Here is a 63,183-nt window from a genome sequence, read left to right on the forward strand (position 1 = left end):
AGCATGTCAAAGCCCATAGTGATCATCCTGCAGTTGTGCAAAACTGGAAACTTTTTCTAAACTTGTGAAGCAGCTCAGACTGACTTGAGACAGATTTATATCTCCAGTCACTGAAGCCCCGGTCTCAAACAATAACTGTGAGTTCCTTGGGAACCTGATGCGAATCCTCCGGTTAATACAGTGTCCAGGCCTGTGCTAGGAGCTGTGGAGGGGCCACGAGAGGAGGACCGTGGTCTGTCATTAGCACACCTTCCATCTCATAAAACAGACAATAAAAACATATATTAGGCAGCTTGAAAACAAAATCACATACACTGAAATGCAAGATTGAAAAGTACCGAGAAAAGAAAAAGTGTTCTGTAATTGAAAAGAGAAATTAATGACTTTGGGGGTAATCAAGGAAGGTTCCTGGGGAAAGGTGGCAATTTGACTGGGTCTGAGAGCATGGCTGTGGTTTAGATCAGGGGTCCCCAACCCCCAGGCGACAGACCAGTACCAGTACCAGTCCCTGGCCTGTTAGGAACTGTACCACACAGCAGGAGGTGGGGGCCAGCAAGCAGGATCGCCTGAGCTCCGCCTTCTGTCAGATCAGCCGTGGCAGTAGATTCTCATAGGAACACGAACCGTCTTGTGAACTGCGAGTGCGAAGGTCTAGGTTCTGAGCTCCTTATGAGAATCTAATCAGTTTCATCCTCCCAACCCCACCTCCACCCTCCCCCACTCACCACCTCCCCATCCCACCTACACCGTCCCCCACCGCCCCCCACTCCCAGTCCGTGGAAAAATTGTCTTCCATGAAACCCGTCCCAGGTGCCGAAAAGGATGGGGCCTGCTGATGTAGATGATTGCACTTACAAAAAGGCCCAGAGACCGTGAGCGAGGGGAGCCAGACGCAATGAGTCCCACCCACCTGGGGCGGGGTGGGTAGAGCAGAGGGACACAAAGCTGGTGGGGGCTGTGAGTGGGGGTGTGGGGGTTGGTGGGGGTAGATCCTGGAGAGTCTCAGCAGCCAGATGCTCAGGAACTCAGCTTCAGGAGAAAGGAGGCCACCGTAGGCTTTTGAGAAAAGATGGCATTTGGGGAACATTGATTTGGCAGCCTGGGTTTGGGGGATGGGGTGCCCACTGGGGTCAAGAGAAGCAGCCCCCGGGGGAAATTCACAAAACTCCAGGTGAGGCGGGGATGGGCCGCGGAGGAGGGCGGGACCTCCAGAGCTGTTGTGAGTGGAGAGGAGAGGACAGAGAGGAGAACCACAAAGAAATTTAACCAACCTCCTCTCCCCGTATCTGACCCCAATGTGGAGGTTGTAAGACAGAGGGCTTGAGCTCCCAGCAGCTCTGCTAACTTCTTCCTTGGCCTTGGGTGAGTCACTCCATCTCTGTCTCTGTCTCCTTTTGTGAAGAATCAGAATAATACTTGCCTTATTTCTTTCAAAAGATGCCTGAGGGAAGCAGACAAAATAATTTTTTAAACATTTTGCAAAATGTAAAGTATTAGGCAAATACTTGCTGTTATTCTATATAATTCCCATTCTGTAATCTAAGATCAGGCTGTCATCAGATGAGCTACGACTTTCTGCCTTCATCAGAGATGGCCTCAGGACACCATTCGTTTCAGCCTCTCTCACAGCTTTCAAATCATCTCCCTCCCAGAGTGTGGTCTTGCTTCTGCTGCTAACCATTGTGGTTCCTGTCCCTGTGGTCTTGCTTCTGCCGCTAACCTCTGTGGTTCCTGTGTCTCTTATACTTTTGCACCTTCTACCATAGAGTTGTAAGCCAAATAGCCAGTTTCATTAGGACTGAATGTAAAATAAGAATAAATAGGTGCTGAGTGAGACCTTAAAAAGGCTCTCCTGCAGCAAAGTTATAAAAGTTGGGTATTAATTTTTTGGCATCACTTTGGCTACTCATTTTACTTAATAAGAGTAAAGATGTCCTGAATGCTTGACGCTGATTTCTGGCCTCTCAGTGCATTCCAGGCCACGGAGACTGTCGGGTGAGTGATGGCTGAGCAGGAGAGATGCCGCACAGTGACGCCATTGGAACTCTTACTGCGCTTGGTGGAGGTTGACCACGGGGAGTCAGATGCAGTATACAGGAATTCAATTAAATAAACATTTCATTTATAATTTGTATTTCTGTCAAAGGAGTATACAATGGAAATGAATCGTGAAATATTTGCCAAAGACGAGGACGTTAATTATAGGAGCTGGTTTGCAGTGAATATAGATTATTCTATTTCATACATATTACATTTGAGGTGATGACAAGACATGGCCAGGGAATTGTCTCATGGAAAATGGGAGATTCAGGAGTACAACCTGGGTGACAGAGAAGGACTGAGATCAGAGAGAAGGCATACGAGTTATCTGCAAATCAGTGGTGGATTTATTTAAAAAAAAAAAAAAGTCCACGAAGGGGCTGAGGCAGGAGAATAGGGCCTGGAGGCAGGGAACCTGAGGACTTCCTGGAGTGAAATCAAATGGAAACACTTCAGCAATGACAGGAGTGTGACTGGCTTTGTAACGTCACTTTATCCTGCCCATTTACACAGGCAGTAATATCCTCTCTGTTTCCGCAGGATGCATACCAAGTAAATGACTTTGTAACTTGACTTCATCCTTTTTATTTACATTTGGCATACACCAAGTAACCAATGGGCAACCTCTAGAGGGTATTGAGACCCCAGGAAATTCTGTAACCAGGGCCCTCGAGCCCCTTGCTCGGGCCCACTCCCACCCTGTGGAGTGTGCTTTTGTTTTCAATACATCATTTCTTTTGTTGCTTCATTCTTTCCTCGCTTTATTTGTGTGTTTTGTCTAAGTCTTTGCTCAAAACACCAAGAACCTGGACACCTTCAACCAGTAACTGGACTACTCTATGTGGAGAGGGTCAGAGGACCAAGGGTTGAGCCCCGCGCAAAGCCAGAGGTGGGAGCAGAGGGTGGAAAACGTGAAGCACCGCTCCCAACCCCTAGGAGGAGCCGTCTTATTGGAGACACTGAACACGCACATCATGAAAGATGACAGAGTGACGCATGGTTATAAAAAGGACACACGGTCATTTGGGCTCCCCATGCTGTAAATGCTGTAGGCAGTCAGGAGGAGAGATGCCCTGAGTTAAAGCAGCTGCAGGAGGCTTCCGGGGAAGAGGGAGAAGCTCAGCCTGGGAAAGGTGGCCTGGGGGTTCTGAGCTGACTTCAGTGTATTTGGGGAGCCCTTTAGCACAGAGGCAAGGGGGTAGAAATGTGGGGGGCCTCATCCACCCAGTGAAAGGGCTCCCTCCCTGCCCCCAGACACCAGAGACTTCTCCCCGACACTGCCTCCCTCCTCCACTCCCCTAAATTCTTCCTCCAGGTCCTGTGCACAAATCTTGCCTCTGAATCCTGGCCTGGGCCACCCCTCCCTGCCTGGATGGCCTTTCCCTTCGTCTCCCGCAGTGATACTTTCTGGAAACCTCGCAGGGCCTCCCTAGTTGATCTCTCCGTCTGTGCAACTCTAGTAACATTATTTTCTTTGCCATGTGTTTGGAACTTTAGATACAATTCTTTATATTGTTGTTCATTATTTATGTGTTTGGCCTGTTCCTCAATTAAATTGTGTATCATCTGCCTTCAAAGATTGTTCTCAGGCTCAGGGGCAATGTCTATAAGGCACCAGCACAGGTAAGCACTTGGTAAGAGCTGGCTGTTATCCATGGTATTGTGATGCCCCTTGAGACCAGCAGCCATGTGTGATGCCCTCTGCACCCCTAGCTAGTGGCAGGCTCATGGTGAGTGCCAGTGAATGGCAGGAGAATCTCCGCCCAGTCAACTGGCTGCTTCTGCATCTCTCTCTGCCAGGGATAGCAATTTTGTTTAACGGCAGGGACTTTAAGAGCTCATTTCTGGGAAGTCTTGAGAAGATATTTACCCATTTATTTTTTTTAAGAAATGGCTGGAGAAAAGCCAGCTCCCTTCTTCTTTCGTGATGAAGGACAAGTTGCTTTTGTTAAATATAACATCTTAAAAATGTTTCAAATGGATATGAATGCTAACGACAAGACTCAACCTCAGCAAACTGCTGACAAATGGGGACTTACAGGCTCAGGAAGAGAACACACAGAGAGTTTTAAATCCCTGGCTGTCCCTGGGTGCTTGATCCATTAATGGAGTGAGTAATGCCCTTCATGCCCTGTGCTAGTTGGGGATTTTGCCTCATATTTTAGAGCACCTGCAGAAGGAGAGAGGGGAGGGGGAGGAGGAGGAGGAAGATGAGAAGGAGGAGGAGGAGGAGGAACAGGAGAAGGAGGAACTGGGAAAAGGAGGGAGAACAGGAGGAGGAGAGGGAGGAGGAGGAGGAGAAAGGGAGGAGGAGAAAGGGAGGAGGAGAGGGAGGAGGATAAGGAGACAGGGAGGAGGAAGAGGGAAGGAGGAGGAGGAGAAAGGGAGGAGGAAGAGGGAAGGAGGAGGAGAAGAAAGGGAGAAGGAGGAGGAGAGAGGGAGGAGGAGGAGGGAAGGAGGAGGAGGAGAAAGGGAGGAGGAGAGAGAGGAAGGAGGAGGAGAAAGGGAGGAGGAAGAGGGAAGGAGGAGAAGAAAGGGAGGAGGAGAGGGAGGAGGAGGAGAAAGGGAGGAGGAGAGGGAGGAGGAGGAGGAGAAAGGGAGGAGGAGAGGGAGGAGGAGGAAAGAGAATGACCTGGTTTTCTTTTTGCAAGTGGCAGGTATGAAGCCCAGCCTGGATGATTTCCATGACATTATTTTTTGAAACAGCCATTTTTAGAGTTTGGAGTGGCTTCAATCAGATCAGCCCCGTTGTCTCTGATGCTGGCAGGAAGAGGAGGTGGAAGTGTTCGTGTCCCCGGAGAGGGTTCAGGTTTCCTCTTAGCTGCAGCAGTCATGGTCTGGTCTGCTGTAGCATTTGCTGGGAGAGGGATGGAGATGCAGCTATTGGAATTGCTGGGCCACATCTCTTTTGCACACTGACCTTCAGACTTTTGCGATTTTTTTAAGTTCGTATCTCCAGAACGAGAACAAAAAGCCTGCTTATTGATACTTATGAGTATTTCACATTTCACATTCCTGTAGTGAATGTCTAAAGAGTGGTAAAGGGAAGACATGCTTCCTAGTTTCTTGTCTGCCTCCTCCAAGAAGCTTGGGTGCATTTCCATGCCATGGAGATCGAGCCCAAAAGGAACTCAGATAGGTGGCCTGTCCTTAGGACATGCTGCTGGTCCCTCTGGTCAGCATGACCTTTCCAGGTGACCACCTGGACACTTCCTCTGCACTAGACAGGCCTGGCCTCATCATGCAGTCACCTTTAGTTTCCTTCCAAGGAAACAGCTCCAGAGTCCCCCAAGAAACCCCGCTGCACCCTCAATTCCCCCTCATCCCCTAGATGACGATGTGGGGAAGATGCCTGCCTCTGGGGCATCCAGTCTGTGCTGCCGACTTGAGATGTGACTGGGAATTGAAGCCTCACCCAAGTGGGGCAAAGTGATTAAAACCAGAACCTCTCCCTCTGGAATCTGCGTTGGAGAAATGGGGTCATCGCTAATGCTGGATTGCCTGAAAAGACCTGCAGATTGCACAGGAGGTCCAGGAGGGAGCTGAAGCAAGCGGTGAGGCTGAGAGACACACACTAGGTGGGCAAGGGAAGGACTCTTTGCTGGCGCCAGGGGCAGAAGAGGAGGATGTGAAGGGCTGGCTCCATAAGAGGGATTACTATGCTCTGGCCACCTGGTCACTAGAGTGGCCTCGAATCAGAAACTCCTGCCACCTCCTGCACCCTGTGGGTTCTGTACTATGTGAGGCCAATGCCCAGTGGCTACTGCTCATCCCTGGGCCCAGGCTCCTGATGGTCCAGCTTTTCCTGATTTCCAGGAGGTCCAAACAAGGATCCCGTTTTCCTCACTCCCATATATAACCTTAAAGTAAAGTCCTAAGGCCGGGTGCAGTGGCTTATGCCTGTAATCCTAGCACTTTAGAAGGCCAAGGTGGGAGGATCACTTGAGCTCAGGAGTTTGAGACCAGCCTGGGCAACATAGCAAGACCCCATTTCTACTGAAACACAAACAAACAAACAATCTGGGCATGGTGATATGCGCCTGTAGGTCCCAGTTACTTGGGAGACTGAGGTGGGAGGATTGTTTGAGCCTGGGAGATGGAGGCTGTAGTGTGCTCTGATCACACCACTGAAAAAAAAAAAAGAGATGAAGTCCTTGTTCCTTGAATGTAGACTGAGTCTGAATCCTGACTCCTGCTGGGGCAGTCTGTCATCTTCTCACCTCTACACCAAAATATCCCCATTTACTATGATTTTTTTGTTTGCTTTAGGAGAAGATATCAAGACTCTGTGGGACAGGGCTGGGCGTGGTGGCTCACGCCTGTAATTCCAGCACTTTGGGAGGCTGAGGTGGGCAGATCACTCGAGGACAGGAGTTCGAGACCAGCCTGGCAAACATGGTGAAACCCTGTGTCCACTAAAAATACCAAAATTAGCTGGGCATAGTGGCGCACACCTGTAATCCCAGCTACTCGGAAGGCTGAGGTGGGAGAATCACTTGAATCCAGGAGGTGGAGGTTGCAGTGAGCCAAGATTGCACCACTGCACTCCAAGCCTGGGTGACAGAGTGAGACTCTGTCTAAAAGGAAAAAAAAAAAAAAAGACTCTGTGGGATGAATAATGCATTCAAGTTACACTGAGACTTGATGGATATTTCACTCTAAAGAGCTCAGGCTTCCACCTGCAGAGCTCAAGCCAGACAGCCGCCTTAGCGTCTCAGGTTGAAACCAAGTCACTAAGAGCTGTGCAGGAACCCCAGGGGAGCCAAAGGCTAAAACCAGCAAGGCTGATGGGCCCTGGAGGAGAAAAATGAGGACGGAGCCAGGGAGAAAAGGGACTCCTCAGTGCCCAGCCCAAAGTGGGTCCTGAATGGATTTGCGGGTGACCTGATCTTTGTTGATCTATTAATTCATTTATTCATTATTCAACAGGGATTACTGAGCACCTGTGATGTGCCGGCAACATTTCTAATTCTTATTGTTTATTGTATAAATAATAAGGTATACCAGGTGATGCTAATGCCCAGAAGAAGAGTAAAATGTTGATGATGGCGAAGGAGAATATGTGTATATGTTTGCAATTTTAGGTAGCTGGCATTTGAGCAATGGTCTGGTTATAAATAGAAACTCAGATGATTTCATAAGAGAATTGCAGGAAGTTGCTCCTGAGACTTCTCTCTTTTTCTCCTTTTTTGCTTTAAAAATCAGAGCACTGACTGGGGGAGTGTTAGCCTTTAGAGTATCCAATCAGGAAACAAAATGCAGAAGAAAGGGGGTGCCCAGAGAGCTCTCACCATTTTGAAGTAACCACCCATCCACGCCCAGTGTCTCAGCGCTTCAGCAATTCAGACGGATCACGCCTGCCTTTCAGGTCTGGATTCAGAAGCAGATCCCAGATCTCTGTGACTCCATTGGGACCTGCCCTCTCCACCCTCACAGGTGATCTGGACAAATTTATGACATGTTCCTGAGGCCTACTGTTGGCCATTTCCCCCCCAAGGTGTCCTGGGATTTATCCAGGACATGTGGCAGGGATGAGGCAGCTGGTGGGGACTCCCGCTGAGCGGGCACTTGGGGCCCTTCAGAGCCCCTGGGTTCAGGCTCATGAACACCAGTGAAATGGACTCAGGCTGCCCACACTACTTCTGGGAAACCAAACCACTGGCTGTTCAAGTCGCTTTTGGAATAAAACCACTAAGAAAGAAATGACCCCATAGCTTAGGTCAATTAAAGATTTGAATGTCACAGATGTTTGATTTTTAAAAACTCTTCTGACTTGACTCATGATTACTTTTGTATTTCCTGATGTGGGCCACCTCCGTTGATAGGGGTGTGGAGCAGAGTTGGCTTATGTCAGGGGACATCCAGGCATCATTCATTGTTGAATGGTCCATCACTGCCTGGCAGAGGGAGGACAGAACAGTTGCCCCAGGGGGTGGGGGGGGGCCTTCACCATGACAGGCCCCTCCTCAGTGACCTCATGTTCCATAGACTGTTGCTGCAGTTAAGAAACTCGATCCCTAGAAACTTCACTTTTTTGGGCTGGAAAAACGTGGCCTGTGTGTCAGCTGCCCCTGCTTCCGTGTGAGCAGTACGACCACCTGTTGCTCGATGGGTGTCGCCCTTTTGGGGACCCTCCCGAAGTCCCTGGCTACTGAATTCAAATCTTCTTGCTACAGAATGCAGGAGTTTACAAATCTTCCCACCCAAACATCTTCCCTGTCATCTCTGGTGGGAGATGATGCAATGAGCAGAAAATAGCAGGGTCTGGCAGTGACCATCTGAATGTTGATTTTTTTTTTTTTTTTGAGATGGTGTCTCACTCTGTTGCCAGGCTGGAGTGTGGTGGCACAATCTCGGCTCACCACAACCTCTGCCTCCTGGGTTCAAGCAATTCTCCTACCTCAGCCTCCGGAGTAGCTGGGACTACAGGCACATGCCACCACGCCCAGCTAATGTTTGTATTTTCAGTAGAGATGGGGTTTCACCATGTTGGCCAGGATGATCTCGATCTCTTCACCTCGTGGTCCACCTGCCTCGGCCTCCCAAAGTGCTGGGATTACAGGCGTGAGCCACTGTGCCCAGCCGTGTATTGATACTTCCGAGCTCTCAGGGTGGGAGCCGCTCTGGAGTCAGCCAGCTCCTCAGTGTGGCAGTCTGGACTCTGCCTTGGGGCTAGACATGAGGGCCTGGAGGCAAGCATGTTTGGTGCTCTTGGTAGTTTGCTAACTACAGATCCCTGACAAAGCTGAGCATGTAGCGAAGGATGTGACACACCTGGTGGCCTCCCCAGTGGAATACTATTTCTGCATCTCAGCTCCAGAGCGCTACTGAGCTGGCCCTCTGCTTTTCTTTCCATCTACCTCCGGGCTTAGGAAACCACATCAGCTAGAGTCAGAGGTTGGGGGGCCAATTGTTGGGCTCACCTCCATAGCTCACAGGGCTCTGTGGCCTAGTGGCAGGACATTCTAATGGTTACACACATAGACACGGCAGGAGGTGCCCATTCGACTACCTCCTAGCTGTGGGTAAATTACTTCAATTCTCTGTGCCTCGGTTTTCTCCTGGGGACAATAATATTGCCTATTTCATAGGGTTGTCATGCAGACTGAATTTCTGAAACATACGGATTTTCAGACAGTGCCTGACATAAAGCAAGCATTTAATATGGAAAATAGCTTAAAAACACTGGAGGCACTTGAGGTCAGGAGTTCGAGACCAGCCTGGCCAACATGGCGAAACCCCATCTCTACTCAAAATGCAAAAATTAGCTGGGCGTGGTGGTGCATGCCTGTAGTCCCAGCTACTCCAGAGGCTGAGGCATGAGAATCGCTTGAACCCAGGAGGCAGAGGTTGCAGTGAGCCAAAATCATGCCACTGCACTCCAGACTGGGCAACAGAGTGAGACTCCATCTCAAACAAACAAACAAACAAAACACTGGAGGCAAATGAGTAGGAACTTTCCTGTAAGACTGTTTGGACTATAAAAATTCAGGTCTAGTTCTTTTCAAATATTCTGATTTTCTACTATGAACCAAAAGGTATCTGAGACAGGTCTCAAACAATTTAGAAAGTTTACCTTGCCAAGGTTAAGAACACGCGTCCAGGAGGCAGGTCAGTGCCTTCTTCAAAGATGATTCTGAAGGCTTCAATGTTTAAAGGGGAAAGGGTGGACACTGGGGAAAGAGGAAGGCATTTTTTAAAGGTTTGGGTAGATAAGAGACAAACGATTGCATTCTTTTGAGTCCTTGATCATCTTTTCACCAAATACACAATTTACAGGTGAGAGGGGGTTAGAGGAAGAGTCACTTATGCCTCATCTAGTTCCGTGAATCTGCATCTTTGCATCAGAGAAAGCAATCAGACATGCATTTGTCTCAGGTGAGCAGAAGGATGGCTTGGAGTTCTCGCCTTTGTTCTGCACCTGCGAAGATAAGCTATCAATTTACGTTGTTAGGGTGAAATTCAACAGAATTGTATTAGGATAAAGATCTTGGGGCCCATAAGGAATTTCCTGGTGGGCAAGTGGTGAGGGATGTAGGTAGCTTTAAAAAAAAAAATCTTTGTAGCCATCTTATTTAGGAATAAAATGGGAGGGAGGTTTGCCTGATGCAGATTCCAGCTTGATGTTTCCCTTTGACTTAGTGATTTTGGGGTCCTGAGATTCATTTTCCTTTCACACTACTCACTAGAAGCAAGGGCAACATCTCTTCCACAGACTGGTTGTGCTCTGACTGTTACTGCCATCCAGAGACCACCGCTTGCAAAGCTGCAAGTGGCCACTGCTCTCTGTCCACCTGGCACGTGCTTGTCACACGGTGGATCCAGTAAGGACATCACCAAATGTCTGTTGAGTAAAGGGGGAGAAGTGGCAGGCCTATTTTGAACTTGGATGGAGTTTTGATTTCTTCAAGACTTTTCCATGCATGTGAGCTTCTTGCTAGTGTCTTTCCGGAGGCCATGCCTTCTCAAAACAGAGCCTTGCTTGCACTTTGTAAGAGATAGTGACATGGATAGACAAAATCTACTGTTTAATGAATTTAGTGTGTCAATCAAATCAGACTCAAAATACAGCCTTCAATATAAATGACCCTGCCTATAGTTGAGGACAGGAGGTGAGGTACATGGTTTAGTTACAGCAGCAGAGGAGGCTGAATGTAGCTGTGTGTCCAGGCAGTGGGCCAGGCCACACACTAAAAGGAACTCACTATATCCATCAGCTGAGCCCAAGCCCAGATACGGTTTCAGCCTGGTCAGCAGTGGCTTCCCGGTGTCCTCTCAGCTAATCCTGGCACACAGCATGTGGAGCTCAGAAGGCTTACGCAAGATAAAATGCACTGTGGAGCCGTGGTGTATTTTATCACTGCCTGTACACTGGTCGGGATACCTTGCAAAGGTGCTGATTTTCTAGGACTGGGAGCCACATGGGGGCTCTTCCTGGAGTGCAAAGATGGCATAGATACAAAATTAAAAACAACTTATGTTCTGAGAATTAGTGCTTCTTACCATGACTAAAGTCAGTAAGGATGTAAAAAGGAGTCAACCAACTTCAGGATTAACAGCACATGTTTCACAAAATTTCAGAGCTCTTCAATTTAGTTCATTTTTTGCAGATGAGAAAACTGAGGCTCTGTGGGAATTGAGTGAGTCTAACAGGGTCACACAATTTGTAGCAAAACCTTGATTAGAACACAGATTTCCTCGTCTCACATTTTGATGCTAAAAAATAAAAAGAACGCAGATTTTCTAACTTCAGTTCAATTCCTGGACTAAAACTACTCTTTTTCTTTTCTTTTCTTTTCTTTTTTTTTTTTCTTTTGGTATCAAATGTTGCTAATGAGACATTGTTTCCAAGGTATTTATTCAGGTTTGTTATTTTGAAGTGACAGCCAATTGGAACCTTTTTTCCCAAGGATTTTTTTTTTTTTTTTTTTTTTTTTAGGGAAAAAAAAATATATCACTACCATTGATAAGCTATCACCTTCTGAGTTAGCTGTGATTCCTCCTCCTCCCCTCCCCATCAACATCTAATCTGTCAGGAGGTCCTGTTCTATTTTTGAAATGCATTTCAAATCCATCTCCCTCTGTAAAACTTCTGTTACAAGCCATTTCTTGCCTTGACTGTTGCAAAAGCCTCCCATCCATTCTCCATACTAAGACAGAATTTTTTTTAAAACTTTTTATCTTGAAATAATTATGGCTCACAGGGAGTTGCCAAAAGAAAAATCACTTTTGGGGTAAATATTAAGATAGTTCTCTTTCTTTTTCTGTGTCCTGTTTTGTATATTTAAGGATTCAAACCCATTTCTATGTGTACACTACATGTCCCAAATAATGCGATGTCGCCCTGATGAGAAAAGTGTATGCTTACCCAATAGCTTGTGCTGCCTGTATTTGCCTCGACTTTCTCAGCCCCTCCCATGCAGGGGACTTCATGACTGATGACAGTGTTTAAGTTTTGTCCTGAATGCATGGCTGCAGAGCGCCCCTCGGTTAAGATTTCATGCCGCCTGGCCATCGACATGAGATATCCTGTATTTATTAGGTCCTTTCAAAACTTTTTCTCTCCATCACAAGCCCTTAGGATGCATTCCTATCATTGCTAAGTATGAAGGTTAATTTTTCTTTAAATGTAGCTGCTCCCAGAAACTCTCATTTTCCTGTGAAGCCCAAATAAGCTCCCGAAGCTAGCTCTGGACCCCCCATGGCAATAGGGCCTTCGTTGTCAGAACAGAGGAGCTTTCTTTTTATACTTAGAACTGAGGGAGTCTGCTGAGGTGACATAGGCCATTGGAAACACAGGCTATTCTGTGAAGGGTCCTTGGTCATACCATGCCCTGTGGGTGGACACCCTCCTTTGTAGGACCTGCCCTGGACAAGACTGAGAGGTAGAAGGACACTTGCCTTTCCATTTCTCCCCCAAGATTCCCTCCATTCAGGGCCATCCACAGCTCTTTCTGCAGCCCCATCTCTCTGAAGCTGGCAGGCAGGGACAGCCTTTGTTCATGCGTTCCACGTTTCCTCGGGCAATCTGGACTTCAGTGTTAATCCATTACTTCATTAAACACCCAATCATTGGGACACTTCTGGGCTAGGCTTAGTGTCAAATCCTGGAGATAAGAAGATGAAGGGCATGGAGGTTCAGGCCATTTTGGAACTTTCAGACCCCGCAGGGATGGCAGAGAATTGGACAGGCAAGCCCAGGAACCCATGAAGGCAGCTGTGCTGCTGTCAGTTATGTGTGTTACGCAACCAAGGCTCATAGATTTTGGTCCCAGCAAAGCCAGCTGAGAAAGGAAAAGGGACAGTTCTGAGCTCTGAGAGTCAGCTTCCTTGACTTGTTCTTTGAGCTAAACTCAAAGCTGTCAATTAAGACTCTTTTGCTACCAATCGGTGGAACAAATTGCCCCAGGAGGCCTGACTTTCCCCTTTCCTCACCCTGCAAACACCAGCAGCAGGTTGTCAACAGGGGACAATGAGTGATTCCTCTCCCAAATCTCCTTAGTCACCCTGTGTTGTGTTTTTCTTTTGCACCTGCTGTCTCCTTGTCTAAAATCCAGATGTAGTCACAAGGACAGGAAATTTGGGCAGGCCCTTGGCATGGCCCGGGCACAGCCAACTGCAGTCAGAGGAGACCCTGGCAGAGACCCCCACTTGCGGTCTCTGTGTTCACCATCCTCTCCCGGTGGCTGAGCGCCACCTGATGAGGGACGGTGTCTTTCCAGTGCCAGGGTTATCCTTAGGTTTATTAAAATATACTTCATACTTTGCTGATTTTTCTCTCTACTTAAAAATGTTTTCAGCCAGGTGCGGTGGTTCATGCCTGTAATCCCAGCACTTTGGGAGGCCGAGGCAGGCAGATCACAAGGTCAGGAGATAGAGACCATCCTGGCTAACACGGTGAAACCCCGTCTCTATTAAATATACAAAAAATTAGCTGGGTGTGGTGGCGGGCACCTGTAGTCCCAGCTACTCGGGAGGCTGAAGTGGGAGAATTGCATGAACCCAGGAGGCAGAGCTTGCAGTGAGCCGAGATGGTGCCACTGCACTCCAGCCTGGGGGACAGAGCGAGACTCCATCTCAAAAAAAAAAAAAAAAAAATTCTTAATTGGAATTTATAATTCAAGAAATAGAATATATTTGTCCTCCTTTTATTCTGAAAGAAAACTATTGATAAAGAGCTTACCTTCCTTCCAGATATTTCTATTGCTCTCGCCTCACCCGGTGATTCTACTGAAGATAAAAATCTCGTTACTGGAAGCAGATGTGCTCTGGGGCTGGAACTGCCTTGTTTTCTCCATTTCAGGGCATTGTGCGTTGCAGATAGACCCCAGGGGCTGCTCAGGGCTGGAGTGTATGTTTTTATCTTCCTTGGAGTGTTTCAGGAGGATTAAAAGACACCTGGTGCCCAGGAGGAACTGAGAGTGCGGAGGCGGCAGGGCAGGGACTTCAGGGACTGCCTCTGCCCCACGTGCTCCTGGCCCTGTTTCTTGACTGTTCTGACAATCAGTTCCTTCACCTGCTAAATGGGGCAATTCGAGTGCCTGCCTCACAGGTGATTTGGACTACATGTGTGCAGCACAAAGCCCAGGATCTGGCACCGTAAATCTCTTTGGAAATGTCAGCTACACTAGTTATTATACAACTTATTGACTGACCTCAAATGTGAACAAAACATAAAGTAGAGACAAAGAAACGCTAAGACCATGGCAGGGCACGGTGGATCATGGATCATGCTTGTAATTCCAGCATTTTGGGAGGCCAAGGTGGGTGGATCACTGGAGCTCAGGAGTTCAAGATCAGCCTGGCCAACATGGCAAAACCCCATCTCTACTAAAAATACAAAAATTAGCTGGATGTGGTGGCACACGCCTGTAACCCCAGCTATTTGGGAGACTGAGGCAGGAGAATTGTTTGAACCTGGGAGGCAGAGGTTGCAGTGAGCCCAGATAGCACCACTGCACTCCAGCCTGGGCAACAGAGTGAGACTCTATCTCAAAAAAGAAAAAAAAAGTCAAAGAAATGCTAAGCCCGTATGTAATGCTTCTTTGATCGCCTCGAAGCCTAAAAACAGCAACCATCACAGCGCGATGGGGCAGATGACCTCCCCAGGCTTCTGTGACCAAAGCCTCTCCACGGCCAAATGAGGCTTTCCCTCCCAGGGCTTCTGCGTCTGCCTGGTTATTGGCATCCCCCATCTCAGATAAGATCACTCAGCTGGATCATCTCCAAAGCCCGGCTGCTTCCCTGCAGTCTCCTGGCAGCAGCTTCTGCAGATGCAGAACCGCACCGTGTGACTCAAGAGGAATGCACTCACCTCCACAGTCAACCTTGAGTGAATGAGTGACAGCCAGAGTGGATGGATCCCCAAAGTCCATTATAGTTGGGAGGAAGGGTGGGAGGGAAGTGAGAGAGAAAAGACTACATATTGGGCACAGTGTATACTGCTCAGGTGATGGGTGCACTGAAACCTCAGAAATCACCACTGAAGAACTTATCCATGCAACCAAAAACCACCTGTATCCCCAAAATTAATGAAATTAAAAAAAGAGTAGATAGATCTTCTCGGCATCTTGGGACCCTCTGAATGTAAAGGCCGAACAAAGCTCTTCCTGGTGTTCTTAGCAGTATGTGTCAGGTTCCTATTGTAAAGCGATCTACACCATATAACTGAGAAAACAAAACAAAAGAGGCCAGAGGCAGACTGGGGACAGCCCCGGCAGCTGGTAGGGGAGTGCAGCAGAATGAGAAGGGAGCTTGGGGAGAAAAAAGAGGTGTGGGCAGGCCAGGAGGCCTCCCCAGAGCCGTCAGACCTTCCAACCCCCCACTGTGGGCCCAGCTTCCCTTGGGGCCCCATAGCTGCTGAGGGCCTGTTTCCTGTGCTGGAAGGACAACTGGTGATGGCCAACCTCAGGTGTTCCCAGGAGAATTCACTCTGTTTCATTCATCAGCTTCTCTCTGAGGCTGCAAAAATGGAAACATCCTGACCTGCCCAGCCTCTGTTCCCTGGCATCCTCGTTGCTAAGTTATTTCTTTGCACATTTGAAGAGTCCAGAGGAGCACAAAGCCACAGACCCCATTTCTCTTTCCTACCTGCTGCCTGCTGCAGGCTGGAGGCATCTGGGTGGGAGGGCACACTGGCAGCTCAGCAGGAAGGCAGGGCAAAGAGCCATGTGGGTGCTGGTGTTCTGTGACTCCTTCCAATCTCAAACATGTAGTTACCTTTCCCCATTTGCTCCCTCAGGTTCCAAGGGACCTGGAACCTTTCCAGGTACTGGGAACAAAAATGGCCAACAAAGTGGAAAAGCATTTCCTGCTCTCAGAGTTTCTATCCTGGTGAGAGAGACCGACAAAAAATACTCACTGTCAAATGGCGATGAGTGTTACAAGCAAAAAGGAAGCTGGGAAAGAGGTAAAACGTCTGGAAGGGTTTCAGGTTGCAGTTTTAAATAGTGAACAGGTGTCATTGGGCAGGGACTTGAAGGAGGGAAGGGGGTGAGCCTGCAGATATCAGGGCAGAGAGATGTCAACCTACAGTCACAGGAGACAGCAAGTGCAAAGGGCCTGAGGTAGGAGGGGGCCCAGCCTTTTCAGGAAAAAGCCAAGAAGGCCCAAGTGGCTGGAGCAGAAGGAGTGAGGACAGACGAGGAGAGGATGAGGTTCCAAAGGTGAACTGGAGATGAAATAATGCAGGGACTTGCAGGATTTTGGCTTTTACACTGGGTAAGATGGAAAGCCAGCCAACTGTTTTGAGTGTCGTCATCTAAATGATGTTTAAAAGAATCATACTAGCTGGTGTCCTGAGAATAGAACAGGAGGGGCAATAACAGAAGAACAGACAAGAGTTAGGTAGGAGGCTGGTGCCTGAGGATGCTGGCTTGGACCAAGGATGGTGCAGGGGAGGTAGTGAAAAGTGGGTTAGCAGATGTGACTTTAAGAAAGCTGAAAGGGAGAGGGAGAAACTATTTTTCTGGGATGGTGAAAACTACAGAAAGAGCAGGTTTGGGGAAAAAAACAACAACAGGCTTCAGTGTTGAGCAGACGCTGCCTAAATAAGTCTGGAATTTGGGGCAGGAACCAAGAATGGCCATTGTTTAATGGCAGTTAAAGCCATTGGCCATATAATTACTTGCTCCCAATTTAAAATGTGATTAGGGGCCTGGTGTGGTGACTCACGCCTGTAATCCCAGCACTTTGGGAAGCCGAAGTGGGAGGATCACTTGAGGCCAGGAGTTTGAGATCAGACTGGACAACTTAATGAGACCACGTTCTACAAAAAAAAAATAAATAAATAAAAAATAAAAATTAGGCGGGCGTGGAGGCACATGCCTGTAGTCCCAGCTATTCAGGAGGCTGAGGCAGGAGGACCACTTGAGTTCAAGAGTTCACAGCTGCAGTGAGCTCTGAGCGCACCACTGTACTCCAGCCTGGGCAACAGAGTGAGACCGTCTCTAAAAAACAAAAAATAAAATGGCAGAAAGAAAATACTGGAGTAAAAATTCATAGAACCTGAGATCTGGGGGAGAGCCTTCTCTTAGGGCTTTTTTTTTTTTTTTTTTTTTTACCCCGTTCTGTTTTAAAAAAACTGTTATCCATTTTTCTTTTTTATTCCAACAAAGTTCAGTCTCCATAGAGACTGTCAAAAATTGCCAATGCTGACTATATTTCAAGTTGTCATGGCAGGGTATTGGGAAAAGTTTTCAATTAACAATAATCGTGCCTCAGATAAACCTCATTGGCTCCAATACTGACACTGTGCAAAGCTTACCCATTTTTCTATGCTTATTTTCCTCACTATAGCTTTTTGGAAATTTCTCTTTTGCTCCATTAGGAATTGGAGAGAAGAGGATTCAATGACAATCACCCAGTATGATTGTGGGTGCTGCCTGCTGCGTTTCTATGCACAGATTCTACTCAGCCGGGATTTTTTGGTGGAAGTCTCAGAGGAAATAAGAAATTGAGGTTTCCTCGGGCTTATGTGAACCTCCCACATGCTGGTTTCAGATGACCTAGAAGTTCTTTTCTTGAATGAGGAACTTGGGTTTCTTTACTCAGGTAACTCCTGCATTATGCAGCTGGCTCGTGAGTGGGCCCTGGCAGCTGAAAGAAGGGAGGAACTTGTTGCTGGAGAAACCAGCAGCTGGACCAAAAGGCGTGGCTCAAGCCCTTGTCTAGCCATTTGCATGTAACATAACCTTGGACAGCTTATGCAATATCTTAGCTGTAATGACTGTGAAATATGGGTAACAGGTCCCCATTATTCATGGATTCTGTATTTATGAACTAATCTGCTTGCTAACATTTATTTGTGACCCCCAGGTCAGCACTCAGGATGCTTTCCCATCATTCACAGACTCATGCAGAGCAGTGAAACCATAGAGCACCCTGAGGCCTGGGGCCGATGTTCTGCCTCCTTCCCGCTCTCATAGTGTAAACAAAGGGATTTTTCACGGTATTCACTTAGTGCCACAAATTTTTATTTTATTTTTTTGATGACTTTTCTGTTTAAAACAGCACCTGGCTGGGAGCAGTGGCTCACACCTGTAATCCTAGCACTTTGGGAAGCCAAGGTGGGAAGATGACCTGAGGTCAGGAGTTTGGGACGAGCCAACATCGTGAAACCCTGTCTCTACTAAAAATACGAAAATTAGCTGAGCGTGGTGGTGTGTGCCTGTAATCCCAGCTACTTGGGAGGCTGAGGCAGGAGAATCACTTGAACCTGGGAGGTGGAGGTTGCAGTGAGCTGAGATTGCGCCACTGCACTCCAGCCTGGGCAACAAAGAGACTCCGTCTCAAACAAACACACAACCACCCGCCCCACCAAAAAAAAAAAAAAAAAAAAAAAAAAAAAAAAAACCAGCCCCCAGGCATAGCACTAAGACACCAGGTGTTCCTTGGCACAGGAAGGCCAGGATGTGCCTTATGGAGAAAACATACTTCTTAGATAAGCTTTGTCCAGGTGTGATTTACAGTGCTGCTGGCTGTGAGTTCAATGCTAATGAATCAAAATTGTATATTAAATAAAGTATGTTTAAACAGAAACACACATGAAACAAGGTTACATATTGATCAGTTAACAAAAATATTGTGGCCAGAGGCTCCCAGGAATGAACCTTGAAGCAAGAGTTCGGTGTGTGCTCATGCAGGGTTTGCAGGGACTTTCTAGGACATGACTACCATGAATAATGAGAATAGCTGCACTCATTCTACCCAACTCAAAAGATTGTTGTAAAGGTCAGTTGATGCAGGAAATGCAAAATTGTCTTTTAAACCAGAAGAACTGAGAGGAACCACACTTGCCTGGCAGTTTACAGCAAAAATACTTGGATGTGGCCGGGGGCGGTGGCTCACGCCTGTAATCCCAGCACTTTGCGAGGCCGAGGCGGGTGGATCACAAGGTCAGGAGATCAAGACCATCCTGGCTAACATGGTGAAACCCTATCTCTACTAAAAATAGAAAAAAATTAGCTGGGCCTGATGGCAGGTGCCTGTAATCCCAGCTACTCAGGAGGCTGAGGCAGGAAAATGGTGTGAACCTGGGAGGCAGTGCTTGCAATGAGCCGAGATCGCACTACTGCACTCCAGACTGGGTGACAGAGCCAGACTCCATCTCAAAAAAAAAAAAAAAAAATACTTGGACGTTCATTATCTCAGTTGATCTCCATCACACCCCTGTGGTACAGGATTTGTTGTTATAGCTGTTAAATGTTTCAAATATAAGAAAATCAGAGCCAAGAGAAGTGAAGGGACCCTTCCATGGTGGGTGGTGTGCATCTACTCTCTGTGGGGCTCTGTGCTGGATGCAATGCTGTGAGGAAAGCCACAATGAATGTGCTTGACTCTTGTGCTTCCTAAACACCTGAGCTTGGCTCTCACCTTTCTGGGCATCCACCTGCCAGGCTGATGATCCACCTGCCAGGAGGATGATATGGTTTGGCTGTGTCCTCACCCAAATCTCAAATTGTAGCTCCCATAATTCCCACATGTCATGGGAGGGACCCAGTGGGAGGTAATTGAATCATGGGGGCAGGTCTTTCCTGTGTGTTTTCGTGAGAGTGAATAAGTCTCATGAGATCTGACAGTTTTATAAAGAGGAGTTTCTCTGCACAAGCTCTCTCTCTCTTGCTTGCTGCCATGCAAGATGTGACTTTGCTCCTCATTCGCCTTCCGCCATGATTGTGAGGGCTCCGCAGCCATGTAGAACTGTGAGTCCATTCAACTTCTTTTCTTTGTAAATTACCCAGTCTCATGTATGTCCTTATTAGCAGCTTAAGAGTAGACTAATACAGAGGGTTTGAAATGGACAGCAGGAAAGCAAGGAGGAAGCTTTCTGCTGTGTGCCTCCTGACTTTACCTCTCTGGGTTTTGGCCATGGAGAAGATATTTTGGATAAGTTAAGGGCTACTTAAATCTTGCCCTCTGACTAATTTAGGGGCCTGGAGAGGCTGATATATAAGCCACTGCCACACCAGGCTAAGGGATGTCACAGATGAGTCAGTCAGAACCCCAGCAGTCAGATGCAGGCTCTCAGGAATCATTTTACCAGGATGCCTGAGGTCCTGATGTGGCCTGTGCAGGGCCCAAAAATAGCTGGGACTCTGGCTGAGGGCCCTGCCAGAGGAGGGTTCTATTTCTGGGCAGCATAAAGCCTGTGCCAAGGGACCACAAGCTAGGCTAAGTGGGAGTTTTGCCAGGCTTCTGGTGGGTCTACCACACTGAATAAGTGACAGTCTTCAGCCCTGAAGCCCAAGGGGCCAGAGTGGCCCAGGGTGAAAGGGAGAGGCAGGGGAGGAGGACACTGCTTGAGAGACCCAGCACTTTTATCAGAGACTGAACCCTGTCCTGGAGGGCCTGCCTCAGTGCCTCTCAAAGTTCCACGTGCATGAAGGCCACCCGGAGATCTTACAAAATGCAGATTTGGATTCAGTAAGTCTGCAGTGGGATCTGAGACTGGCCATCCCCCGGCTGAGGCTGGTGCCTTTGGGCTCAGGCCACACTTTGAATAGCAAGATTCTTTGTTATTGGATCAAATCACCCTTGAACTAGACTGGAATGTTAACAATTTCTTCTATTAGGTAGTGGTGGAGACTCAGGGGGAGAACAAGAGAGTCATAGACTCATAACAGAAATATATGTATATATATTTATCAGGGTTTTCCAGAGAAACAAAAACAATAAGATGAGGCTTATTATGACAATTGGCTCACACAATCGTGGAGGCTAAGAATTGCCGTGACATATGATCTGCAAATTGGAGACCCAGGAAGGTCAATGGAGTAATTCAGACTGAGTCCAAAGGCTTCAGTTAGGAAGAAGGCAGGAGAACACTGACGTCCCAGCTCAAGGGGAGAGAGTGAAAATGTGCCTTTCTCCGGCTTTTTTGTTCTATTCAGGTCCTCAATGGATTGGACATTGGTGAGGGCGGATCTTCTTCACTCAGTCCACTGATTCAAATGTTCATCTTCTTTGAAAACATCCTCACAGACACACCCAGAAATAAGGCTTTACCAGTTTTCTGGATATTCCTTAGCACAATCAAGTTGACAAAATTAACCAGTACAAATCCACCTCCACAAATGTCACCAGGAATCTGACACCCATATGTTCCTTAAAACATAATTAATCTCCAATAACAAGGTCATAATTTATCCCACTATGACACAGCTATCCTTCCTACAACTGAAACTCACTAATCCCTTCCCTGGAAGAAGAAGTAAAGTTCTTGTGTAAACTTTACTCTTTGGATATCCTGTAACTTCAATTATATGATGTAAAATTAATAATACTTCAATACTGATACAAAGTCAATACATCTTATGTTACATGATAAGGGAATAAGATGAAAGAAAATAAAGATATTTACTTCATATAGGTATATATATATACACACAAGCATATTGAAAACAAAATAAGGAGGAATACTCATAAAAATTACAGTCCTTCTTTCTGTAACTGGTCACATGGTCATAGCTGGTGTTTAGAACTACTTTCTTTTACTGCCCATTTTGTGTTCCCTAAGCCTTCAGCAAGTACTTCAACCGGTAATGATTCTTCAGACCTGGTAGAGTGACCCAAATATTCATTCATGAAGGATCTGGGCCATTTATAGCCCTGCCTGGATGGGGTTGCTGTAGTTTCCATTGACCTAATCACAGGTCATGGTAATACTAAGAGACACACTAAAGGACCTTTCGCATTCTAGACATACTGTTTCTTATGTCCATGTTAAAGTAGCAGTCCAATTTCCTCTTGGCAGTCCAGATCAATCACCCCAGTCAGCATCATTATTCCGCTCTTAGCCTGCTGACCCAGAGACACGAGGAGTCCAAAGTGGCCGAATGGCAGTCTTAATTTCCAGTTCAATGAGCTTGCGTCTGCTGGTGGAAGCATTTCTCCTTCTGGAACTAAGACCTCTAGTCAAGCAGCGAGCATAAAGCTTTGGGAACAAGAAGCAAACATCTTTGCTAGTGGGTCGCTAGGGTTAATGGTCAGTGGTGCCACTATCATTTCCACCCCTTCATTCCTGGACCTGTGAATCCTGGCTGTGGGAGAAATAGAACCATATGTTAGATGCTGATTCCATGCATATACAGCCATCAGGAGAACACTGCCCAGGCTCTGGAAGGTATTACCACCTACCTAGTGCTGTAACTGAGTTTTTTAAAAAAAATTATTGTTATTTTCTGTTCTTGTGATAGATTGCTAAGAATGATGGTTTCCAGCTGCATCCATGTCCCTACAAAGGACACAAACTCATCCTTTTTGATGGCTGCATAGTATTCCATGGTGTATATGTGCCACATTTTCTTAATCCAATCTGTCACTGATGGACATTTGGGTTGATTCCAAGTCTTTGCTATTGTGAATAGTGCTGCAATAAACATACGAGTGCATGTGTCTTTATAGCAGCATAATTTATAATCCTTTGGGTATATGTTCTCACTCATAGGTGGGAACTGAACAATGAGATCACTTGGACTCAGGAAGGGGAACATCACACACAGGGGCCTGTCATGGGGAGGGGGAAGGGGGGAGGGATTGCATTGGGAGTTATACCTGATGTAAATGACAAGTTGATGGGTGCAGCACACCAACAGGGCACAAGTATACATATGTAACAAACCTGCACGTTATGCACATGTACCCTACAACTTAAAGTATAATAATAATAAATAAATTAAAAAAAAATTATTGTTATTTCTTATCCAGTCATACCCCTGAACCAGAACAGGTTCAAAACACCTACCAGTAACTGAGTCTATAAAAGGCCATTCCAGTGTTCTATTAAGCCAGCTGCTTCAGGATCATGGGAAACATGGTCAGACAGTGAATTCTTGGACCATGGCCCTTTGTTCTATCTCTTTCGATGTGTGGTGAGTCCCTTGAAGAGAAGAAATGTTGTGTGGAATACCATGACAGTGGATAAAGCATTCTGAAAGTTCATGGATGGTAATTGTGGCAGAAGCATTATGCGCAGGGAAGGAAAATCCATATCTAGAGTAACTGTCAATTTCAGTAAGAACAAAATGCTGCCCTTCCATGATGAAAATGGTCCAATGTAACCAACGTGCCACCAGGCAGCTGGGTGATCAGCCCCAGAGAATGATGCCGTACTGGGAGCTTGATGTTGATCTCTACTGCTGGCAGACTGGGCACTCAGAGATAACCATAGCCAGGTTAGCCCTGGTGAGTGGAAGTCCATAATGCTGAATCCACACATAACCTTCATCCCTGCCACCATGGTCCCTTTGTTCACGAGCCCACTGGGTGATGATGGAGTGGCTGGGGAATGAGGCTGACTGGTATTCATAGAACGGGTATCTTATCCACCTGATTATGAAAGTCTTTGGTCGCCCTTTGGTGCTTTGGTGAGCATCTACATGAGACACAAATGTCTTCACATTTTTTTGCCCATTAAGACAGGTCGATCCACACACCTCTTCCAGATGTCTTGGTTACCAATTTTCCAGTCATGTACCTTCCAAATCCCTGACCATCCAGCCAAACCACGGGCTACAGCCCATGAATCAGTACATAATCACATGTCTGGCTATTTCTCCTTCCAACCAAAGTGCACAACCATATGCGCTGCCCAGAGTTCTGCCCATGGAGAAGTTTTCCTTCACTATTGTCCTTCAGCAGTGTTCCGGAAAGGGGCTGTCATGCTGCCATTACTGCCCGCTTTCAGGTGCTGCCTGCATATTGTGCAAAAGCGTCTGTAAACCAGGTCCAAGTCTCTTCCCTGTGATAGACTTACTTGTGTCTGTAGGGGCTGCTCAGGCCCTGGCATGTATATATGCCTTCCATCTGATGATGAAGTGCTGCTGTGCATGCCTAACTTTATGGCTTGTTGGGTCCAATATCACTCAGTTCATGATGGAGAGCCCAGATTGCCTGGTAACTTGGTGGCTCATGGTCAACTGCTCAGTTTTTATTAAGGCCCAGTAGCAGGCCAAGAGCTGTATCTCAAAAGGATGTTAGTTATCCATGGATGGCAGGGCCTTGCTCCAAAATCCTAAAGGCTTCCACATGATTCATTTATAGGGGCCTGCCAAAAACTCCAAACAGCATCCCTGTGTGCCATCGACACTTCAAGCATCGTTTTATCTGCTGGATCATATGGCACAAGTGGCAGAGCAGCTTGCATAGCAGCCTGGACCTGTTGTAGGGCCTTCTCTTGTTCTGGGCACCACTTAAAACCAGCAGCTTTTAGGGTCACTTGTTAATGGGTTGGAGTAACACACCCAAATGTGGAGTATGTTGGCTCTAAAATCCAAATTTGCCTACCAGGCATTGTGCCTTTTTCTTGGTTGTAGGGGGGGCCAGATACAACAACTTATCCTTCACCTTAGAGGGGATATGTCCCACACCACTGCACCCCTAGCAATTTCATTGAGAAAGAAGGCCCCCAGATTTTAGTCAGATTTATTTCCTACCCTCTGACATGCAAATGTCTTACCAGTAAGTCTAGAGTTGCTACTTCTCACTCACTAGGTTCAATCAGCATAATGTCATCATGTAATGGTGTGATATCTTGCTGAAGGGAAAGGTAATCAAGATTCCTGTGAACTAAATGATAAAATAGGGCTGGATATTTGATATGCCCCTGAAGTAGGAGAGTAAAGGTGCATTGCTGGCCTTGCCAGCTGAAAGCAAACTGATACTGGTGGGCCTTATGGACAGGGATGGAAGAAAGGGCATTTGCCAAATCAGTAGCTGCATACCATGTACCAGGGATATGTTAATTTGCTCAAGTCATAAAACCACCTCTGGTACAGCAGCTGCAATTGGAGCCACCATTTGTTCTTATGAAAACCTACTGTTATTCTAGAAGATCCATCTGTCTTCTACACAGGCCAGTTAGAGCAGTTAAATGGGGACATGGTGGGAATCATTACCTTTGCATCTTTCAAGTCATTGATGGTGGCAGTAATCTCTGCTCTTCCTCCAGGATTGTAGTATTGCTTTTGGTTCACCGTTTTCCTAGGTAAGGACAGTTCTAAAGGCTTCCATTTGCCGTTATTACCATAAAAGCCCTCATTCTGGCCATGCTCAGTGGCTCATGCCTGTAATTCTAACATTTTGGGAGGCTGAGGCAGGTGGATCACCTGAGGTCAGGAGTTCAAAACCGGCCTGGCCAACATGGTGAAACCCCATCTCTACTAAAAATACAAAACTTAGTTGGACATGGTGGCGGGTGCCTGTAATCCCAGCTGCTCGGGAGGCTGAAGCAGGAGAATCGCTTGAACCCCAGAGGCAGAGGTTGCAGTGAGCCGAGATCATGCTACTGTACTCCAGCCTGGGCAACAAGAACAAAACTCCGTCCAAAAAAAAAAAAAAAAAAGAAAGAAAAGAAAAAAGCCCTCATTCCACAGGTCAGGGAGCCAATGTGGTGATTCTGCCAGCTGCTGTCTGGTCCAGTGATGTATCTGGAAGTGGGGAAATAAACACAGGGTAAGTTCAGAGAACCACTGGCCCCGCTATGAGATGGACCTAAGCTAAGATTCCACTGATGCCCTGACTTCCATAAGCCCCTACTCTGAGTGGTGAAACCACAGTGACATTTTGGGTGTATACCAGTGTCCTTCCTCGAGGGGACATTGCCTTCCTTTCATTCAAGAGGTTCTGGGTCTGTAAGCTGGCTGAAATCTGGGAATTGACTGAGGGGTTATGATTCTTTTTATAATTCAAGTTAGACTTTTGTTCACTTGACCTGAAACTTTTCTGCCTATACAAATCAAGTCAGAATTTAGTAGGCATCCTATCTAATCCTAGGAGTGCCACAATTAGCCAGTGCCAATAGTGTGCTAGTGTGCGTGAGTCGATAGTGTGTGCAAGTCGATAGTGTGTGCAAGTCAATAGTGTGCCAGTTGATAGCATGCACGAGTCGATAGCATGTGCCAGTAGATAGTGTGCATGAGTTGATAGTGTAACAGTTGATAGCATGTGTGAGTCGATATGATAGTGTGCCAGTTGATAGGATGCACAAGTCAACTGTGTGCATGAGTCGATAGTGTGCGTGAGTCAATAGTGTGCGTGAGTTGATAGTGTGTATGAGTTGATAGTGTGTGTGAGTTGATAGTGGGCACGAGTTAATAGTGTATGCATTGATAGTGTGTGCGAGTTGATAGTGTGCACAAGTTTATAGTGTGTGAGTTGATAGTGTGAGTTGGTAGTGTGTGTGAGTTGATAGTGTGTGATTCATAGTGTGTGCAAGTTGATAGTGTGTGAGGTGATAGTGTGTGCAAGTTGATAGGGTGCGAGTTGATAGGGTGTGAGTTGATAGTGTGCACAAGTTGATAGTTGATAGTGTATGTGAGTTGATAGTGTGTTCCAGTTGATAGTGTGTGAGTTGATAGTGTGCATGAGTTGATAGTGTGCACGAGATGATAGTGTGTGAGTTGATAGTGTGTGCACTAGTTGATAGAGTGTGCATTGATAGTGTCTGCACGAGTCGACGGTGTGCGAGTTGACACTGTGTCAGTTGATAGTGTGTAAGTTGATAGTGTGTGCATGAGTTGCTAGTGCACAAGTTGACTATGTGAGTTGATAGTGTGCAAGTTGATAGTGTGCATGACTTGATAGTGTGCGTGAGTTGATAGTGTGCAAGTTGATAGTGTGTACGAGTTGCTAGTGGGTGCATGAGTTGATACTATGCACGAGTTGATAGTGTGTGTGCATTGTGTGTGCACAAGTTGATAGTGTGTGAGTTGATAGTGTGCAAGTTGATAGTGTGCATGAGTTGATATTGTGTGCATGAGTTGATATTGTGTGTGAGTTGATAGTGTGCATGAGTTGATAGTGTGCACCAGTTGATAGTGTGTGAGTTGATAGTGTGTGAGTTGATAGTGTGTGCAAGTTGATAAGTGTGTGTGAGTTGATAGTGTGTGCAAGTTGATAAGTGTGTGTGAGTTGATAGTGTGCGAGTTGACAGTGTGTACCAGTTGATAGTGTGTGCAAGTTGATAGTGTGAGTTGATAGTGTGATGAGTTGACAGTGCGTGTGCAAGGTGATAGAGTGCAAGTTGATAGGTGTGCAAGTTGATAAGTGTGTATGTGAGTTGATAGTGTGTGCAAGTTGATAAGTGTGTGTGAGTTGATAGTGTGCAAGTTGATAGTGTGCACGTTGATAGTGTGTGTGAGTTGATAGTGTGTACCAGTTGATAGTGTGTGCAAGTTGATAGTGTGAGTTGATAGTGTGATGAGCTGACAGTGCATGTGCGAGCTGCTAGAGTGCAAGTTGATAGCGTGTGCAAGTTGATAAGTGTGTGTGAGTTGATAGCATATGCAAGTTAAGTGTGTGTGAGTTGATACTGTGTGCAAGTTGATAAGTGTGTGTGAGTTGATAGTGTGCAAGTTGATAGTGTGTGAGTTGATAGTGTGCAAGTTGATAGTGTGTGAGTTGATTGTGTGAGTTGATAGTGTGTGTGAGTTGATAGTGTGTGAGTTGATAGTATGTACCAGTTGATAGTGCGTGCAAGTTGAAAGTGTGTGTGTAAGGAGCTGATAGCGTGTGCAAGCTGATTGTGAGAGTCGGTAGTGTGTAATGAGCTGACAGTGTGTGCGAGTTGTTAGTGTGTGCGAATTGATAGTGTGTGTGTGAGTTGGTGTGTGTGTGAGTTGATAGGGTGTGTGAATTGATAGTGTATGAGTTGGTGTGTGAGTTGATAGTGTGCGCGAGTTGGTAGTGTGCGAGTTGATGGTGTGTGTGTGTGAGTTGATAGGGTGTGCGAGTTGATGGTGTGTGTGTGAGTTGATAGTGTGCATGAGTCAGGCTACTCTGATTAAGGCTTTGCCTCCACTGCCTGTTGAGGTGGCCATGCCCACCTTGCCTTTTGTGATTGAGTGCTGCCATTTGGCTTCTGCCAACCCGATATCCAGTTACTCTCATTGCCTTGAGGTCTTCAAATTGTGTGGCTGTGTTCTCACTGTAAGTTCTGGTCTATAGAGAAGAGCAGTCCCAGCACTCTTCAGGGACACTCCAAGGACTGTCGTTACCGGTTTATTTTTCAAAGCATTTGCCACAGGTATGTCTTCTAGATCCTCCCAGTGGAGGTGAGCAGGTCTTTAATGGCAAATTCACTCTGACATTCCAATCTTCCTAAACCCTCAAATCCCTTCCCCTACCTGAAATCAAGGGAGATGGGGCATTTTCAGTTTGCTCGTGGTGGGCCATTTTGTGACCCACATTTCAGTCAATCAACCAAGCAAACTGTTAGAGCCCTTTCTCTCTCCCTGTGTGCAACACTGCACGCAGACCCTGCTTAGTGGACCCACATGAATACAGTTGGCCTGATCCAACTTTACGTTCCTTCCACGATTATCCCACACCCTTGATATCCCTCCCTGTACACACTCCCTGGGTTTCTGTCCATATAAATTGGAAACATAAAGTAGTTCTTTGGAGTGTAGTGCACTCCTCACAGGCCGCACTTCGACCCTCACCTTTAGTGACCTGCTGGAACTTGAGTCTGGTCATAAGTCTAGAAGAGAACAGGGGTGATGGGGGCGGGTTCTGAGGAGAATCAGCAGTGTCTTGCATGGCAACTGCCTCAGGGGAGGCCATTCATGTTTCCTCCAGCCGTGCAGGGTGAAACCCCTCACAGGGATACAGAAAGGCTGGTATCACTACTGGGTAGGGAGGCCACATCTCCGGGTTTGGGGACAGAGCCTTTCTGGGGCTTGCAGAGGCCACTTTTGGTGATGATTGGGAGGTCTCTTTCACTGGCAGAAAAGACTCATCAGAATTTAGGGGCTCAGTGTCCCCAGTTTCATCAGGGTCTTCCCACACATCCCTGTCCCAAAGGACAGGATTCTATTGTCTTAATCAATGTCCTCACTTTACCAGTCACAGTAATTTAGCCAGTCTCAGTCTATGGCCTTCTTGTATTTATTATGGTGAATTTTTTTTCTGTGTGTCTGGTTGTAAGGGGATTTTCACCTTGCAACCTTGCAAGCCAAAGGGGCACAGCACAGTCTCTGTCCTTGAGCTGCACCCACTTAACCAAAGTCCCGCCAGGCAGGCCTCTACTCCAGGTCTACTGACTGCCACGTTCATATTGTTTTCATTCTTCTTGGCGGCCAGGGATCCCACAGCCAAGGCCTGGGGGAGCACCTGGCTAGTCAGTCTGGAAAGACACAGCCCCAAAGAGAAGAACCTAGGAGAGAAATCAGAGGGGAAAGGTGTGATCACGTCAGGATTTGATGGCTACACTGGGGTCCCTCTTGGTGACCAAGACCTCAATTCTACAAGCATTTGCCAAGCACCTTTTAGGGCAGGTAGGTTCCATTCCTATAGTGCCATCAATCCATCAGGAATACAAGGATGAGAAGAGATAGTCCTGCCCCAGGGATTTCCTATCTGGCAGGGAAGGTAGGTGCACAAATAACCATACTTCTACGGTTCATGTTAATTTTCCTTTATGCAAACCTTCAGAATACAGTGTGGTTGTTTAGATAGAATCTAATAGGACCATGTAGGATCTATTGTCTAATAGGGAATTGTGTCATGGAAAAATGTATTACTTCAACATTTCATGGAAACTTTGCAGCAGCTTCAATTTGGTCCTGTTTGTACCTCTCACCCCACCTTGTGGTCATTTATCTGAGTTGCAAGGTCAGTTCTTGGGTGAATCCTCTTGGAAAATGAATTTGCAAATCTAAATGTATCTTGAAATGTTACTAAATGTCTCAGAGAATGACAGCCTCATTGTTGAATGGGACATCTTTCGTACTTTGGAACCCTGGAAACTTCTCAGTACATTTTTGTATGGCTGTTTTTTGAAACTGAAAAATATTACCTTTTGGCTTAGGTGGTTTTCATGAGTTGATTTCTAAAGAGGAAAGGATCTTTTAAATGTTTTTTCCAGCCATGTTTTGTTAGACTAAGCCAACCAGAGAGAGAGAGAGAGAAAGAGAAAGAGATAAAGAGAGGAAGAGAGCGAGGAAGGGTGAGGAGAGGAGCGGGCAAGAAAGAGAAAAATTAATAGAATACAAACAATAAAACAACAACAACAAACGCAAAACCAACTATTTTTGAAAGCACTAAATCTTAAATAGCACAAAAGTAAGATATTTTGTTCCAAATGTATGAAGGCATTCTATATGGCTATCCCATCTATTAAGTACTGTATATTCTCATGATCAAGATGTATTTATTAAGTAGCCTTTTTTCCTGGTACTAGGCATGGTGCAAAGGGAGTTAAGCAGATTGTTTTAATTCCAAAGGCTTAAAGTAGCAACACCATTATTAAAAGTCACTATTATTCCAGGAGGAAAAATAAAATAGGAAAAATTAGCAGTTTGTTTTCAGGTGTAAATAGTGACAACAAGAACTCAAATACCAGTGGGTGTCAAGAGGTCAGGAATGGGAACCTTCAGCTTTCAGCCATGATCTTCATCAATTGGTTTTCTCATTATATAAGGTTACATTTTGACATTTTCCACTCCAAAGCAACTTTAAGCCCTGTCTTCCAACCAACTGCTGCTCCTCTTTCCTATGGAAATTTTGGAGCCACCATCTCTAAACATCCTGCCTAACAGGACTTCTAGAAGTTAGCCAAAGGTCTCCTCAACCCCAGTTCAGTGATGTAATTTTGGTTTCTGAAGAGTGTTGACATTTATAGATCACCTGGTTGGAGGACTGAAGAAATTTCTAGCAAGTGGATACCACGTTGACAAGGTGCTCACAACTGGGTGAGTGAGCCAGTTAATTACTCTAGTGTGACTCACAAGCCTGCCAGTCATTAAACAAAGCAGGCCATTCATTGTGTTTAACTACGAGATCTGCCAGACTCAACTCAAAAGTTGGTTTCCTTTAGTTGCAAACTGTATGCAAATCAGATCTCTCATTCTCATGACCACAAGACTGCAGGCTAACGTGAGGTCAAAAAGTATTAAAAATATCTGGTGGAAATACCTGGTTCATATTTAAAATAAAGGTTTAGCAAAAAGAAAAGATGAAAATGATTTGAAAGGGACTAATTACAATAACCACAAATGAACCAAATAGTAAGTCAAAACTTTAGCAAAAAGTCCCTGAGTAGCTTTGTCCCTGAGTGGCTAAGATGGGAGGTTTAATGAGATGTAACGTGGAAGGTTATTTTAATGCCCAGGAGAAAACATATATCTCGTTGATAGATGATAGATATAAAATATAAATCAGATGGGTTCACAGAGAGAAGAACAGGGAGCTGAGGAGAAAGGAGGCAGTGGAGAACATTCATTCATTCAGCATTTATTTATTGAGTGCCTAAGTCTATTCATTTATTCAGCTCAGCATTCATTTGAGTGCAGGTACTCCGCTAGGCAAGAATGATACCAAAGTCAGAGAGTCTGTGTTTATGAAGCTTCAACCTAGATGGAGAGGCAAGCACATGAATAGTGTCAGCTAGGACCATGGCTACTAGGAGGGGTAGATGGGTCATATAATATTTTTAAAAGGAACAAATAGGCCCAGAAAGGCTCCTGAGAAAGTGACACTTGGGTTGAAAGGGGTTAATTCGTAGACAAGAGGAGAAGAGTCTTGCAGATGGTGGGAACAGCATGAGCAAAGGCTCATGAGAACAAAGTGACACGAGGAGCCTGGTGAGTATAAAGGCCTGTGGAAGAGCAGTGTGGCTGTGGTGCTGAGGGCCGTGTTGGGAGTGAATGGGTAACATGCTCTGTTCCCCTGCTCCTCTCAGAAAGGGAGTAGATCTGCTTAGAGGGATGTGATAAGGCAGAAAAGAACCGCAAGGCTCCCCGGGCTTTGGTTTTCAGGAAAAAAATGTTAGGGGGTGCCTAGTGTAGTGGCTCACGCCTGTAATCCCAGCACTTTGGGAGGCCGAGGTGGGCATATCGCTTGAGTCCAGGAGTTTGGGACCAGCCTGGCCAATATGGTGAAACCCTGTCTCCCAAAAAATACAAAAAAAAAAAAAAAAAAAAAAAAAGGCCAGGCATTGCAGCTCATGCCAGTAGTTCCAGCTACTCCATAGGCTCAGGTGGGAGGATCACATGAGCCCAGAAGCTGGAGGTTGCAGTGAGCCGAGATCATACCACTGCACTCCAGCCTGGGTGACAGAGTGAGACCTTGTCTCTAAAATAAAATAAAATAAAATAAAATAAAATAAAATAAAATAAAATAAAACAAGTGTTAGGGGCATGCAAGGGACTCCCAATTCAGGAAAAATGTTTAGAAGGTCTCCTTCCATCAAACTCAAAAGAGTTCCTTGGGGGCTGAGGAAGGAAGAGGAAGGTGAGGAAAGGGGCAGATGTGGGTGCTGAGGATCCCAGCGAGAGGGTTCCTGCTCTCCACTCTTCCTAGAGAACCCAGGGTGAGTAGGGGGCTGAGGTGGGAGTGAGGAAGGCCCACGGGAAGGTCAGGCAGCTGGGGCCTTGGGCAGCCTCACAGCATAGCTAAGGGACAGCAGAAAGAGCCATTGAGCCTGGCAGACCACGTGGTCCCATTGGGGCAAGATGAGGGACGTTTCAGCAGTGACCCAGGAGGACCCATGACAATCTGGGCCTCTGTCTTGACCCCTCCCCACACACACCATGGGAGACCCCTAGACTCTAGATCCAGTCCCAGGGAAGGCAGAATGGGCTGTTTGGAATTTGCAGATTAACTGGGATGTGGTTCCTGCAAATGCAACCACACTGAGATGATAGAGAGGAAAGGAGGTGGGGGAAGAGGGACCTTTTGTTTATGCACTTCTATAAGCATAGACTACCCCTGGAAAGACAGGCAAACATCATTGGCTGTGGTTGTCTTTGGGGAGGGGATACATGACAAGGGAGATAAACGTTGGCTCTTTGTCCTTTTGAGTTTTGTGACACACGTACCACTTACCTATTTTCAAAAACGTGATCAATGTTGGAAACCCAGGGCCGGGCGTGGTGGCTCAAGCCTGTAATCCTAGCACTTTGGGAGGCCGAGATGGGTGGATCACGAGGTCAGGAGATCGAGACCATCCTGGCTAACACGGTGAAACCCCGTCTCTACTAAAAATACAAAAAACTAGCTGGGCGAGGTGGCGGGCGCCTGTAGTCCCAGCTACTCGGGAGGCTGAGGCAGGAGAATGGCATAAACCCAGGAGGCGGAGCTTGCAGTGAGCTGAAATCCGGCCACTGCACTCCAGCCCGGGCGACACAGCGAGACTCCATCTCAAAAAAAAAAAAAAAAAAAAAAAAAAAAAAAGGAAAACCCTAACGCTAGATAGAGATGAATTTGTATATTTTTCGCGGGGTTTTCAATTTGCTTTAGCAGACAAGAAAACTTAAAATCTAGTGCTTTTACCAAGGGGCTCCAACTTGCCTCAGTCTGGGGACTGCAAGTACATATGACTTTAGGAAAAATTTGTGCCACCTGCCTTGTGTAATATATTATTGTGTCTTTGTACTTATGTAGATCAGTAAGCTATTTCCGATTCTTTCAGGAGAGCATGTGGGATGAAACTTAAATAAGAATAGGCCGCATTTGGTGACTCATGCCTGTAATCTCAGCATGGGAGGCCGAGATGGGCAGATCACTTGAGGTCAAGAGTTCAAGACCAGTCTGGCCAACATAGTGAAACCCCATCTTTACTAAAAATACAAAAAAATTAGCTCAGCCTGGTGGCACAGGCCTGTAATCTCAGCCCCTTGGGAGGCTGAGGCATGAGAATTGCTTGAACCCGGGAGGTGGAAGTTGCGGTGAGCCAAGATTGTGTCACTGCACTCAAGCCTAGGTGACAGAGTGAGACTCTGTCTCAAATAAAATAAAATAAAATAAAAGAATAGTACTTAAACTTATTTTTTAAAAGTTTAATAAGAAAAAGTTCCTGAGTCATTCCAGATAAGTAAATGCAGTTATATTCCCAGTAATAGCAAAGGATGTTGGGAGATTTTATTGGCTTGCATTTTACTCCTACTCCAGTTATGATGGTATTTTCTCATTCTATTTCCAACTCTGCTTTAAATTTTTAGAAAGAGGTAGAGGATTCTCATTTATATTTATTCTTTCTCATTTCTAAGTTGACACCTCTATATCAATGGTACAGATTGTATGTTTCATTTGCAACAATTATTTAATTATAGTTTTCAAATTTTTCAGTTAAAATAGAGTACAAGAAAGCAGACGTGAATAGAAAATGCAGACAAACATCTGTGGCATCTGGAGTAGAATTCCATGACGCCAGCCTTTAAGGAAGGTGTCAGAACTGTGCATCCATAATCTGGGAAGGACACATTTCTTGCTCTGCAGTTTGCAACAGCGATGTTGCAGTGACTCAACATACAGTTGCTGACTGATCAGTGGCATCTTCTGAAGAGATTAGTTGAATTGATTTCTTATTAATGGGGTCCCAGATGATTTTCCTTTTCTTTTCTTTTTTTAATACAATGAACCTTTATCTCAGATGTATCCTCCAGAGTTTAAATTTATTTGCAAGTGATCTGAAAAGTCCAAGGTGTGTAGCAACATAGATAGACTGGCTTGTGGCTAGGCATTGGGTGTGCTTTAATGCTGGTGTGCAGGAACAATCTTGTGGCTAGTGAATGAGCCTAGCTGGCTGCTAGCGTGTCCATTGCTACTGGAGTGATCTGTTCTCTATTTATTGCTTCATTTACAATAATCACCCATAATGGTCCAAAGAGATCACTTTGCCTTTTTTCCATTAGACTTACCATATTTTATGAAGAAAATCATACTCTATAAGTGGTACTTGCTATTTAGAATTCCTCAAAGGGTCAAGGATCCACTGGCAAGCCTTTGAATGAGACACAGAGGAGGGGACCTTATGTTCCTTTCTCTTATATATTAAGTATACTTATCTCTGAATGCCTCCCCATTCATATGTTGAATAAATGTAGCTGTATTTGGGCTGGGCATGGTGGCTCACACCTGTAATTCCAGCACTTGGGAGGCCAAGGAGGAAGGATTGCTAGAGATCAGGAATTCAAGACTAGCCTGGACAACTTAGTGAGACCTCGTTGGTTGGTTAACTAAGGTTAGTGAGACCTTAATTTTAAGAAAATATAAAAAACATTAGCCCAGCATGGTGGCTTGTGTCTGGAGTCCCAGCTACTTGGGAGACTGAAGTAGAAGGATTGCTTCGGTCCAGGAATTTGAGGTGGCAGTGAGCTATGATCATGCCTTTGCTTTTAATCCCATCAATTTCAACTTAATTCATTTAATATATTTTCTTTCCTGTTTTCCTTTCCCTTTCCCTTTCCCTTCCCTTCCCTTTCCTTCCCTTCCCTTTCTTTCTTTCAGAGGCAGGATCTCACTCTGTCACCCAGGCTAGAGTACAGTGGCATGATTATAGCTCACTGTAGCCTCAAACTCCTGGGTTCCAGTGGTCTTCCTGCCTCAGACTCCTAAGCAGCTAGGACTACAGGTAAGTGCCACCATGCTAAGTTTTTAAATTTTTTGTAGAGATGGGATCTTGCTATATTTCCCTGGCCTCAAGTGATCCTCCCACCCCAGCTCCCAAAGCACTGGCATTGTAGGCACGAGCCACCATGCCCTGCCCATTTTTCAACTATTCAAAGATTTCCACCCTGCTGATTCCCATGGCCTCTCTTTTCTTTTTCCTCTTAGGTTCACCCCATTAATGTTTTCTTCATTTGTCTTTCTTTAATTTGATAAGGCTTCTTGAACTATTGCTCAATTCTGCAGGATTATTCCTGCAGAACGTCACATGGAGTGACCATGTAGAAGGGGCCCTCTTAACCACAGTGCTTACCATGACCTGGATAATGGGCATAGCCATTGGATTAATATTCCTGTCATCGTAAAGCCAGTCCCATATGGCTTGCGCAGAGCAAAGCATATCAGCTGCTTATCTGGAGTGCTGTAATTGGTACTTATAAGGGGAATTGAGCAATCTCCCCTCTCAGTGTAAAGAAGCCTTACAGTGACTTTTATCCAGTACACCAGACTTGTTGTTACCTCAGTGATAACCTGTGTGTCTGGATCACATCCAACTCCGTCTGTGATTGTTCAGTAACGAACTGTGGGTTCTGCATGAACCCAAATATGTTCTTCCACTCTGCAGCACTTAAAACCAGAGTTACTGCTCCTAAATTAGTTACTCTCATAATCCATTTTAAAGTTTCCTCAGGAAGCTGATGACACTAATCTACAAAGTAGAACAATTTCTTCACATTATGCCCTGTGGTTTTCATAGTTACTTGGTTTTGTCCTTCTTTCACATTAACCACCTTCTTGGTAACTATGGGTCTCAGAAGTACCTTCTATTACCCTGGCATGACTTTTCCATTTGTGGATGGCTTTGAGGTACTTTCTGTTGCCCTGGCATAATCTTACCCTTGTGTATGGGTGGCTTTGAGGCTAGTGGCCTGAGCTCAGATAGACTGAAATCTGAGCTTGGTCCAGCCTCGAGGTTAAGGCCTGACCCAGCACTCTCTTTCGCTTTCACATTAGCCATTACAGTTAGCAATAAGCGAATGATCATGTATTGAGAGACAGGACTAGCTGGATTTCCTAGGCTAAGAATCCCTAAGCCTAGTTGGGAAAGTGACTGCTTCCACCTTTAAACACGGGGCTTGCAACTTAGCTCACATCCGACCAAACAGATAGTAAAGAGAGCTCACTAAAATGCTAATTAGGCAAAAAGAGGAGGTAAAGAAATAGTCAATCATCTATTGCCTGAGAGCACAGCAGGAGGGACAGTGATCGGGGGATATAAACCCAGGCATTCCAGCAGCAATGGCTACCCTCTTTGGGTCCTCTCCCTTTGTGTGGGAGCTCTGACTTCACTCTGTTAAATCTTGCAACTGCACTCTCTTTTGGTCTGTGTTTGTAACGGCTTGAGCTGAGCTTTCGCTCGCCGTCCACCACTGCTGTTTGCCGCTGTCACAGAACCGCTGCTGACTTCCATCCCTCCGGATCCGGCAGGGTGTCTGCTGTGCTCCTGATCCAGCGAGCTGCCCATTACCGCTCCCAATCTGGCTAAAAGCTTACCATTGTTCCTGCACAGCTAAGTGCCCAGATTCGTCCTAATCGAGCTGAACACTAGTCCCTGGGTTCCATGGTTCTCTTCTGTGACCCATGGCTTCTAATAGAGCTATAACACTCACGACATGGGCCAAGATTCCATTCCTTGGATTCTGTGAGGCCCAGAACCCCAGGTCAGAGAACAGGAGGCTTGCCACCATCTGGGAAGCAGCCCGCGGACATCTTGGGAGCTCTAGGAGCAAGGACCCCCGGTAACAGTATTTAGTGCACTTCTTATTAGCTTGCATTTCCTCATGCATCCAGTGAACCAACTCCCTGGGAGCTCCCTTTTATCCTTTCTCTTTTTATCCATTTAGCTTTATTTGTATCTTTTTTTAACCTTCATTTTGGAAAAAAAAATCTTTAAATGATCTCTAAACTAGACAAAATTACATCTCCTTTAGCAAAAACCACATCATTTTTTTATAACTTCAGCCAAACACATCTTTCTTTATACAGTCTGTATATAGAACTGTTTCTCTTGTATCTAGTAGTTTTAATTACATACATTAATTACAATATTAACTCTTATTAACTCTTGTTTTTATTGAAAAACCTAGGAAGTAAGCAATCATAATTGTATACCAGATATAGAGGCCGTGAACAGAGATGTGGAGATAATGCCTGACCTTTTGCAGCATAGCCAGGAGGCACAGCTGGGTCAGGGAGAACTCTGCATATGTTCCCAGGCCTTACCATGGCCATTTGTTTAGAGCCTGGAATCTAATGGTTCTAAGACATAAGTTCACAGACAAGTCGAACAATTACCGAAAATATCGCCTAGTCAAGTTTATGATCGTAAAATGTCTAGGAGAGCTAGCTTAAACCTGTTTGGCCAGCAGACCCAGGCAAAAATGTCTAAGTTATATTTAGTTCTGACAATTCTGAAGACATTCCTATTTATTTTACCAACAATTTTAAAACTAGTTTTATTTACCAAAGATTCCTAAAGTCATGTGAGCTAAAAACCGTTGGAGTTAGTTTCCCTTTTCCCAAAAAAAAATGATTTAAGTGCTTACTTTCTCATTAAGTCAGTTTACTGGAGCTATTTCATGTATTTTGGTAGTAAAATATCACATCCGTATGACACATATCAACATAGAGACACAGAGACACACAGACAGAAGCAGGTCTTAAAGATTTATAAGACTCTGTTGGCCAGTTTTCAAGGAGTTTCTCTCTTTTCTTTAGATTAGCAATCATTTTCAAAGACATAGTTCTTAGGTAAAATAAGGTAGAACATTTACATCTCAAAGGCACAGAACTTATGTCTAAATACAATTACTTACTGAGACAAAGGGCACAGGTAAAAGCCCAGTTAAAACAATATTGCCAGAAAAAGTATCTTAAACATGGTAAAGTTTTTAATGTAAACCTTAAGACTTTGTCTTCTTACCGTAAAGGTTTCTAGTGGTTTGGCTACAGAGAATGAGACACTTTTATAGATAGTGATCTCTTTACAGATGTAAATTTCTTTTACAAAGACTATCAAAATAGCCAGCTAAATGTAGACTGATTTAGTTTGATAGGTGGACTTTTCAACTTGGTTTGCTTCTTGATTAGATGACTGGCATGAAAGTCGAGCTCTTTGATGACAGGGCAAAGGAAATCAGGCCTAGTTGGAAGGTAGAACACTTAGATGTCTCAAAATCAGAGATCCCATTTTTACGCTGAGTTATGGGTCCCTAAAAGAGGAAAGGGCCACTGGGCTGGACACTGCAATGCTTCCATAGTCACCGTACTGTGATGACGTTCCCCCAAGGCTGGTGGGCAACTCAGCATCAATCAGTTCACTCCGTGATCTGATTGATCCCATCCCCCATGGGAGTCTCATCCCTCACTGAGGGGTGTTTCCATAGCTTCTAGGTGCCCAAATTGTGCTTTTCATATCAAAATGCCCAAAGAAACAGGTATCCCTCTGTAGTAATAACCATCTACTGTCAACGACTGCTGTTAGCCATCTCTAACACTGTAGCTCTTGCCTGTGACTCACCGGCCATCACACGCTAATGTCGAGTTCTCTAACGGTACAAAGTAACCTCTGGCAGACCCCAAAAGCCAAAGAGATTGGGTTATGCAGTACAAAAGAGAGCAGAGTTTTATATCTGAGAGGAATCTGTTTCTTTACAACTCTTGAGGTTTCATTAAAAAATAAAAAGGAAAAAACAGAAGTCCCCCCGCACCCCCCAAAAGAGGAGACTTCGGCGCCTCTTCTGTTTTCCTTAAGGGATCTCAGGCTGTTAGAAAATCTCTTTTTTGTTCTGTTTTGTCTTTTTGTCCCCTCTTGTGGTATTGAGGGTGGCAAGGGGGAGGAAAAATAGACAGAAGTAAATGGAAAAACAGAATTCAGTTGACTCATTTTTGCCTTTGGCTAAATAAAATAGCCTATGGCTACTACTGATTGGATGGTTTAGTGAGGCCCTTGGCTGGGCCCCAGGTTGGCCCACAGTCCTGGTAGAGCACTGAGAAGACGCTGGAATTTGATTGTAGAGGAAGTAAAAGTCATAACAAGGCCTGTAATCCCAGCACTTTGGGAGGCTGTGGCGGGCGGATCATGAGGTCAGGAGATCGAGACTATGCTTGCTAACACAGTGAAACCCTATCTCAACTAAAAATACAAAAAATTAGCCGGGGGTGGTGGTGTGAACTTGTAGTCCCAGCTACTTGGGAGACTGAGGCAGGAGAATGGCTTGAACCTGGGAAATGGAGGTTGCAGTGAGCTGAGATCAGGCCACTTGCACTCCAGTCTGGGTGACAGAGCCAGACTCAATCTCAAAAAAAATTGTAACAAGGTAAAAACCACCACAAAGGAGGACATGCAGACCTGTGTTGGTCGCTTGGTGCCGAAAAAAGCCAACTATTGACTATAGAGTTCTCATAAAAGAATATTTTCCATTCTATTGCAGCAGCTGCTAGCTGCCTTTCCTTACCCCAGTGAGATAGATGGCTCTCAGTTAACTATCACATGAAACCTGCCAGCATTTTTTGGAATGTCCCTGTACTCATGTGGTGGTCCATAAGCATCTACATGAGGAACCACCCCACTCCACATAGAAGTGGCTGTCACCCATGGATTTTCCCCCATGGATACTTCATTCCCTTCACTCATTTCTTGGTTTCTCAGCTCCTGGTTAGCTCACCAAATATTCTGCGGTGGCAGATCTCTGCAAAACTAGCACTTAAGACTGAGGAAGGCCGAGCGCAGTGGCTTATGCCTGTAATCCCAGCACTTTGGGAGGCCAAGGCGGGTGGATCAGCTGAGGCCAGGAGTTCAGGACCAGCCTGGCCAACATGGCGAAATCCCATTTCTGCTAAAAATACAAAAATTAGCCAGGCATGGTGGTGCACGCCTGTAGTCTCAGGTACTCCCGAGAGGCTGAGGCAGGAGAATCACTTGAACCCGGGAAGTGGAGGCTGCAGTGAGCCGAGATTGCGCCATTGCTCGCCAGCCTGGGCAACAAGAGTGAAACTCCATCTCAAAAAATAATAATAATAATACAAAATCTCAGGAAGCCAAGAGGCTGAAGAAAGAGGCTGACAAATCCAGTTTCACAGAAAAAAAACACTTAATAGGGACTTATGATCAGAAGCCATGTCTTAGGCAGCCACAAGATGAGGTGTCCCTGGACCATCAACCTCCAGGCGCAGGGCTCATATACCATAGGGAATTGGCCTAATGGAAGGACTTCTGATAAATGTGGGTTTCTGGTAACCATCGAGATTGTTTTGACTTAAGGACAGGATTTACAGTAATCACATGGAAATAGAAATCTTAGAGGCATTCCCGGAACTTGGGTTAATCAGAAAATGGTGGCTTAGCATTCAAGATGGGGTTGCTTTAGCCTTCACATAGAGTAACTGTTCTTCCTCTTACATTTTAGGTTAAGATGCAAGATTGGCTAGAAGGATAAGCAGTGGGAACAACGGCACAGGAGATGTCCTTATATGTCCCCTACACTTTCTCTTTTGCCCTTTGGCAGGTACTAGTGACAGGTGAGACCTGACCAGAAGTGGGGAAAGGGAAGTGGCATCTTTTTCTTTTTCCTTTCTGGAGATTTGATTGCAAACCTGATGGAACCAATTCTGACACATCTACTGTCCCAGGCTGACATTCCTAACCCATGCCAAACCCTGCACACAAGGGTATTTTAAAAAAAAAAAAAAAACCCAAAGTTTGTGTATTTTTGTTATTTTCCTGTCAGGCACTCAGGAGCCTTGGGGTCTGCCATCTTGTCATTCATCATTAGTGAAGGGAAGTCCCACACTTCCCTTCAGAGGAGAATTCCTAATAATATCTTCCCTTTGTAAACGTTTCTGCCAGTTTCTAAGGACTTTACTCATCTATCCTGAGCTTTGTAACCACTCTGTGAGGCAGGAAGAAAGAAAAGGTTTTGTCATCTTCACTTTATGAGTAAGAAAAATACGATTGGAGAGGTTAAGTGACTTGCCCAAGGTCAAACAGTTTGTAGGTGGTTGAGAAGAAATTTAATCCCGGGTCATCTGACTCCAGGGCTCAGCGGGGAGAACACTGACTTGGGAATCTGGGGATCTGGTTAATGTTTCAGATCTGCAGGTAACTCTCCTGCAACCCATGGTAACCACTTGTCAACAGGAAAGTAGGAAGTTGGGGTCACCTGGGGGATCTCTAGGTTCTTTGATTCTCTCTGCTGATGGGAAGTGTGGCTATCCATTTTTCCTTCCCAATGCTCCCCAGTATTACTCAAGCTATGGAAATTAGAAATAGACGTTAATACATTCCAGAGAGAATTTATTTCTTTCCTGTAAGTACAGATATGGTGAAAAATCACTGAGGAATTAGCAAAATCCCTCGATAGCCCCAAACCTCCTTAAGTAACTTGTGCTGCCTGAATCTGAAGTTAAGCTCTGGCTTTGTCCTAAGCTGCTGGCAAGCTGTCCGTCTAATTACAACATGGCAGGAATCTCCGTTATGGCTTGCAGAGCAACAATGTGCTTTACCTGAAATTCACTTATGAAAACTGTCCTTTTAGAGTGTGAGCAAGGAAGGCTGTTACAGAGTCTGAATTTGGGGTGTTGTGGTTACTTTTTTTTTTTTTTTCCCCGAGACGGAGTTTTACTCTTGTTGCCCAGGCTGGAGTGCAGTGGTGCGATCTTGGCTCACTGCAACCTCTGCCTCCCAGGTTCAAGTGATTCTCCTGCCTCAGCCTCCCGAGTAGCTGGAATTATAGGCACGTGCTACCATGCCCGGCTCATTTTGTATTTTTAGTAGAGATGGGGTTTCTCCATGTTGGTCAGGCTGGTCTTGAACTCCTGACCTCAGGTGATCCGCCTGCCTTGGCCTCCCAAAGTGCTGGGATTACAGGCTTAAGCTACCATGCCCGGCCCTGTTGTGGTTACTTTGAACTTGATATCTCCCACTGAAGCCACCTCTGCATTTCCTTCAATAGCCTTCCGCCAGTGTTCCTAACTCTACAAACTGACATTTTTTTCGTTGGCAATGACATTTCAGTCTTCTGAATGCTGAATATTGCTTTGATTTCCGTGGTAACACCCCAGAAGGGAGATCAAACAAATAGGTTCACATCATATCACATAAGCTCCATGTCAAATCCATGAGAGAAAGTGGGTTTGGGCAAGACCAGCACCATCATCAACTTCCTGGCATCCCTGGAAATCCACCTCTCCTCAGCAATGCCCTCGTCCTCTCCTGGGACCACTTCGCTTTACACATCGCTCTGCTCTTCCTTGTTTTACAGGAAAGTGGTGGTAATTGATGTGAATGTTCTATTAAACAGACAGAAGGGTGAGCCAAAGGCCTCTTAGTTAATAGACAGTTCAGTTCTATCAAACTTGTTGAAATATTTTGCATTCTGATATACTTTTTAAATCTTTATTTTATTTATTTTTGAGACAGGATCTCAGCTCCATCACTCAGGCTGGAGTGCAGGGGTGTGATTTCCACTCACTGCAGTCTCTACCTTCCAGGCTCAAGCAATCCTTCCACCTCAGCCTCCCGTGTGGCTGGGACCACAGGCATGTGTCACCATGCCTGACTAATTTTTTTTTGTATTTTTCATAGACTTGGGGCTTCGCCATGTTGAGCAGGCTGGTCTCGACCTCCTGGATTCAAGCAATCCTTCCACCTTGGCCTCCCAAAGTGCTGGGATTACAGGCATGAGCCACCTCACCACTGGCTGGACTCCTCCGATTGACTTATTCACCAGAATGATGATGGCTCTGGTTCTCACCCTGTTGTCGTGTGCATGGGAATATTCCCTAGAAAAGAGATAAGACCTCTCTCCTGCCCTTCTTCCACCCAGATTAAGACTGTGAGATGAAGACACAAATGGCATCCACTGAGGCACCTTCTCTTGTGAGTTCTCTGCTGCCAACAGACCTGGGGTGGGCACAGCCTGGCAGGCAGGTGACAAGGGGAAGTGAAAGCATCATTACTGCTGAGTGGCCTTAAAATGGTACAGAAACCTGGCCTGGCACTGTGAATCCCAACCTCTGGTTTTACAGGGTTTCTCTGAAATCTGGTCTGAGAGTTTAACCTCTTCCTTTCTGGTTGGACCCTTGACGGTAGCATGATATAAGTAGCACACCAAAGTGTCAAGATTGGGATGAAAACACATTTTCTAAGGAAGTGAAACACATTTTCACTTTCCTAAGCACTATTTTAGGTCACTGTGTCTTAAACAATGGGCTTCTTAGACTTTCGGACGCTACATGTAAGTTGTGACTCTTGAGGGTGTATTTGTTTCCTGGGGCTGCCACGACGAAGCACTGCAAAGCCGGTGGCTTAAAGAACAGGTATCCTCTCCAAACTCCAGAGGCCAGAAACCTGACATCAGCTATGCTCCCTCTGAACTTCGTGGAGAGAATCTTCCCTTGCCTCTTCTTAGCTGATGGTGTCAGCCGACAATCCTTGGGTGTTCCTTGGCTTGTAGACACATCACTCCAATCTCTGCCTCCACCATCACAGAGCTGTTTCCCTGTGTCTTATACGAACACCAGACCCATTTCCCTGGGTCTCTTATACACATACCAGTCCTGTTGGATTTGGGGCCCAGCCTACTCCAGTATGACTTTATCCTAATTTACCTAATTAGTTTGTGTTTCGTTTTGTTTGTTTTGAGACAAGGTCTTGCTCTGTTGCCCAGGATGGAGTACAGTGGCGTGATCATGGCTCACTGCAGCCTCAACCTCACAGGCTCAAGTGATCCTCCTGACTCAGCCTCCCAAGTAGCTGAGACTACAGGTGCATGCCATGATGCCCGGCTAATTTTAGTACTTTTTTTTGGTAGAGATGAGGTCTCCCTATGTTGCTCAAGCTGATCTCCAACTCCTGGGCTCAAATGATCCGCCCAACTTGGCCTCCCAAAGTGCCAGGCTTAAAGGCGTGAGCTACCCCACCCAGCCTAATTTACCTAGTTACATCTGTAATGACACTATTTCAAAATAAGTTCACATTCTGAGGTACTGGGTATTAAGACTGCAGCATATTTTTTAGGGGAACAATTTAACACATAACAAGAAAGAATACAGAATCCAAGATTTCCTAGACATATGTGTCCAGAGAACTTTTTTTTAAGTTGGGGGTCTCCCTCTGTTGCCCCAGCTAGAGTGCAGTGGTCCCATCATGGCTCACTGCAGCATCAACCTCCTGGGCTCAAGCAATCCTCCCACCTCAGCCTCCCAAGTAGTTGCAACTACAGGCTCACACCACCATGCCTGGCTAATTTTTTTAAATTTTTTTTATTTTTTGGAGAAACAGAGTCTGGCTATGTTGTCCAGGCTAGTCTCAAACTCCTGGGATCCTCCTTTTTCAGCCTCCTAAGGCACTGGGATTACAGGCATGAGCACGGCACCAGGCCCAGAGATCAAAGATCAAAAAGATCAAAGAGAAGGCTGTGGAACTACAGACCTGTGGAAGCTGTTGGTAGAAGGATGCCCTTGGCTCTCTGAAATGCTTCCTCATAGACTTCTCCAGCTCACCTTAAATATTACTGTCAACATCACTGCCTTGTCTTTCAGGCTGTGATACCATTATTCTTCCATTTCAATTTCCTAGAGGGCCATGGAGCTTGCCACCCACAAGAGGAACTCCTGCCTTTTGGGTGAGGTTGCACAACTGGCCTGTTCCTGCCAAGTTCATGAACTTGCTCTCTCAAATGGAAATTGGGAACTTCTCTGAGTGTGTGCCTGCCAGCTTGTGGTGGGGTCTGTTTTTTTGAAACAAGAGAGAGTATTTTGCCTCTGCCAAGATTGACACTGCTTCAAAGTGCAAGCTTCACTGCTTCAAAGCCAAGCCAAGCCTGGCTAATTTTTGTAGTTTTAGTAGAGATGAGGTTTCGCCATGTTGGCCAGGCTGCTCTCAAACTCCTGACCTCAGGTGATCCATCCGCCTCAGCCTCCCAAAGTGCTGGGATTATAGGCGTGAGTCACTGCGCCTGGCCAAGAAGTTTGCTTTTAATCCTGAACCAATGCACATATCCAAAAATATTTTTCACTACATTAAGCATCATGAAATAGTTTTTACCATTACTGAATGCCATGCACTCAATTTTCTTTTATATTCTAGTCCAGCCTATGCTAGTTCATTAATAAATGTTTAAGGTCATAAACCATTGAATTTGATTTCACTACCCATGACTGGGCTTCAACTTGCCTTCTGAGAAACAGTGACCTAGATATAGGCAAGACTTTCTTGAATAATCTTCCTGCCTCTACTTTTCTCTCTAATTTATTTGTCCCGGTAGCAAGAGGGATCTTTTGCAAACCTAAATTAGATCAGGTCTCTCCAGTACTTAAACCCTCCAGAGTCTTTCGTTCACTTGGCATAAAACCCAAACTCCTTATCATAGCACACAAGCTCCTATCTAGAGAGACCCTTTTCCAACTTTGGTTTCTACTGCACTCAACCTGAACCACCCCACTCCAGCCTCAGCAGCCTTCTCTGTTCTGCCAGTGCCTGCTCATCTTGACCATTGACTCTGATGCTTTTTGCCATTCAGTTCTCAGTCCCAAAGTTGTCTCCTCAGAGAGGCCTTCTCTGATCACCCTAGCCATGTCATATCACTGTTTATCAATTTACCCTTTTTCTGTTCCTCTTAGTACTTACTAGCTCCTGAAAGTATTGATTGATTGGCTTGCTTGTTTGCTTTCCAGCCATCCCACTAGGATATAAGCGCCACAGGAGGGGACTGTCCTAGATTCTGAGGGGAAGATTATCAACTGCACAGGACTTTATCAGGGAGAATTCTTGGGGTCAACACAGCAGGAGGGGGATGGAGAAGCAGGACGGGGCAGAGGGAGACATTGGGCTGTGATGTCACCACCACAGATGCCACAGCTCAGCCTACAGGGAGTTCTGAAGATGGGATCAACCTTCAGAACTGTCTAGATTTAGCTAGAGAGCCAAGCCTTTGGATCTCTTGGTGACCAATAATTGGATGTAGAAAGAGGGAGTGATGCTGAGCAAGACCCAGTGTGTCTTCAACTAAGTAAGACCTAGTGGGGATGACAGCTGGATTAGTGAGTGGTGGCAGCATTCCCTGGCTGGAGATGGAGACCCCATCACACCATTTGCCATGCGTTCCAAACCAGCCTTTTCACAACCATCACTCCAGCATGGTGGACAGTACCAGTGCTCAGTAGTTGCCTCTGTTTTGGTGGCTGTTGTTCTCCTGAAACTACCTTTGCAAAGATTATGACAGTGAGATAATCTAGCATGACTGAGTCCACCTTAATTCTAGCCTCACAGGCTGGCTGTCCTCATTCATTCCTGGGTGTGGGCCAAGCTAACCTTGGGAAGCATTTAGTTTATAGTTTAACTTTGAAGCAAGGATGATAATAGTCCCTCCCTAAAACTGACCCCTTCCTTCTTCCAGGGCTGAAACCCTGATTAATGAAAGGCTACAAGAGTAGGATTATGAGAGGGGCCTGCAATCTGCTAAAATGTAGGCATAGTTTCTATAATCTCTTACTGCTTAGGAGTCATGTGGCCAGAGGTCACAGAATTTGTGACTTCCTCAATTGATCTTAGAGATAATATCACTATTGTAGAACCTAAGATTGAGCTTTTGAGATGTTTTTAAAATGTTTGCATTCTGGCAACTCACCAACCCCATCCAGACTCCTGACTCATGTCTCAGACAGTCCCTTGGCCCCATCAAGAGGCAGACTCAGCATGTGAGGACCATTTCCCACATTCATATGATTTTACCCCCAACCAATCAGCAGCACCCATTTCCTAGTCCCCTGCCTGCCTGCCAAATTGTTCATAAAAACCCTAGCTTCTGAGTTCTTGGGAAGGCTGTTGTGGGTAATAAACTCTATCTGCCGCATGGCTAACCTCATGTTAATTTAACTCTTTCTTTACTGCAATACTGCCATTTCAGTGAATTGGTTTTCTTGGTGCAGTGGGCAGGAAGAACATGTTGGGCAATTACACTCTGACCTCCCCTCTCCCTTCAGTTTCCTACTTAAGTTCCCATTACCAACCTCAAAGTCAATCTGCTCTTATAATCAGTCAATCTCTCCTGATGCCCACATCTTCCCTTGAATGGGATCCCACTCCCCTACTGCTCGCCAACTTCTAAAATCAAGATCAGACTCTCCCACGACTTTCTTTGGGCCACATTCTAGGATTCCTTGCCCCTTACCCAAAAGCCAATAGCTCTTCATTCTCAGCAGCCACAGGAGGCCCTCGATCACCCAGTTCCTTGTGCTGCCAGAGGTGGTGTTGTTGCTCTAAGGGCAAAAGTTGTGCAGAGCATTTTGATAAAAATCCAAGTGGCTACTTGAGATTTGCTTTCATTAACATCTCATTGCCTATGTGTTCAATCATGATATTGTGCTTTGGTAATATGACAATGACGAATTTGACGATAGAGCCATATTTTCACAGTCTATCCATGCAGGTCCCTTCTGACATTTGTAATACTTAAGCAAAATGAATAACAGGAATGGGCAAGAAGGGGCTGGCATCTTGTTTTATAGGCAAGGAACATTACTATTGGCTCAGCACTATTTTTGGGTTTTTTAGGGGGAAGGTAGTGGTAAAGATATAAAAGAACTAAGAGAAATGGGCCTTGTTTTTAAGAAGTGTGCAATCTGGTTGAGAACTCTTTCTTTTTATATATAATAATAACATTACATTCACAAAACTTGTTCTATGCACTTTACATATATTAACTCAGTTACTCCTCACTACAACCTTATGGGCTGGGTACTGTTATTGTTCCATTTTACAGAGGAGAAAACTGAGGCACAAAAGAGTTAAGTAATTTGCTTAAGTTCACACCACTGGCAAGTGGCAAATTCAGGACTGAAACACAAGCAGCTTGACCCAGAGCATGCACTACATTACACGATATTGTGTTTCTTCACTAATGATTCCAGACCCTTGAACACCAGTAAGGGAGTTTTAATGTATTAAATAATATATACTTTAACCTTTAAAATTTATAGAAATATTATATATTGATTGTTGAAAATGTGAAAAATGTTGAACAATATAAATAGGAAAACTGAAAATCAAGTATGACTCAGAGATCACCAGTATTAATATTTTGATACATGCTCTAAGTTGTTTTATGCACATTTCTAATACTCATATAGTCCTTTAAAATTTAATATTGTGTTATAGGTTTTATATAAAATTTTGAATGTAAAGTTTTGTAGCTAATGTTATTTTCAATTTACTTATATAATTTCCAATTTATTTCTTCATATTATTGAATATTTCAGAAAACAGAATTTTGCTTTTTAGTAGTCCATCACAATTTATTTAATCATCTTTCTGGCATTGCTGTTTATTGGTGTTTTCAATGTTGTGCTATTATAAGTAGTGCTGAAATGAGCATTTTTATGCAAAAAGCTTCTTTTCATTTCAGACTCTTTCTTTGAGGTTTATTTCTAAATTTTTCTTTGTTTAAAATTACCTTTCAAATGATACTTAGTGAATATTGGCAATTTTCTTTTCACAAAAGCTGTATCAATTTACATACTCCAGATGCGTATGAAACAAGAAAGACTGCTTTATCTCACTCTTGCCAAACTTGACTATTATGTTTTAATATAATTCCATGAGTCTGGCTGAGTTGGTGTACTGATTAGAGTAATTCAACATGGTATTCTGTTATTAATTTACATTTCTATACTGTTGAGTTTGAACATTTTTTTTCATTAAAAAATTTTGTTTAAGTTTTTTAAGAATAGTAGAGACATGGTCTCACTGTGTTACCCAGGCTGGTCTCAAATGCCTGGGCTCCAGCAATCCTCCTACCTCAGCCTCTCTGAGACCTGAGATGTGCTATAGCTACACCGCTTTTAACAAAGATTCTTATTGACAAAGACTCTCTCTTTGACCACACTCGAGTCAGCTCCTCGGGACCCCCCTTTCAACTAAGTCCTGATCTTAGACTCTGCCCTTGGCCTGCTTAGTCCAGTTTTAGCAAGAATCCTGCTGGGTCAGCTTATCTAAGATTCGCCTCTCCATTGAGAGGTTTTTGTCAATATCTGACCAAATTCCTCAAACTTCATTTTTGGTTTCTGACCATCTTTGATATCTGATCAAATTCCTCTTCCCCACCCTTGATGTCTTGTCATCCTGGCCCGCTTTCCACAAGAATGCCCCTAGCCTTGATGTATCCTCTTAGTAATTTTCTATCTACTGACCCTCCACCCTACTTCGCCTTACTCCAAGGACAAGTATAAATCTCCACTTGTCCTTGTTGTATTTGGAGTTGAGCCCAATCTCTCTCCCCTACAGCAAAACCCTCATGCAATAGTCCCTTGTGTGAGACAAAGTAGCAAACATAAGAAACCATGTTTGCTCATCTCTGCTTGCCCACATAATTTCACAAAACCCCTGCCTCTGCGATAATGTGCAGCTTTGAAGACAAAACAAGATAGAGCACACGGCCTCCCACATCTCTTCCTTGAGTCACTGTATTCCTTAAAAGATAAATAACCCTAATCCTTGCCTCTTCCTACATAGGAGATAAAATCTGACAGCGTTAGCGATTGTGCCTCTGTAATCTGTAACCAGATGTGCTCTTACACCCAGACTTTGATGTAGTTCTGTGATAATGTGACTTCTGAGCAAGTCTGATGTGCTTTTGCACACTCTGACATCCTGCCACCTCTATATAAGCAGTGGGTTGAAACACTGTTCTGGGAAGTCTAACAGGAATGCTCCTGGGCTATCATCCTCAGTCTCTGTCCTCAAGACTTCTGAATAAAACTAATTTTAATTCTTTAAAACGTTGATTTTGTTTGCTTGTTTAGTTGACACTCGAATAGTCTTCCTTACCATCCAACAAATGTCAGGATGAATTTTTCTGCAACATTGTAGACCACTGCGGGAGGACTGCAGGTTGATGAACACTTCGGAAGCCTGCTTGGTATTACTTTGTAAAGATGAGTATTTGCCTACCCTATGACCACACTTCCCTGCCTAGGACACTCTTCCCAAGGGGTACCAGGACCACTGCAACCACTGTGTGGGGCAAGAAGTTGTGTACTGTGCATTTGGTGCCTTTTACATCACAGATGTCTGGCAGGTATGAACATGGTGGTGATGCAGGATTTTTCTTGACCCCTTTGCTGGATTCACAGAAGGGGTGCCCCATCTACTCAGCCCACTATGCTCAGCCCCTTGTGGGAGGGAGCATGTGAGCTAGTGAGTGCAGGATCCAGCCCATGGCTCTGGGCACTGACACAGGAGCAAACTCCGTGCAGGGCTCGTGGCCAGACCAGCTATGTCGCCTTGAGGGGAATGCAGCAGTGCCCAGGTGAGGGTGCCTGCAACCCTGAGGCCCAAGAGGGGGCATTACAGTGCTCTTTTAATTATGCCATCCACAGATAGCAGCATGTTAGTAGATCAATTGGCCCCTTGTATCATTGTGTGGGGCAGCTGTCCTCCACCAGTGAGGGCAAAGGGCAGTGTGACAGCCTTTCTGGGTGCTCGCATTTGGTGCATCCTGAGCTCTTGTCCAGCATCCAAGAAGAATGTGGTCACACAGATAATTGAAGGATGGTGAAGGCAGAGAATTTTACTGAGCGACGAAGACGGCTCTCAATGGAGAGGGGAACTAGAGTGGGGACAGGAAGGGTAGATCATCTTCCCCAAAGTCAGGTTGTCTCTTCCCTGAAGTCAGGTCGTCTCCTCCTCTACTGACTGAGTCTGGGGTCTTTATAGCCACAGGATGGGGAGTGTGTGCTGATTGGTTTGTGAGTATGCAAAAAAGGTTAAAGCAAAGACACCACTCAAAGGTGCACACAACAGCATAGGAAACAATTAGGAAATGGTAGGTATATGCAAAATAGGTGAAGCATGGGGATCAATCAGAGGAAAGCATGCCAAACAGGAAGACAAGTTCTCAATCTTGTCCGAGGATTTAACTTGTAGTTTGGCTTTCAGGCTTTAGATTGTCTTTGTTTGGAGCCAGGGTTTCACCAGGGACCCGCCCCCATCTGCCTAGGCATTTGGCTGCCTCCTGTCTTTCTCAGTGGCCTGTCTTGGAGACATACCAAGACTGTCCATGTATGTTGCTTAACCCCTCTGATATGGTTTGGATGTCTGTCCCCTCCATATCTCATGTTGAAATGCGATCCCTAGTGTTACAGGTGGGGCTTAGGGGGAGGTATTGGATCATGGGGATGGATCCCTCATGAATGGCTTATCACCATTGCATTGGTGATGAGTGAGTTCTTGCTCAGTTATTTCACATGAGATCTGGCTGTTTATGAGTCTGGGACCTCCTCTTTCTTTCTCTTGCTCCTGCTCTCACCACATGACACAGTGGCTCCCCATCGCCTTCTGCCATGACTGTAAGCTTCCTGAGGCCCTTACCAGAAGCTAAGCAGATGTTGGTGCCATGCTTCTCATGCAGCCTGCAGAACTGTGAGACAATTAAACCTCTTTTATAAATTACCTAGTCTCAGATATTTCTTTATAGCAACACAAGAACAGCCTAATACACTCTTCAGGCCTCAATTTCTTTAATAAAATAGGGACAGTAAGAGTCCCCGCTATGGGGCTTGAGTGGGATTGTTACCACCTTTCCCTCTGCTCCTCAGAGTTCAGATGTAGACCCAGAAGTTAGATGGATCAACCCAAATTACTAGTTTCATTACTGGGAAAAGTCAATTGAAGAATGCAGGTGGATTCTTCCTCCTTCTTCCTCCTCACAACTACCACTGTCTTATTCCATCTCTCTCATCCCCCAACTCAACCAATTCTGCTCCAGTAGGCTTACTCCTGGGAGGAACAAATGATTTGTGCATCTGGACAGGCCTCGAGGAAATAGAGATTGCAGAGGGACGAGAGTCCTGCAGGAGTCTTCTGCGAAGCAGTGAGCAAGGGGAGGTTGAGAGAAAGGACTGGGAGCCAGTGGACATCTCTTTCTAGGTGGGAATGTAAGGAGTAAGGAAGGAAAATGCTTCTTGACATCTACCTTGTAGATCTGAAGTGAGTATTAAATGGTGTCAAGTGAGTATCACAGTGCCTGACAGAGGAAATGCTTATGAAAACATGAGTTATGATTTTATAATTATCATTACAGTAGGCTAAGCAAAGCCAGCCAGTGTCTCCCTCAGTTGACTTTGCAAATCTCTGTTCTAATCCACTCCAAAATGATTTAAAATTAAGATACAGGCCATCTGATTTTTAAAAATTTTCAGTTCTTATAGTGCATTTCATTATAATAGTGGGTCTATTATATACTTAATTCTTAATTTTTGACCAGAATTTCAAGAACAAGAACACAAGAGTGAGTTTTTCCCCCTTCTTTCTTTCCTTTCTTCTTTCTTTCTTTTGTATGTTGATTTCTGATTTTAATAAAATTGCTTATTGTGTTTTATCAGAAACAATGTTGATTGAGTTTAAGATAGATTTTTAAAACTACTGGCTGCTAAAGAAGTTTCTAAAAATCAGAGTGGGTGTTAAATATCAGATAACTTCTGGAAATCTTTGGACATTATTATATAATTTAAAAATTTGACCAACAGTTGTAATATATTACAGGTTGAACATCTCTATCTGAAATGCCTCTTACCAGAAATGTTCTGGAATTTTTATTTTTGGTGGGTTTGAAAGTTTTTTGTTATAGATGAGCACCCTAATTTGAAAGTCTAAACTCTGAAATTCTCCAGTGAGCATTCTCTTTGAGTGTCATGTTGGTTCTCAAAAAGTTTCAGATTTTGGAGCGTTTTCAATTTTCGATTTTCAAATTAGGGATTCTCAACCTGTAACAGGTTTCTTCTTATTTAATTATCCTGTATCCTTTGGGTAAATCTTATTTGACTATAGAAGATATATTTTAAACACACTAATAAATGAAATGGCCAATTCTTTTTGTAAAATTTATGAGTAGGATTCATAAATGAGACTAATTTTTATTTTCTGGTCTGCTATCTTTGTTAACATTTTAAAATAAGATTATACTATTTTGCTCAATAAATTGGGAAGCTTTTCATGGTTCTGAAACTTTATATTTAGCCTGAGTAATACCTGTTCTTTGAATCTTTGAAAAGTTCACCATCTGAGCTGGGATACTTTTATTCACATAAAATGATTTGATGTTTGTAATTTTTTTAACCAAAGTCAATGATTCTTTTTTTTTTTTTTTTTTTGAGATGGAGTCTCACTCTGTTGCCCAGGCTGGAGTGCAGTGGCACGATCTCGGCTCACTGCAAGCTCTGCCTCCTGGGTTCACGTCATTCTCCTGCCTCAGCATCCCGAGTAACTGGGACTACAGGTGCCCACCACCACGCCCGGCTAATTTTTTTTTTGTATTTTTAGTAGAGACAGGGTTTCACTGTGTTAGCCAGGATTGTCTTGATCTCCTGACCTCGTGATCCACGTGCCTCGGCCTCCCAAAGTGCTGGGATTACAGATGTGAGCCACTGCGCCTGGCCAGTCACTGATTTTTTGTTAGTTTTGGAACTTTGTTTGTTTTAGGGAAATTATTCCAGATTATCTGGGTGGTCCCAGTTTAATCAGGAGAGAGCCCTGCCTCTTAGTTGACACCTTGTTTTTGGTCTTTCAGCCTCCAGAACTGTAAGAGAATAATACATTTCTGTTTTAAACTATCTAGACTCTAATACTATGTTACAGCAGCCCTGGGAAACTAACGTAATCAGGCATCTCCTTAAATGCCAAGCAACAAATGCCTTTATTGAGAGACACCTTGTAGTCTCAGATACTTGGGAGGCTGAAGTGGGAGGATTGCTTGAGCCCAAGAGTTTGTGGCTGCAGTGAGCTATGCTTGCACCACTGTACTCCAGCCTGGGTGACAGAATGAGACCCTATCTCTCTCTTAAAGAAAACTATCTTGTTTCGTAAAAATTAAGTCTCCATAAGAAGCAAATATACTATCGATAACTCTTACATAATACTGCTCCGGAATATGACATTTTCCTATCAAAAACATTTGTGACTAATACCACTACAGAGTTTCTATCCTCTTTTCTTGAATGCGTGTCATGTTGTTTGTGGTTAAGCTTTTTTATATAAAGGCATTGATTTCAAAAGATCATATAATATGGTGGTTGGAGAACTTCTATAATTTTTATTTTTTAGGCCCCTACCCAAGACCAAAGCAGCATTGTTCAGATATTTTTTGGGTAAGGAAAAGAAACACTTAGAAAATCCCTCAACCTCAAAATTAATGCTTTGATTGGCACAGAGGTACAGACTCACTTGAATGACATTCCAGAACCAACTTCAACTTTCTGAGACCCATATTTTCTTTTGAGCTTTTTTTCCTGAGAGCTCTTTCTATGAAGAGCCTCTCCTCAAACCCATCACGGCTCCACTTAAATGCTCATCTTGTTAAATAGTACATACAGCCGGGGAAATTCAAAACCCTTTCCCCAAGGAAAGTAAGAAGTAAGGCAAAGTAAGGACGGGAATACGTGATTTGCTTGGAGAAGGTGGGATATAACCTTTAATTCCCACTCCATAGTCGTCCGTATTGGGACCATGTCACTTCCACCACCACCAATTTTTTTTTTTTTTAATTTTACTTTAAGTTCTGGGACACATGTGCAGAACGTGCAGGTTTGTTACATAGGTATACATGTGCCCTGGTGGTTTGCTGCACCCATCAACCCATCATCTAGGTTTTAAGCCTCGCATGCATTAGGTATTTGTCTTAATGCTCTCCCTCTCCTTGCCCCCCACCCGCTGACCAGCCCCAGGGTGTGATGTTCTCCTCCCTGTGTCCATGTGTTCTCACTGGTCACCTCCCACTTATAGTGGAAACATGCGGTGTTTGGTTTTCTGTTCCTGTGTTAGTTTGCTGAGAATGACGGTTTCCAGCTTCATCCATGTCCCTGCAAAAGACACGAACTCATTCTTTTTTATGGCCACATAGTATTCCATGGCACCACTGCCAAATTTTATGCAAACAGTTCCTCTTCCCCAGTTTTCTTTCCAAATAAGACCTTCCTCTTCCACAGTTTTCTTTCCAAATAAGACCCCCGTTAGCTTTCATTTGAACTGCTGCAATGGTTCTTTGACTCACCTTCCTGCCACAGCTTTTATTGGCCCCTGATTTTGTGACCAGATTATTTTACCTTAGAATAGTTTTAAAAACATCACTTCCATTCTTTATTGAAGCTTTGAATATCCATTTACTGGGAGTTTATTATGTGCAAGACACTGTACACATTTCTGTTGTTTTAAACCATACAGTTTACAATACTCTGTCCCAGCAGCTCCAGCAAACTAATGCAATCAGGTATCTTCTTAAATGCTAAGCAGCCAATGCCTTTGTCAAGAGCCGTCTTGTTTTCCAAAAATGATGTCCCAATAAATTATTCTTAGAGGAAAAATAAGAGTGATAAATAATTACTAGCTCTGATGTTTTTTTTATTTGCAGAAAAGCAAAATGGTGCTTTATTAAGACACCATGTAAGAACAATTTTCAATAATTGTTTTATCTTTAGAATAATTTGCTCTTCTGGGTGATGTAGGGGCTTGGGTTTGGAGAATCTGAATTTGGGATAAAGTAGGGCATGTGAGAAAGAGCCTTTCCTGTAGCTCAGTGGCTCTCAAACTTTAGCCAGCATCAGAGTCACTTTAGGGCGGTTGAAATACAGATTGCAGGGTCATGGTCCTACAGTTTCTGATTCAGGAAGCCTGGAGTGAGGCCTGGGAATCTGCATTTTATCAAGTTCCCAGGTGCTGCCAATGCTCTGATCCAGGACCACACTCTGAGGACTCCGGCTCTGACTCACTCACTGTGCCTGGGCCACGGTAGGTAGTTCTTCATTTGCTTTTCTTTTCAGAGCAGTGGAGTTTCTTATAAGATGCCTCATCCTGAGAATTCATTGGGCTAATGTAGATAAAGGGTTAATACAGTGCTGGCACACAGTAGGTAATACATGATAAATGTCAGCATCGTAAACCCTCTGAGCAATTAGCTGTATGATAAATACCCTTGGTGGGTTGATATAGTGAGCATAAGGCCAATTAAGTTTTAAAGCATTTGTGAATTCCTTAGGTTTTCCCAGCTTCACATTGGAACAGAGATAAGATCATGGAGTACAACACAGACACATCCTAGTTCAAGTCTTCAACTTGAACTTGCTAAAAGAGCAGTTGATTTAAATGTTTGACACCAGTTAGCTTGTGTGAATGGATAGAACAGTTACCTCAAGAATTCTCTTTTGTGCAAAGTTTTTCAAACACATTTGGCTTCTTTGGTGAATACATATTCAAAAAGCAAAAAGGAAAATTTACACAGGGATCATTAGATTTAATGTCAGCATTGAGAGTTAAAAATAACCTGTGTGTCTTGGGGAGTTGTGTCTTCTAGAATAGTACTATTCAAAATGTGGTCTGCAGATGGGGCTTCTGAACATGACTCTTGGTTACCAGTCCCCAAATGAGGTAAGAAACATGTACTACAATGTAAATTCAGGGACACCAACCACATCACTATACACACTGTTTAGTTCCACTGGCCTTTATAAGGGAGGGGGACAAGACTTTCCTGAGGAAGGAAGCTGCATTGATTACATCCTGGCACAAGCTCCTTTCCGGACTGGCACCTAGAGCAGCACTGTCCCAGAAGACAATGAGTTCAAGACTACATAAAAGCTTCAAATCCTCTGTGGGCCCTGTCCCCTCTTAGCCTAAATCAGGGACTCCGTGTGTGTGCGTTTCTATTGTCAGCCCAGAGTTTAACAAAAAAAGAGGCTCTCCTAAAAAAAAAAAGGTTAACTTAGGGATTAGGAAATTGCAAGGTAATACGCATGCCATAATAAGCTATGTTCATATTCGGGGAGGTAAGGGAAAATCATTTCTTTCTTTTATTATTAGTATCTTTTAATTTTTAATTTTTAATGTTATTCATTTATTATTATTTTCCCTTACCTCCCCAAATATGAACATAGCTTATTGTGGCATGCATATTTTATTTTGAAATAAAATAACTATGTCGAAATTTTGAGATAATTATCCTTGGCGACAAGGACCAATAATAAGAATGACGCCAGTTCATGATTGGGCAGGCAGTTGCTAGGCAGATGTCCTCCCAGAAGTGTTAGGTTGTGATGACCTTTGTGTGAGGTTAGGGTTTTTGCGATCTTTTGGGAGAGTTCTGACTCCTGCTACAACATGGATGAACCTCGAGGCCATTATGCTAAGTGAAATAAGCTGGTGACAAAAGGACCAATGCTGTGTAGTTTCACATGATACGAAGTGCCCAGAGTCATCAAATTCAGAGACAGAAAGCAGTCTGGAGGTTACCTGGGGCTGGTGGAGGGTGAATGGGGTTATTTATTTAATAGGTCTCGAGTTTCTATTGCATAGTGAAGAAGGTTTGGAAATACTGGTGATGGTTGCACAACATTGTGAATGTAACTGGAATGCCACCAACTGTACCCTTACAAGTGGTTAAGATGATCAATTTTATGTTATATATAGTTTACCACAATAAAAAAATACAAAAGTGCATGTTGATAAATGCATCTACTATGTACCCCCCAAATTTTCAAAATATGTATTTTTAAAAATTTAAATGCATGCTAGTTGAAAAAAATCAAATTATATAAGTGAGAGAGGCCTGAGATAGGCAACAACCCTCCTCCCCTTCCCCTAGTCTCCAAAAACGCAAGGGAATAAATATCCCAAGAGACTTGGAAACTACTCCCAAGGGGCATGGAGATTGGTTGACGATGGACCAGCCAGAAGGGCCCTGTGGTCTGGGTTTGGAGGATGCAGAGGTGGTGGGAGGCAGAGTATATCTGGGTGTAGGTGCCGCCTGCACACTGCCTGTTGCCTAAGACCACTGGGACTAGACCCTTCCATGGGACCCGCCAAGATGGGGCCACACCAAGACCTGCCTCTCTCTCCCCCAGTACCAGGACACTCTGTGGGCACCCAGGGAAATGGAAGGGCAAGAGAGAGAAAATGCTATTTGTCTCTGTATCAAAACAGAGGGATAAAATTGCCATTTATTTATTTATTTATTTATTTATTTCTTATTTGAGGCAGTGTCTTAGTTTGTTCTCACACTGCTATAAAGATACTACCTGAGACTGGGTAATTTTATGGGGTCGGGGGGGGAAGTGCAACACTTTTAAACCATCAGATCTCACGAGAGCTCATTTACTGTGATGAGAACAGCCTGCGGAAACCACCCCCATGATCCAGTCACCTCCCCCCAGGTCCCTCCCTGACACATGGGGATTACAAGTCGAGATAAGATTTGGGTGAGTGCACAGAGCCAAACCATATCAGACATATCAGACAGGATCTTGCTCTGTCACTCAGGCTGGAGTGCAGTGGTGCCATCATAGCTCACTGAAACCTCAAACACTTAAGCTCAAGTGATCCTCCCATTTAGCCTCCCGAGTAGCTATGGGCCACCATGCATGGCTAATTTGTTAATTTTTTATTTTTTGGTAGCAATGAGGTCTTGCTATGTTGACAGGCTGGTCTCAAACTCCTGGCCTCAAGTGATCCTCCTCTCTCGGCCTCCCAAATCACTGGGATTACAGGCATGAGCCCCCATGCCTAGCCAAAATTGTCTTGATAGCAAAATTAAATTTTCTGTCATCAGTGGAAATGAAATGATTAAACCAGACAATGAATCTGAAGTGAGTAATGAAACACAACCGGTGTGAAAGTGTCTCATACCATCTTCCAACGCACCCATCCTCAGCACTCCTCCCTTTTCCTCACTTGATGAGGAAAATGTGTTGCGGAAACAAGCTGACCAGGGTGCTTTAGAGCTACTCAGAGTAGAGAGATAGTTAGGCCTTCCCCAAGTCCACAGTGTGGCATGACACTATGCCGCCAACCACAGCTCTGCTTCTAAAATAAAACCAAATGGAAAATTTGATATTAGCAGAGGCCTTTACCATCAAGGTTGGTGGGGAACACAAGGCATTTGCTACCTTGACTTGACCATGAAAGAGAGGCCTGGCCATGGAGATGGGGTTGGATATGGAGAACTGGGGGTCTAGCTCAGGTGAGCATTGTGGGAATCCACATCAAGAAGGAGGCAGGGATAGTATCGTGGAAATCCAAGAGTGAGAGTGCTGGGAAGGATGCACTTCACTGGCCCTGCAGGTGCTTTGGAATATAAAGCAGTGTGGGCACCAGAGCTCCAGGGCTGTGTGCCTCCCCTCCTGGCGTCACCATGACCTGCCCTGCCCCTCTCCACTACCTGTTCCTGCCACCCTTTGCCCCCTGGCAGCAGCTGCCAATTCTTTTCCTCTATGCTATATGCATTTTTAAACCTCTTTTCTGTATTTCTCCTAAGCTAAGCTGGAGCCACACAATGCCAACCTGTACCTCCTACATCAGTGCAAGAAACCTGCACCTCCCACTTTCCATTCCCCAACCAGGCTGGTGTGGCACCAATGGGCTCTGGCCAAGGACTCTGGCCTGCTATGAAGAAGTGAACAACAGGGGAGCCATTCCAAGGGGATACACACAGGGCCTATTTCTGCCCATTTATCTGACACTGACCCTCGGCCTATTTGTACTTCATTTTCTTCATTTGAAAAATGAAGATACTAATGGGATCTATTGCACAGGGTTGTTGTGAGGTACATATGAGTAAATATGCGTAAGTGCTAAGAAGGGAACCTGGTACCACGTGGTGTGTGCTTGATGTGTCCCCAGTTCTCAACCTGTCACTGTTTCCTCCCCACATTCCATTTAGGGTGAAGAAAACATTTACCAGCATGACCTACAGAGACCTGCCTCATCTGGCACTTTCCTACCTCTCTGGCTCCCTGCATCCCCTGTTTACGCCCTCCTGAAATCCTCAGCTCCTGTTAATCCTCTCTACAGGTACCTGTTCCTTCCAAGGCATAGGTCTTTGCCCACACCTGGAACAGGAATTAAAAGAAATTTTAAAATATGTAAGCAAAAGCTCAGTTGTATGTAAGAAAAACCAATTCCCCCTGAGGAAGAGAAAGAGCTGAAGTCCTTTAAAAATTGACTGCCTGTTTTTCTGAGGCTAGTGAGTCTTATCTCTCCCTTTCTTGGGCATTGTGAAGACCCTGTTTCTCTAGCTGTGCAGCTGCAAGGTCACTAGACAGATAAACTCAAGTCATAAAACGTGTTGTTCCTTGAAAAGTAAGAAATAATGTAATGCATGTCTTAATTGAATAACTCTCTTTGTTTCTCACTTCTGTAATACGCTTCCCCCTGCACAAATCTTCCCCCACCCCACAAAATGCTTAAAAGGTAGCTTGACTCTTTGTTCGGGGCTCAGTCCTTTGGATGTTAATCCGACTGGTTTGGTGCACCTAAGTAATTAAGTAATTCCTCCTCAACCCCTTGGTCTCTCTGATTCCTCAATTATCCTGCTGTACACCGTGACCTCTGACTGATTCCCCATGACTGATTCCCACTCACAGCTCCAACCTCAACTCAGCCATTCCTTCCTCTGGGAAGCCTCTGATTTCACCAACTCAGCCCAGTCATGCTCCAGTCAGCTCCCTAGCAGCTCATCGGGAAGTTGGAATGTGGCCTTAGTATGTGAGATTCGATCTGCTTGTCTCTCTGTGGCTCCGGGCTCCATGAGGCATGTGCAGCCCCTACTGCCCTCTGGTCTATGTCTGGCCCCAAATGCAATGCCTTTTGCATGGATCCCCAAAAAATATATGTTGAATGAATGAGTGAATGAATGAATGAAGGAATGCATGGTCACTTTGCTTTTCTTCTCTGTCTTGAACCAAGCAATTGAGAGCAAGAATCTTTTCTTTCCCATTGCAAGTTGCCAAACATGATGGAAATCCGCCCTCGGGCATGGTTGTCCTTATGTTTCTGCTCCTCTGAGGCTCTCAATGGCTTCAGAATCCCCTGCAGACTCATTCTGCTGGGCACGTGGTCTGAAACCCAAGAGACTCAGGCAATACTCTAATTAGCCGGCCAGCTGCTGCATGCCATAGCTGTTGGTATTCCCTTCTGAGACGGAGGTGCCTCCCAGACTTCACCCACCAGTGCACTGTAACCAATTTCCACCACCCCATTTTTCCTGGGCTTAATCCCGTTCCTGACACTGATATGAATTGTGCTTTTGTAGTTACAGGCACAGAGGATCTTTCTGATTCTTCAAAGGTAAGGAGACATATGGGCTGAAACCGAGCCAGGCCTGGGACCTCCTAGGAGCAGACGCAGTTGCCACCCGTGGCCCCTCACCTTGTCTTTCCCCTGGGCTGTGAGGTGTTGCTGCCTCACAGGCCTTGCTTCTCTCTGCACATTTGTTCTGCTCTTCTCTTGCTATGGAGTGGTTCCTTTATTCTGTGTTTTTAGTGGGATGTAAAGAGAAGCTGGGCCCCAACACAGGCTCTGCCATTTTCAGCTGCCTGTGTGGGGTTGGATCACATGGACTGACCATGTCCCCTCTGACACCCTTTCAGCAGGCACAGGGGAGGGCACTTTCCTGTACAGAAGCTGTTGGCATGGCAGGCAGCACCACCAAATTCAGTGGTCTGTGGAGGCCAGTGCTTCCATAGTAAACTTTACTTATTATCTTTTACAGAGTTCTCTGGAGTTAGAGAACCAGGATGACATACATTTTAAAAAACAGCTGTCTATCACAAAAAGGAGTATTATAATATATGATACAATAAAACCATCAAAATGACTATTCAAATAAATAACACATATTCAATTTATTAAATAGATAATATATTTACAACAGCTCAAAATTCTGAAATTATGGAATAGTATTCAGTAGAAATTCTCTCACCCTTGTCCCCCATCTATCCAGTTTCCACACTCCCTCCAAAACAAGTAACCACTGTTTTTTTTAACTCCTTATTTTGAAATAATATAGACTCCCAAGAAATTGCAAAATTAATAAGGAGAATTCCTGATATAACCACTCTTTAAAGTTTAGAGTATACTCTTCCAGGAAATACATATATAAGCTTGTATAAATGTATCATATTTTCCACTCTGTTTTATCCAAATGGCATCGTGTTATACATACTTTTGCGCCTTGATGCTAAAGACTGAATATGTCTTGCAAAATTCATATGTTGGAGCCTTAACCCCCAATACAATGGTATTTGGAGGTTGAGGCTTTGGGAGGTGAACAGGTGATGAGGGTGGAGCCCTCATTAACGAGATTAGTGGTCTTATAAGAAAAAAGATGAGAGAGATGGTCTATTTCCACCATCCACCATGTGAGGTTACAGCAAGAAGGTACCTGTTGGCAAACCAGGAGGGGAGCCCTCACTAGGAGCTGACTTGCCAGCACCTCAATTTTGGAATTCTCAACCTCCAGAACTATGATAAATAATTTCTTTCTTTCTTTCTTTCTTTCTTTCTTTCTTTCTTTCTTTCTTTCTTTCTTTCTTTCTTTCTTTCTTTTTTTTTGTGAGGGAGTTTCAGTCTTGTCGCCCAGGCTGGAGTGCAATGGCACAATCTCGGCTCACTGCAACCTCCGCCTCCTGGTTCAATCTATTTTCCTGCCTCAGCCTCCTGAGTAGCTGAGATTGCAGGCATGTGCCACCATGCCCAGCTAATTTTTGTATTTTTAGTAGAGATAGGGTTTCATCATATTGGCCAGGCTGGTCTCGAACTCCTGACCTCAAGTGATCCACCCCCCTCAGTCTCCCAAAGTGCTGGGATTATAGGCATGAGCCACCACACCTGGCCGAGAAATAAATTTCTAATGTTTAAGCCACCCGGTCCATAGT

The 63,183-nt window shown here is 44.8% G+C and overlaps 1 long non-coding RNA gene and 1 other non-coding gene across 3 annotated transcripts; one reads left to right on the forward strand and one right to left on the reverse strand.

The window, feature by feature from the left end:
• Positions 1–17,161: 17,161 nt before the first annotated feature.
• LOC112427924 (U4 spliceosomal RNA) lies at positions 17,162–17,302 on the reverse strand. The gene has a single exon (XR_003019708.2). It is a non-coding gene; the product is annotated as a U4 spliceosomal RNA (small nuclear RNA).
• A 19,837-nt stretch (positions 17,303–37,139) lies between these two features.
• LOC139363140 (uncharacterized) lies at positions 37,140–60,602 on the forward strand. Of its 2 annotated transcripts, XR_011623054.1 has the most exons (4): positions 37,140–37,226; positions 40,896–41,007; positions 43,073–43,366; positions 60,189–60,602. It is a non-coding gene; the product is annotated as an uncharacterized lncRNA (long non-coding RNA). The 2 variants fall into 2 exon arrangements; XR_011623053.1 differs by lacking the exon at positions 60,189–60,602 and having other exon boundaries at positions 43,073–43,500.
• The last annotated feature ends 2,581 nt before the right edge of the window (positions 60,603–63,183 follow it).

The sequence above is a fragment of the Macaca nemestrina genome, chromosome 5, assembly GCF_043159975.1.
Source record: "Macaca nemestrina isolate mMacNem1 chromosome 5, mMacNem.hap1, whole genome shotgun sequence".
Lineage (NCBI taxonomy): Eukaryota > Metazoa > Chordata > Mammalia > Primates > Cercopithecidae > Macaca > Macaca nemestrina.